Source organism: Triticum urartu, chromosome 5A (assembly GCF_056163025.1).
Source record: "Triticum urartu cultivar PI428250 chromosome 5A, HENAU_Tu73, whole genome shotgun sequence".
In the NCBI taxonomy this organism is placed as follows: Eukaryota; Viridiplantae; Streptophyta; class Magnoliopsida; order Poales; family Poaceae; genus Triticum; species Triticum urartu.
Genome location: NC_141877.1, coordinates 446205450 through 446271402, shown reverse-complemented (window position 1 = coordinate 446271402; position 65953 = coordinate 446205450). Strand labels below are relative to the sequence as shown.

The window sequence follows — 65953 nt, the reverse complement described above, 5'->3', positions numbered from 1 at the left end:
CCCAACGAAAGTGATATAACCTGGGATGATTTCAAGGAAGGTTTCCGTGGTGCACACATTCCTAAGAGTATTATGAAAATCAAGAAGAGAGAGTTCGATGACCTCAAACAAAGGAACATGACAGTGTCAGAATACAACGGTCAATTTACTCTATTTTCTCGCTACGCCAATGAAGAACGTATGACTGAAAGCAAGAAGATGAAGAAATTCCTAGACGGTCTGGCGCCCGCGCTTAAATGCCAACTGGTCGTGCACACTTTTCTAGATTTGAAGACACTAGTGGACAAAGCCATTACTCTGGAAAATGAGAGACGTAGCTTGGAGGATTTCCGCAAGCGAAAAAGAGACCAGACTACTCTTGCGCGCAACCACCGAAGCAAGACAGATTTTCAGAAAGGTGGGACACACAAACCTACGACAAACGTCTCACGCCCAACCAAGAATTTCCATGCAAGGGACAAGGAATTCACATATCGCCCAGGCGTTACTTGCTACGCTTGTGGAGAAGAAGGGCACTATGCCAAACAGTGCCCCAAGCCAAGGAACTTGACCCCGAAGCCAAACAACGGCGGCAATAATTCAGCGCCCAAGCGAAACAATTTCAACCCCAACAACAACCACAGGAAGGGTCATCTAAACCACGTGACCAAAGAAGAAGCACAAAATGCTCCGGATATCGTACTCGGTACGTTTCCTGTCAACACAATACCTGCAATGGTTTTGTTTGATTCTGGAGCTTCTCACTCATTCATTTCGAAAAGTTTTGCTTTGCAAAATAATTTTTCGATGCTTCCTCTGGAAAAATCCATGATCATCAAGTCCCCTGGGATTCAGCAAGTTACTCAGAGTTACTGTCAGAATGTGGTTATTGAGTTAGAAGGATTGAAGTTTCACGCCAATCTTATTGTGTTGAAAAATAAGGGACTGGATGTCATCCTAGGGATGGACTGATTGACCACCAACAAAGGTTTTATTGACTGTTTCAACCGGACCGTAATTCTCACACACCACCACGGGAAGACAATAAAAGTATCAACCAAAGAAAGAAAAATACCCCGGCAGCCGAGATTGAATAAGGTGGACGTTTCTGAGCTAAACAAGGTTCCAGTAGTATGTGAATTTCCAGACGTATTTCCCGAAGAACTACCAGGCATGCCACCAGACCGAGAGATAGAATTCAGCATTGAGCTAGCACCAGGAACCAACCCCATATACAAGAAACCATACAGAATGGCACCATCCGAGTTGATTGAGTTGAAGAAACAAATAAAGGAATTGCTGGACAAGGGATACATTCGAGCCAGCTCCTCACCTTGGGGATCACCAATTTTATTTGCCAAAAAGAAGGATGGAACACTGAGATTGTGCATAGACTACCGAGCACTTAACATGGTCACAGTCAAGAACAAATACCCGATGCCACGGATAAATGATTTATTTGATCAGCTCGCTCAGGCCAAGGTATTCTCAAAGATTGACTTAAGGTCAGGATACCATCAATTAAAAGTGCGAACAGAAGATATCCCCAAAACAGCCTTCACCTCCAGATATGGACTATATGAGTTCACAGTAATGCCTTTTGGATTAACGTACGCCCCCGCATATTTTGTTCACCTCATGAACAAAGTATTTATGAAGTTTATGGACAAGTTCGTTGTGGTATTTATCGACGATATTCTGATATACTCCAAGACACCAGAAGAGCACGTGGAACATCTCAGGATTGTGCTAGGAGAACTCAGGAAACATCAATTGTATGCCAAGTTCAGCAAGTGCGAATTTTGGCTAAGACAAGTAGGCTTTCTAGGCCACATGCTGACCCAAGACGGTATCGCAGTGGACCCGGAAAAATTCAGGGCCATACTTGGCTGGAAGTCACCAGCCAGCGTAACGGACATACGAAGTTTCTTGGGAATGGCAGGATATTACCGCAAATTTATTGAAGGATTCTCCACCATAGCCAAGCCAATGACGCAGTTACTCAAGAAGGACAAGAAGTTTGAATGGACAGAAGCCTGCGAGAAAAGTTTTCAAGAGCTAAAACGAAAATTAACGACAGCACCGGTATTAATTGTGCCAGACATACACAAGAATTTTGAAGTGTATTGTGACGCATCCCGAAAGGGCCTCGGGTGCGTGTTGATGCAAGAAGGCAAGGTTGTCGCATACGCTTCAAGGCAACTTCGCAAGCATGAGGAAAATTATCCCACTCATGACTTAGAAATGGCAGCAGTCAATCATGCACTTAAGGAATGGAGGCATTTCTTACTTGGAAATCGATGTGAAATATACACGGACCATAAAAGTCTCAAATATATTTTCACACAGCCAGAACTAAACTTACGGCAACGACGCTGGTTGGAATTGGTAAAGGATTATGATGTTGGTATCCACTATCATCCAGGAAAAGCAAATGTAGTGGCCGATGCTCTTAGTCGGAACCCCAGCTCCGACGAAAACAGTCTGCAAAGCTTGAGACCTGAATTCCAACAAGAATTTGCCAAACTCAACTTGTTAATGATCGCGGAAGGCACCATATCAAACTTGGAAATACAGCCCGACCTTGTGGAGAGAATTAAAGAAGCTCATCCTGGTCACCCCAGCATCGAGGGAATTAAAAGAAAGGTGAGTATGGGCAAGCCCTCGGAGTTCGTCATAGACGATGGAGGAATATTATGGTACGGAGACAGACTCTGCGTACCAAATATAGAGGACCTCAAACAGCAAATTCTAGCTGAAGCCCACACCGCCCCATATTCGATCCACCCTAGAGGAACCAAAATGTATAAGGATATTCAGGAAAGATTTTGGTGGCACGGTATGAAGAGGGACATAGCCACATTCGTTGCATGTTGCGATTCTTGTCAATGCATAAAAGTTGAGCATCAAAGACCAGCCGGACTACTGCAACCAAACAAAATACCTGAGTGGAAATGGGATGAAATAGGGATGGATTTCATTGTCGGACTACCTCGGTCACGACACGGGAATGATGCCATATGGGTCATCACCGACAGATTAACCAAGGTGGCACATTTCATTCCAGTGAAGACAACCTACAACACTCGGAGGCTTGCCAGGATTTATCTCTCCCGTATAGTTTGTCTGCATGGAGTCCCGAAGACTATAATATCCGACAGAGGCACTCAGTTCGTCTCGAGATTCTGGGATCATTTACAACAGGCTCTGGGAACTCAACTGGCCTTCAGTACAGCATACCACCCCAGACTGATGGACAAACGGAACGAAATGGCCCTTTGGCTCTTTGTGAGCTTTCCTTTACTTTCGTTTGAGACTTTAAGACCTTGTTGAACATATTTGCTTATTTATAAAGTTGGTTGTATGCATCATTCTGATGCAGAGGCCGGGGAGCCCCCCCCCTAGAAAAAAATACAATAGACTATTCGTGATCATTGTCGCGTACATATGTGTGACACTCCAAAAAAAATTGTGGTTTTGTTTTCAGAAAGAGCCTTGCTTGGTTTGAAGAAGGTCATTTAAACCCTTCTTAAAAACCCTCTTCTGAGTTTGCCCTCTCAAAAATCTTTTTCTGGATTTAGTTTCTTTTAGAAAGAAAACCTTTTGTTTTGGGGCTTTCATTTGATTTCTGGTCCATTCTTGTTTACCATGCCTCTTATGGTAAAACTCCCCCAAAACCTCTCCTCCCACTTGGGTACAACCCAAACATTCTGTCCAAACTAATAAAATCCATTTTTGGATTTTATTCCAATTATTTCTTTTCCCAAAACAATTCTGTCCTTTCTTGTGAACCTAGGTGATTTGCAAAGCAAGTACCCTAATGCCTTTGATCCTTGATCCCAAACCAACTCCCCTGGATAGTCCTTAGTACCCACAACCTAGAACCATCTTGATCCACTCTTCTTCTTTTCAAATTTTTCAAATTTCACTCACTGCAAGTTTGGACCAGATTTGACAAATTTGGTGAAATTCATATCTACACTTCTCCAAAATTTCCACAAAAATTCACGCAGTCTCCTGGTGCAATGAGAGGCCACTCCACCAAAAATCAGCTCAAGGAAAAATCCCTACATGCCAGAATCATTCTGTCGAACACCTGGCCGGCACTGTTACTTTGCACTTTCAGTAAAATTCAGAAAGTTCAGAGAAGTTCAGTGTCATTTCTTCGTCAGAGAATTGTCACTTGTCAACAGTGCATCCTGGCGCGTTGCACGCAGCCCCTTCTCCCTGGCCAGCACCCCGCACGCGTGCTTGGCGCCTTCCTGGCGTCGGTGGCGCCCTGGGCCGCCTGCGCCGGCGTGCTTTGCGGCGGCAGAACCACTATAACGGCCGACAGGGGGGCAACACCGCGGCAGAACGCCGTTCGGCGCCGCCCAACCCTCCTGGTAGCTCCGCGTGGCCTCATGCACGCCAGCGCACCCCGCAGCACCGTCGCCGTGGCCCGGCAAGCACAGGGCACGCTCTCTGCCGCCGACGGGCCCGCGCCGCCCTGTTCCGTCGAAACCCACTCAAGCTCCTAATCCAAGTCCGCTTAGCGTCTGAATGGGACCAGTAGACCTCCACGATGACGCCCAACTCCCTAATCTCCCCGTCCAGCCACTGCGCCGCCGTAATCCACCACCGGACTTATCCGTCCACGGCCACCGCCTTGGAACGCCTATAAAAGGGAACCCCAAGCTCACCCTCGAGCACGCACCACCATTGCACCTCACCAACGCCCCGCCAGGCCACTAGGAGGACCTCGAGGAGGTCTCCTCCCCCGACTCCGGCCGCCCCGTTCCGCCTCGGCCTCCGTCTCGATTCGCTCCGGTGAGGCCGTCCCCGGCGCCCAAACTTCGTCAGTACCCTCCTCGAGCAACCAGAGAGCTAACCCCCACTTCAATTCGATCCTTGTAGCCCTCCTCGGCGAGCTCCATCAACGCCCAAACCACCGTCCGTCGGAGCAAGGGCGGCCATCGACGTGGTGCTCGCCGGCGACCACCACCACCTCCCACAGACGCGGAATGGCGCCCTGAATACGGAGGAACTCTCCGATCTCCCTGCCTCGCCGTGGATCGCCGCCGGCGACCACCGAGGCTCTCGGGCACCGTCGAGCTCTGCCGCCTCTTTTGAAAATTCAAACCTGATGGGTGGGACCCGCCCATCAGCCTCTCAGTTCTTTCTAAACGAACCGTTTTCTAAAGGCGTCTTCTGCCAAAGTACGTCACCCCTCTGGGCCGGCGTATTTTCAATCGAATCGTTTTCTGTTTTTATAAGTTAGCCCCTGGAAGTTTTCTGTTTCATTACAGATGGGTCCTTGGGTTAAAACCCTTATAACTTTTTAACAGAAAGGAATTTTTGAGTGATTCTTTTTCTGTCCTCTTCAAATTTTTGTCTAGTTTTTTATCATATTTATTTGAAAAATATTTGGAATAATTTTTGTGCACCTCACGGTATTCACGATAGCGCGTATATTTTCTTTATGCCGTAGATACCGAAGGAGGTGACGGGACCGCGAACTTCACCGAGCTAGGCTCCGACTACTCTGAACTAGGCAAGCATGTTTGAACTTTTGATATGATGATTGTTTTGGCATGTTTGCTTTAAGTAGTTTCATGGCATGTTGATGAACATACCGACGAATGTCATGTTACATGCAACGATGTGGCAAGTGAGTTTCGAAAATCCATAAGTGGATGGATGTGAGTATGCATGGCCATGTGTTGGCATGAGGATGGGTAAGATGGCAGTGTTGTAGCATGCCAGTCTTACGCCAGACTATATGACGTTAGTGTCAACCCGTATCGATCCAGTTCCTTCCACTTTTCCTTCCCTGTACTACCACATGTTTTCCGCAAGGAATATGGCTAGTAAGTTGCAAACCGCTTTCTTGGTACACAACTAAAGGAGAGGCCGTGATGATGGTTCCATGGCCCTGGATTAAAGCCAGTCATCCGGTCAGGGGGCATGGGTGTTTCCGGTTGGGACCGAGAGGGGGGTGTTGGAAATATGCCCTAGAGGCAATAATAAATTGGTTATTATTATATTTCCTTATTCATGATAATCGTTTATTATCCATGCTATAATTGTATTGATAGGAAACTCAGATACATGTGTGGATACATAGACAACACCATGTCCCTAGTAAGCCTCTAGTTGACTAGCTCGTTGATCAATAGATGGTTACGGTTTCCTAACCATGGACATTGGATGTCGTTGATAACGAGATCACATCATTAGGAGAATGATGTGATGGACAAGACCCAATCCTAAGCCTAGCACAAAGATCGTGTAGTTCGTATGCTAAAGCTTTTCTAATGTCAAGTATCACTTCCTTAGACCATGAGATTGTGCAACTCCCGGATATCGTAGGAATGCTTTGGGTGTATCAAACGTCACAACGTAACTGGGTGATTATAAAGGTGCATTACAGGTATCTCCGAAAGTGTCTGTTGGGTTGGCACGAATCGAGACTGGGATTTGTCACTCCGTGTAAGCGGAGAGGTATCTCTGGGCCCACTCGGTAGGACATCATCATATGCGCAATGTGACCAAGGAGTTGATCACGGGATGATGTGTTATGGAACAAGTAAAGAGACTTGCCGGTAACGAGATTGAACAAGGTATCGGTATACCGACGATCGAATCTCGGGCAAGTAACATACCGCTAGACAAAGGGAATTGTATACGGGATTGATTAAGTCCTTGACATCGTGGTTCATCCGATGAGATCATCGTGGAACATGTGGGAGCCATCATGGGTATCCAGATCCCGCTGTTGGTTATTGACCGGAGAACGTCTCGGTCATGTCTGCATGTCTCCCGAACCCGTAGGGTCTACACACTTAAGGTTCGGTGACGCTAGGGTTATAGAGATATTAGTATGCGGTAACCCGAAAGTTGTTTGGAGTCCCGGATGAGATCCCGGACGTCACGAGGAGTTCCGGAATGGTCCGGAGGTAAAGAATTATATATAGGAAGTGCTATTTCGGCCATCGGGACAAGTTTCGGGGTCACCGGTATTGTACCGGGACCACCGGAAGGGTCCCGGGGGTCCACCGGGTGGGGCCACCTGCCCCGGGGGGCCACATGGGCTGTAGGGGTTGTGCCTTGGCCTATATGGGCCAAGGGCACCAGCCCCAAGAGGCCCATGCGCCAAGAGATGGGAAAAGGGGAGAGTCCTAAAAGGGGAAGGCACCTCCGAGGTGCCTTGGGGAGGATGGACTCCTCCCCACCCTTGGCCGCACCCTTCCTTGGAGGAAGGGGCAAGGGCTGCGCCTCCCCCTCTCCCTTGGCCCTATATATAGTGGGGAAAAAGGAGGAGCAAACCAATCTAAGGCCTGGCGCCTCCCTCTCCCTCCCGTGACACATCTTCCTCCTCCCGCAGCGCTTAGCGAAGCCCTGTTGGAATCCCGCTACTTCCACCACGCCGTCGTGCTGCTGGATCTCCATCAACCTCTCCCAACTCCTTGCTGGATCAAGGCATGGGAGACGTCTCCGTTCCGTACGTGTGTTGAACGCAGAGGTGCCGTCCGTTCGGCGCTAGGATCATCGGTGATTTGAATCACGACGAGTACGACTCCATCAACCCCGTTCTCTTGAACGCTTCCACTTAGAGATCTACAAGGGTATGTAGATGCACTCTCCCTCCCCTCGTTGCTAGTCTCTCCATAGATAGATCTTGGTGATACGTAGGAAAATTTTGAATTTCTGCTACGTTCCCCAACAGGGGGCACCCCTTAGAGCGCGCGTATATAAATTTGATCCCCTGCTATTCGAGATTGTGATCTCACTGTCTCAAAAGTTTTTCTTGGATGATGTCTAGGGTGATTCCTTGCATCAAGAGGTAGGATGGGTGTGTACTGGTTAGCTGTGTTTTCTTCCGAAATACCGTAAACGGAACTAGTCCTTCGTGACTACGGAAATCCGTTGGCTGTGGGAAAGATTTTCGTACAAACTCTACAGAGTCATATATTCCTTTGAATCATCTATTCCATGTCCAAGTTCGGTATTATCTTATCCTGACAAATGTCAGTTTTGATGACAGAGACTCCAGTGAATCACATGAGTGCTAAGTCCGGTTAAATGTTTATTCTTGTGGATGGAATAACCCATTTATTTTCATGAATTGAATATTTATTATGAGTATTATTTACTTGTGAATAAAAGCCCTTTCTGTGATGTCGCTCAGACGTCCGACTGTGGCATTGTTATTATTTACTTTCAATAAAAGCCCTTTCTGTGATGTCGCTCAGACATCCGACTGTGGCATTGTTATATTTTACTTTCAATGAAAGCCCTTTCTGCGATGTCGCTCAGACGTCCGACTGTGGCATTGTTATATTTTACTTTCAATAAAAGCCCTTTCTGCGACGTCGCTCAGACGCCCGACTGTGGCATTTCTTTTAAAGCCCTTTATGTGGCGTCGCTCAGACGCCCGACTGTGGCATTTCTTTTAAAGCCTTTTATGTGGCGTCGCTCAGATGCCCGACTGTGGCATTTCTTTTAAAGCCCTTTATGTGGTGTCGCCTAGACGCCCGACTGCGGCGTGCTTTATTTATTTATCTTCCTATCGAGGTGTCGCTTCTGACACCCGATTGGGTTTACAGTTATTCTGTTGGGTTTCCGGGCGGACTACCGCCGACTCCCTTTTTACTTACCTTGCTTGCTAAATTTTGAATGTGCATTGGTAAATTAATCATGACACATCCATGCATGCATTTGTTATATCTTACGTCCGAACTGTCTTGCGAGTACTTTCAAAGTACTCACCTGGCTTGTTGATTTGGCCAGATGCTGACGAAGGCGATCTCATGGATGAAGAATTTGATAGCGAGTCCGACGCCTAGAGGAATCCCAGTCAGTCTCGTGCGTCCCTGGATTTGGTCACTGTATTATATCCGCTTCCGCTACCAAATAAATTCATCGAGCCTCACCTCGACGCTCGATGAGATGCCAGTTTTAGAGTCATGTATCTCACTCCCCGTTGTGTTTTTCCACCACCACCCTATCCTCGAGTCAGTAGTATGCCTCCACACCACTGTGTCATGTCCGCCATTATGTATAATTATTGGCGTGCTTGTAATAATTTGGTTGAGCAACCGTAGCTCGACCCTGTAATATATTTTATGCTACTGGCTTATTGTATCAAGAATTTGTCTACCGGTAAGGAGGATCTTTCTCATGCTGGACTCAAAAGATTGGTTTCTCAATAAACATTTTTATTGGAAAACCGGTCGTGACAATATGTGGCCCTGCCGCCAGTTAATATACACCGCCGGTAAAAACAAGAAGATTCTTTGTAGAATACCAATCGGCTTTCCCTTACCACATTTTCATGGTTGGCTATTTCCACGAACTATAGCCATCATGTCAAAGTAAACGAGTGTTGTTACCACATGGTCGACTATTGCAAAAAATCCTCACCTATAACTACAAACCTAGACTTAGTTGTGCCCATTGGTGTTTTGGTTGTCAGTTATTCCATAAGATAAGCATGCGTTATGAATACATTGTCGGTATAACATGGCATAACAGTGCATTCCTTACTACCCGTTGGCTAAGTACAAACACCATCCAACAATATGGCGAAGAACTATGTGTACACTTCAAGTTGGTGGCTATTTCTCCTGCCCATCAGCGCCAATGCTCATAGCCTTGGTTCTGACTTGAACTATACAGAAATTGGGCAACACTCAGCTAGTTGTGAATTCTTCAATGACCTTGGGCTATTTATTTCATAGTCGGCAAAGATTACATATCTAGTAGGGAACAAGCAGCGTTTGTATTGCAGGGATCAACAATGTTGCAAAGCCTCTCTTGGAGCTACAAGGAGTAATTAAGACCACTGGGAGCTTCGATGAGGACCAATACTACAAAGCCGCCTCCGATGATAAAAATACGTGAGACCATCGGGTGCTTCAACGAGCATCGCCGATGTTGCAGGGGATAACTGGTTGCAATGCATGGCTACTTCGTTGTGGTCCAGTGGTGATTGCAACTCATGGTGGGATTGACACCTGTAACTAGCCCTCCTGCTGGATACATGTGTGTGTAGGAGGGGGGAGAGGGGTTTTGCTGCGCAGTAAGGCGTCCGACACAAGGCCTGTGATTTGCGAAGGAGAGAGACGAGCCCGAGCGAGAAGCTGATCCAATGACACATACGAATGTCCCGTAGTAGGCAAGGTGGTTGAATTCTCCCATGTATCAGATGGTTGGCTCCTAGCATGGGCAATTCACTATCTGACCTAGCCATCCATCCATTACTATTCTTTTTTCGGTGGACATGTCCAATAATATTTAAACTGCTCTTCACTTGCTTTTACCAGACCGAACAACTTCCTTATTATCTCACTTTCATAATATTAGCATGTATCCTGAGAGACAGTCGGATTTGTCAAGGATGGACCCCATCAAATACGGCGAAGGTACGCATCCATAGGAGCCGCCACATCCTTTGTACCTACATTACATTTGCATAATTAAACCTATGGGAAAATATGTGGGGCTTATTTGCGTATGTTAATTCGAAATTTTATAGAGCAATCATTCTCTGGGAAGGGTTTTTGGGTGAACATTTTGTGTGCGTCCAATCCCGCCCACGAATCTCAACGCAGTGACACATGGAAATCCTCGTAGGTGTATTGTTCGCTCGTATGAGCCTCTCAGCGTGAACACTGACATTCGCTCCATCCACCACTGGAGAGAGAACGAGACCTGCACCCATGAAGTCCAAAGCATGCCAACTTCTCTGCATAGCATGACAATTACCAAAATATGTGTGGCAATTTTTGTGCATAACATGGCATTTTTTCTGTTGTAATATGGCAATTCCTGGACATGTGTAGAATCTTTTTTGTCATACCATGGTAAATCTTTTTCTTATAACATGATAATCTTTTTCTACCAGCATGGCAATAAACGATAGTGCGAGTAATTTCCTCTTTGATGACATGGCAATTCTCCTTGTTATAGCTTGGCAATTGACAGTAGTGCAATCAATGATCATGTGGCAAAATTCTACGGTGTACCATGCTAAATGCTAGACATGGGAATTCTCCTTTTTATATCATGGCATTTTTGTGTCCCATCGCATAGCAAACCCAGAACACATGTCAAGTTTTCTCTACTGCAACATGGCAATTCTCTCTTCACAACACGGTGTAGCATGGCCATTCGCTTTTCATAACATGGCAATCCTCTAGAGATGTGTGAGGAAGAGGGCGTAGAGCATCGTTTGTTGTCTAGAACCTTTCAGAATGAATGACGCCGTTCACTTGTTTGAGTCACCCGGACATAATAATCGTTTGCGTCAAGGGCTTAGGAAAAGCATGTTATTTGCCTGCCAGTCTTTGATAATAATACAATAGTAGAAAAAATACAATACATACAGATGTATGTACCAACCATACGTAGACACCTCTACAAGTAACACAAATCACAAATATCAATTATATGATCGTACTCCTTTTGCAATTTGCATGTGGTATGGCATGCGTCAGAAGAAATATTGATGCCTTAATTAAAAACATATGTTTACATCCCGAAAAGAGAGAGCTTGTGTATCTTTATTCCTAACTGAACACATGTTCAATTCCGGAGCTCGACGACTATGTCAGCTACAACATGTCATGTGTTTAGTGCATGTATTGTTTCTGGCCAATTGGTTTGACACGAAAGCGATCAGATGGCCATGCATGGATGGCTTGAGCTATGGTGGCAGCGGCCAGATGCATGGCACGAGTAGCAGTGGCGGATCTAATGAGGGTGCTGTGGTGCCATGGCAACCCTAAAAATTTGTGTTTTTTATCTAGTTTTTTTAACCTGTTTTTAGGGGTATCTAGTTTTTTACCTATATAGTAATAATTATTCGAATTCCATGTGTATTAGAGGTAATAAAACTGAGCAGCCCATCTATCCCTAAAGCCCACTGGCCCATCCACGTTTTCTTGGGCTGGACATAGCCAGCTACGCCTCCAGACTTGTCCTAATCTCCCTTTGGATTTTCTCAAAAAAAAAAAAACGATCCCCTTTGGATCGACAGAACTGAAAGTCTGAAACCTAGCCTCGGCGGCGTGGTGTTGGGGCTGCGGCGGCCGGCCAGAGGGCGGAGGCGACCGGCGTGGGCGGCTGCCATCTGGGCGCGTTTCGGCGTGCTGCCCTCTAACTCTCCGACTCCAGTCTCCATCTCTCTCAACCTACAAGGCTACAACCTGGTGTAAGTGTACATCTGTACATTAGAATCTTCCCCTTTGTGATTTTTGATTGAATTGTTTCCTGTGCCCTGGCCCCTGTGTTGATCCGAAAATTGATGTTCGGTTTTCATCATTTGTTTTGTAGAATTTACTGAGACTTGGGCTAACACTGTAGATTGAGAGTTGAGATATGAAGAGAGATAATCCCATAGTGTCTCCATTTCGGAAGCATGAAGATGCAAAGGTGCAAAAATAGGACCGTTGTCATCACCGTCTGTTACTGCTCTAGTAGAAGGGCACACCGCACACTCGAGAAGAGGCAAGGACTGCTCAAGAACAAAGTTGTTGGAGTTGGCGACAGATTCGCCGAAGGAAAGAAGTGGACATCAAACTCCTACTCCACCTCCCTGTGGAGCGGAAAGAAATGGAAATCAAACTACTGTGCCGCGGCTGTTTTTTGTTCCTCCTGTGCAAAGAAGGACGAATGGAGGTCAGAGGGACCTGATGTGTTGCGTGCCTGCTGTTGGCTGCTATTCCAGTAGGTATATACACTTGTTTTTATTCTCTTGTTATTCAAATATGCAAGCTCTTATGCTCAGTGTATTGTTTGTTGATCAAATACTAATTACTTATTATCTCATATCTTGTATGGATGAGCAAATTCAGCTGCAATAAACACCATGAAGGATGTACAAAGTCTCTAGCAGTCAAACAAGGTAACTATCTTGTATGTTTTTGACATTTTCATAATTGTTACAATATACGAATTTGCGATGTTTGCATTACATTTAAGTTCTGAGCTCTGCGCTTTTTTTTAGTGGCACCCCCCGTAGTGTACTTCTAGATCCGCCGCTGACAAGTAGGATGGCTCCTCGACGGCAGTGGTGGTGTTATAGGAGAGGCGGTAAGATGTCCACCAATCCGTTAGTGCCACTGCCCCCTCTCGTCACTGCTGGCGGGACACTCCTCTCCTTGATGTGGTTGGCTAGATGACACCTTTGCGCATGTGCTTCATTGGTACATGGTTGGGAGGAGGTGTCAGGAGAGACGTCTGGACTCCTCTGGTGGACACTATGGTGGTTCTTTGCGGAGTACTAGCTTAAGCAACTATTGGATTATCCGTTTGGAAGATGTTGCTTGGAGCACCGCTTCATGTCCAGAGTGAAAACTAATCGTCTAACCTTCATTGGTTGTCACAACAGCGGTGAAACTTGCGTCATTACCTTGTTGAAGGCACAATCTCCACGCCGATGTTCTGGCCTTCATTGGTTGGTCTTTGCATCCAGATGAAAATCCTTTGTCCTGTCCGTCTCTGGCTGGACATGGGCAATGGTGAGCAGGGCGCTATCCCTTCTTGAAGGCGTGGATGCGGCAGAAGTAAATTTAGTCCTAGGTGCTGCATATCTTGTACTAATAGATTTACCATAGTTGTGTTTGTCTTGTACAATGTCTGTTAGCTTTTTATGCCTTCATTGCCTTGTACAAAACTTTAATAAATTATGGCCGTGTGCACCTGAGGTTGCAGAGGCCGGGACATTGACACTTCCTTCTCAGAAAAAAAGAAAAAAAATGTACCATTCATGTACAATCCATCTGTACTAAAGAAGACTTTCCAGAGGCTTGGTCTTAATCGAAGTAAATTGGCTGTAAGACATTGAGTTAACCCACCGCTAAGAGTTAGCTATTATTCTCTCACTTGACCATTCGCTCCATGTAAACTCAGAACTCTCTTCGGAGAATCCAAACCAAACAAGCAGCTACCCTACAAGAAAATATAGCATTGTTCACCAGATACTTTGGCACCAAGCAGTTTGGTCACAGTTGACGTAGTGGTGTACTAATTGCAACGAACTTGTTAGTTTCTTAGTAACCACAAGCCTCTGAGCTGTACGCTCATGGATTTGTACTGAGTGGAGAAGAGCGAAATAGCAACCAAACTCCTGATCGAGGTGCCCCATATATATATCCACCACAGCAGGATGATCTTTCATAAGATCACGAAGTCAGAGGCAAATATGATGAGGCACACCATTACTTTCTTCCTGTTGCTCCTTCTGCTGGGCACATCACTCACAGATGCCTCACAGGAGGATCAGCTCATGAGGTTCCTCGAGTCCACGGCCAAGAAGAGGCAAGCTGACAGGGCCAGTAATCCAAACGTAGCTGAGGGACCCGACCCATGGGCCGACGCCAGCAGCTTCAGCCACCTGCCCACGCGTTGCCCGATCCCATTGGCGGGCGCCAAGGCGACCGACAAGATCACCGTGCTGCCCGGCCAGCCTCCGCGAGTCAACTTCGACCAGTACGCCGGCTATGTCATGGTGAACGAGGAGTATGGCCGCGAGCTCTTCTACTACTTTGTCGAGGCCCCCTACGAGGCGGCCTCCAAGCCACTCATCCTTTGGCTTAACGGTGGGCCTGGGTGCTCATCGCTGGGGTATGGCGCCATGATGGAGCTCGGCCCGTTCCGAGTGAACCCCGACGGCAAGACTCTGAGGAGGAACAAGCACGCCTGGAACAACCGTAAGTTGTTAAGTGGAGCTGGCTTCTATCTAAGCAGAGTAGATACACTGAACTGATTAGATGTGTGCAGTGGCAAACGTGATCTTTCTGGAGTCGCCAACCGGAGTGGGATTCTCCTACGCGAGCAACAACTCGGATAATATCAACAAGCGGGGCGACCAGAGAACCGCCGAGGACACATTCGTCTTCCTGCTCAACTGGTTGGAGAGGTTCCCCGAGTACAAGGGCCGCGACTTCTACATCGCCGGTGAGAGCTATGGTGGCCACTACGTGCCGCAGCTCGCCACCGTAATCACCTTCATGAACGAGCTCCACCACACCACTTTCATAAACCTCCGCGGCATCTTCGTAAGCCTTTCGCATGCGACTTTGCATAATTATTGGGTTTTTGTGGTAGCCATGCATATGCATGTTTCGTTTGTATTACATCTAGGTCGGCAATCCGATCCTTGACAATTACAAGAACAACGAGGGGAATCTGGAGTTTCTATGGAGCCACGGGTTGATCTCCGACGAGATCTGGGCTGGGATCCGTGCTAACTGCACTTTCACCCCGAAAGACGACTTGCGGTGGTGCTCTGTGTTGGGGCAGGCGTTCCACATAGGCAACATCTATCCCCGAAACATATACGACCCGAGGATCTGCCTTCCGTCGGCACGCGAAGGCTATGTAAGATAGATATAATGTGATCCCTTGGCTACTCTCCAACTCTCTTTCCCAATAAGAATTGCTCATTCCTATGGCCAGTCAGACAGTCTCACAGTGTCCACAATTTTTGATTTGCCAGCTGGCTGGCTATGATCCGTGCATGGAGTACTACGTCGAGGCTTACCTGAACACTGGCGAGGTGCAAGAAGCTCTGCACGCCCGCACCAACACAAGTTGGATAGCTTGCCCAAGAGAAAGGTATATACTCTATCTGCACACTGTTCTGCTGCTACACTACCCCCAACCTTTTTTTTCTTCTCTCTTGTGGGCAGCAGTTAATATGCACTGCACTCACAGTCCTTTAAGCGTCCCCTTCCATTATAACCCCGGCCCAGTTACCGTGGTGCCAACGATCAGGAGGCTAGTCGAACGTGGGTTAAGCGTATGGGTCTATAGGTACTACTCTATACATGCACAATGAGCATTGAGCAGAATAAAGTATCTAGTCTTGAGGTTTTTAACTAGAACGGCCATCTTTCTTCAGTGGCGATTTGGATTCCACATGCTCGATTACCTCGACGAGGTACTCGGTCAAGGATCTCAACTTGCCCGTCACCAAGCCATGGCGCGCTTGGTACACCCCGGACCTCGAGGTAATTAACCGCTGTGCAGAAATAGACACCAGCAAGAGCTAATTAAGTAAAATTCAGATGTGATGTGTGCTTGACCCTGTGATGAAATTCATGGGCTTATAGGTTGGAGGCTATGTTCAGCAGTACGAGGAAGGCTTCACGTTTGCATCGGTGAGGGGTGCAGGCCATCTGGTTCCTAGCTATCAGCCAGAGAGAGCCCTTGTTCTTCTCTACTCTTTCCTCAAGGGCAGGCTCCCACCTGGGTGACGTCCCAAACTGAATTGGGATATTTGGGCACCCACATGTTAATTTACGGTGTGTTCTGATTCCAATATTGGATCTATAAATAAGTCGCTGCTTATACACAACTACGAAGTGACATATTCAGGCCATAGTCATATGGTTTAACACTTCTGTGCTGAAAAGGTTGTATGCTGTTCACATGAAAATAATAGATTGAATATCACATCTGAATTGTGCCGGATGGACATCTTTGAATTTTAATCACAGCGTCATTTCCGTAAAATCTTGTGACCACAAGCAGAATGAAAATAAGGCAATCCTCTCAGTACAAGGACATAGTTTTTATTTTTATTTTCTATGAAGAAGATAAAAGGACATGTGTAAGACACGAAACATGATGATGTTAGGATTTAGTGACCTAATTGTTCTATTCTTAAAGATGTATGATTTGTGTTGCTAATTATTTGATAGTACTAACCATTTGTAACTATGGGATCATCGTTCTCATCCTTCCATCAAAAGTTAGGACTAATCCCTAGTATCAACGGCAGCACACAGGCCGAAGTGTAAAATACTGTTCTGGCACTGGCAAGTGGCAACGTATAAGGACAACCGAGTGTACCCATGAGGAAATTCAAACAATCATACAGCACCGGGGCAGCATGCCAAATGGTGATCTCTCCTAACTGTAAGCTTTTCTAAGTTTGCGGACAAACTATAACTGGACGACGTACAGCCGGCATAGGCAGTATTAATAGAACAAAAGACACAGACATGTTATTTTTCTTTCATTTTCCTTTCTGTCTCGTTATATGGTCTGAAGAACTTTTCAAGGCTCCAACACTGATCGCGTCAAAGCATTCTCCTTCCATTGTCCTTACCTATATAAGCACCTGGAACGCCACTCAGATGTTCGTGGAAGCGACGACGGCAGCTAATTTTCTTCAGAAAGCATCATGAGGAACACTTCCTTGTGTCCCCTCATTCTCCTCATCTGCGTGGCGGCGTGGTGCGCAGATGCGTCGCAGGAGGCTCGGCTCAGAGAGTTGATCCTGTCCAAGAGGACTAGCACCCATAGCAGTAGCAACAGCGTAGATGAACCAAGGATAGGAGCTACTGCCACCAGTGGCCTCCGAGCAGAGCACTCCGTCTCTGACCAGAGCGATCAGAAGGACGCCGACAGGATCGCCGCCCTGCCGGGGCAGCCGCCCAACGGCGTCGGCTTCAGCCAGTACGCAGGCTACGTGACCGTTGATGAGATGAACGGCCGGGCGCTCTTCTACTACCTTGTCGAGGCAGCCACCAACGCGGCGACCAGGCCACTCGTCCTGTGGCTTAACGGAGGTTCGGCCATGCATACATAGAGATGCACTTGTCTGAATGTCCCGTCTCTCATACGTTATGTAAAATGATCTTACATTTTGGGACGGAGTACTTGATATATTTCCATGCGGTGCAGGTCCAGGATGCTCATCCTTCGGCTACGGAGCAATGGGGGAGCTGGGCCCATTCCGCGTCAACAGCGACAACAGAACCCTCAGCACAAACGAGCACGCCTGGACCAACGGTTAGGGAGCCACAACATTACAACAACTGGTAACGGTTTTCTACCCGTGACCCACACGTGACATGTGAATGTGTTGATGCTTGTGCAGTGGCTAACGTGCTCTTCCTCGAATCGCCTGCCGGCGTCGGGTTTTCCTACTCCAACACGACCTCCGACTACAACAAGAGCGGAGACCAGAGGACATCGGAGGACGCGTTCCTCTTCCTCGTCAGCTGGTTCGAGAGGTTCCCGGAGTACAAGGGCCGCTCCTTCTACATCTCCGGGGAGAGCTACGCCGGCCACTACGTGCCGCAGCTCGCAGCCACCATCTTGAGCCACAACACTTCCATAAACCTACAGGGTATTTTGGTACGCGTGATTATGTTTAGTTAAACATACACTTCATAACAGTTAACACATATATTTCCTAGTGAAGATCGTATAATATAGCTTGCGGATCTCTAATTGGTTAGGTGGGCAACCCATATCTTGATGATAACATGAACACAAAAGGGGTGACCGACTTCCTGTGGGGCCATGCGGTGATATCAGATGAGGTGTACGCCAACATCACCAAGAGCTGCAACTTCAATCTGTCGGATGGAAGCGCATGCTCTGACGCCATGGCCGCATATGATACTGCCAACACTCTCCTCTTCGACATTTACGGACCTGTTTGTATCGACGCACCCGACGGAAAATACTACCCCAGCCGCTATGTAAGATATACGTATTTTGGAGTACATCTTTTCTGATAGTGGCAAATTATATGCACGTAACACACTTTCTTTGAATACCTAATTTCTGAAGAAAAAATATCCGCTCTAAATTGTGCAGGTGCCGGGGTATGATCCATGCACCGACTACTACATAGATGCTTACCTCAACGATCCTGAGGTGCAAAAGGCTCTGCATGTTAGAACGACCAAGTGGGCGGGCTGCACGTAAGAGTTAGCTTAGTTGGGGCCAAGATAAATACTCTTGTGAGCATCCACTCAGTCCACTTACCGCTGCTGTGCTTGTGCAGGGACTTGCACTGGAAAGATTCATCGGCGTCCATTGTGCCAACGCTCAAATGGCTCATGGGCCACGGGCTGCATGTGTGGTTGTTCAGGTAGGTAACATGCCAACCCCAGGCTGAACTGCAACTGCAAGCACGCATCTAACATTGCCAAAGTGTGTGGGTAACAAATAGTAATATGTTTTCAGCGGCGATTTCGACTCCGTGTGCCCGTTTACCGCCACGAGGTACTCCATCCATGACCTTGGTGTCGCCGTCACGGAGCCGTGGCGCCCATGGACCGCGAACGAAGAGGTAAAGCATGACTACATGTTCTAGTCAGTTTGCACTTGTTTGTTTGTACTGACTGACACTGATAAATCTTTGCAGGTTGGAGGGTACGTTGAAGCATACACGGGCGGTTTGGTTTTTGCATCTGTGAGGGGCGCTGGTCATCAGGTCCCTTACTTCCAGCCTGAGAAAGCTCTGATATTGTTCAGCTCGTTCCTGAAAGGAACGCTTCCACTCTATGAAAAGGGGCAGTAGTATTATGGACCTAAGTAAGAATTGTGGTGTGTCATCCATCCAGATATGGTATTGCCTTAGCAAGGAGCTTCTTTTTTGTCTGTCTTTTACCTCTTCAAATGGACACGGGCTCTTGAATATACAACAAATTTATGGCACCTCTATTTTGTTACAACTGCCTTCCGGACTGCCACGCACCTAACGTGTGGCACTTATCAACAATTAGGGATACCCGGAAATGGCAGAGAAAACATTCTTCAACCTCTGCAGCCAAAAATGCTCAAAATGCAATTTATTACAAAGGTTATGCTAGAGTTGCGTCGTAGGAGGAAACAAAACAAGTTGAATAAAGTGAGGAGAATTGAGCATTACATAACTTGTTATCAAACCTCCATTTAAACCAGAACTACGACATCCTGGTTCCAACCTCTGGGTTGTGGAACTTCATGGTTGGTAAACTGTACTAATGATGCAACAAAGATGATTATGATTAGGAATGGCATGTTTTTGACGGAAAATATTAGGTGCAACAATTTAAAGCATGGCTAATAATATAGCCAATCAGCAACTGGCTATATAAGAGTGCCTTGTCATCAAGAGCTAGCAATACCATTGACTCGTATAATAGGGTTGACTATAAGGTTGGCTCTTAGCCTAGTAATTTTCTTCACTCTCTCTTTCTCTTTCCTCTCATTTACTCAGTTTACCTAGGAATACGTGTAGAGGTTGGCTCTTGCATTCCCTCCCTTTTTGCATGTCTCTCTCTTCCACATAGGCAAAAGTGTCATGTAAGTAGGCTTATAGCCCACTATTGTACGTGCTCTTACATGTTGAATCAGACTGCATCTTTGCAGTGGAATCAGTTCAACGAATAGATGCATACCTTGGTTTGGATGTGGCAATCATCATGGAGTGCAAGAAATTGGCCATTGACTTTACAAAAGTATGTTATGTGCATGGTCTCCATGAAGCTAATGAGGTGGTGGGTGGACTTGCAAACAATTCTTTTAGCACTAGATCCTCTAGCTTTTGGGACACTTCGATCCCTGACTTTGTTTCTCATTCCCTTGTAGACGATATGTCAATCATTCAAGGAATAAAGTCTATATACCGTAAAAGAAATTATACTGATCTTTATTGTAAGTTGCTTTCATGAGCGTGCTTACAAATGCTACTTTGGTGGTTAGGAATTCATTTATCCGAAGTCGGGATGAACCGGAAAGTTCTGATTGTACTACCATACGAGTGTAACCTCTATCCTCACCATCCATTTTTGCATCAAAAATCATGCAAGCAAACATCTCTTTTTTTGTTTCTTCAAAATAAAAGAACATTTGAACTTGAAACTTTGCAGATCAACATCACACAATTACTACCATGTGCATAAATGTTTTCGGATTTTCTGGGTGCAACATACATAATTAAAAAAGATATAACTCATTCAAAATTTAAAATTTGACAAATTTATGTTTTATGAAAAAAGGGGGAAATATTTTATACAGTGAGTGGCACTTGTGCTTATAAAACTGGAGATTTGAGGGAACGAATGCATCTAGCGCAATTTTGTGGCCTATGGGGAGCAAAAGAGATATGGACTGGAAGCACGAGAATGTGAATGAGAAAAGATGGTTGTTAGATCTTTCGAAATTAGAAATCACCTGCCAGGATGGATGAATGTTTCTTCTACTTTGGTTCATCTATGCTGTTTTTATAATGTGAATGAGAAAAGACGATCATAGTGGCAACTGAACTACCAACGTTTTTATATTGTACGATCAAATCGATTATATATCTAACTTGTGAGATCTCGCAGTGGCCAACGTGCTCTTCCTGGAATCGCCAGCTGGTGTAAGGTTTTCCTACTCCAACGCCCTCCGACTGCGGCGAGAGAGGGAACAAGAGGACGGGAGATGACACATTGTCTTCCTTGTCAACTGGTTGACTGCCTCGTAAGGTTCCCGTAGTACAAAGGCCCGCCCCCTTCTACATCCGGGTAGAAGTTCAATGGCCACTATGTGCCGCAGATCGCAGCCACCATCCCGAGCCACAATCTCAACAATGGTTTGCAATCCATACCTTGATGACAATATGAATGATAAGGAGGAGATTGACTACCTGTGGATCCATAGGGTGATACAATACGAGGTGTGGGCCAATATCACCAAGAACTGCAATTTAGACCCGCCAGATGACAAATCATGCCTGCTGTAAGATGATATGACCCATGATCCTGCTAACATCGATCCCTATGACACATATGCACCGGCTTGCATGGAAGCACCCGAAGGAACACTCTACCGCACCCGCTATGTAAGAGAGCATCATTGAATTATAAGGAGTCACACATACCTTGAGTATTTGTTTTGCGAAAATAAATTTTGCTCTTAGTGAGGGCCAAAGCGCCCCCCCCCCCCCCCCAATCAAATTTATTCTTTTACATAAACACATAATAATTAACAAATTTAACATAATACGCTAGATTAGCCCCCTAATTTCTATTTAAGACTCATTTAGCCCTCCCTCAAATCGCATTAAGCTCCGCCACTACATGGCCCCCACGGATAGTAAATGGTGAGGTAAATTGAACATTACTGCATACCCTGATTTGCTAGCAATTGTTTGCTCATTACCACTATGATAATCCTGCCCTCGTTTGTTGCAGGTTTGAGGGTACGCTCAGGGATATACCGGTGGGTTGGTGTTTACAACTGTGTGGGGAGCCGGGCACATGGTACCTTCCTACGAGCCCGAGAGAGCGCTGATGTTGGTCAGCTCCTTCCTGAATGGAAGTCTTCCACCGCACTAAAGGGGGCTGTGATATGTGAACTGAGTAGAAATCGTGCATGAAATGCTTAAGCGCCGCAGCCGCAGACTTCACTAGTAGGAAAACCCTTATTAGTCCTATAAAGGATGCTATAGTATCTATCACCCTTGGCTCATTGCGGGGGAGAGTGACCTCTGGCTGTCCGTTTACGATTAGCTTGCCCGGGAGCCTCTCGGGGCGGCACAAGTTGTCTGATTTGCTCAGATGACTTGTGCCTGAGTGACCTGGATAGAGGGTGCATGATGGGTGGACCGCTGGGCTTGTCCAAGGCCATCGTCACTGAGCAATGTCGGGCGTGTCCGCGCTCGTGCGCGAGCGCCTGACAGGGCTTGCCTGTCAGGCTCCTCGCCCCGTAGGGCTGGTCTAGTCTCGACAGGCGCACGAGCCGGGTTGCGGTCGCAGCGCCGGCTCGTGTGTGAGGCCTGGTTCAGGCTTGTGTGCACCGGTGGGCGCATGGGGCCAGCCTATGTGAGCCGACTACCGCATGGGGCCACCCAAGCAGCGTGTCGGGTTTGTCCGGTCGTGTCGGATGGTGTGTGCTGTTCGATTTGCCCGGATGGCTTGCATCCGGGCAACCAGACTAGAGGCTCCATGACGGGTAGACCGCTCCACGTGCCCAGGGCTATAATCATTGGATGCCGTCGGGCACGACCGATCCCCCCCACCCTCCGTTTGGCATCCTCTCCCCGCTTCGTGCTGGCTCGTGCTTCGCAATCGAGCCCTACGCAACGTCCATTCTCGGGGGCGTGCCAGGAGGGCCTCTTTGAGTCGTAGATTCGTTTATTCAAAATGTTTTATCTCTTAAATCGTGCGTTCAAATCTCGAACCGTTTTCACCGTTAGATTTCTCGCGTCGAGATCTTCAAAATTAGATCTCATGTCGATAGGTTTTGATGAACTTTTTTCACGAAAAAACTGGACAAAAAAAAACAGACGAAAAAACCGAACTGGGAGCACGGGTTTTTTCCCTTTCCGAAAGAGGCACGCCCATGCCTCTCGCGAAATCACTACCGTGACTCTCGCAGAATCAAAACCATGCCTCTCGCGGAAGCAAAACCGTGCCTCTTTCGGAAGGAAAAAACAAAAAACACGTTTTTTTTTTTGTTTCCGAGAGGCACGGCTCGCGAAAGCACAACCGTGCCTCTCTCAGAAGCAGAATCATCTCTCATTAAAGAAAAAAACAAAAATATATTTTTTTCCCGTTTACGAGAGGCACGGCCGTGACTCTCGCGAAAGCAAAAACCGTGCCTCTCACGAAAGCAAAACCGTAAATATCGCAAAAGAAAAAATCACATTTTTTCACGCAAAAAAATTCAAAATAAAATTATTGGTCCAAAAGTTAAGGAAGACTGGTGAAAAATCGAAACGTCAAAAAAAACCCAGAAAAAAACCATTTAAAAAGCCGATGTGAAAAAATAAATAAATAAAATCCGAAAGGAGCGTTCAGAACGCGACACGTAGCCGTCGACTAAGAGCACGTCAAGTGACACTGATCGTTATAAGGCTTTTGAAAAAGCGCTCGTTAACTAGTTGCTCTTACACTTCACCTATACGTTGCTGGCTGTCTGCCACGTTCCCGTGAGCCCGATTCAGGCCAGCGTCGCTACCTCGTGAGGTGCTCGGCCTATCCGAGTCAAGGTAAGCCGGGTCAGGGCGTTTTAGTCTTTTTACTAAGTCGGTGAGTTTTTCTATAAATTTATTGTTTACACTGTTTGTCAGACGTGGTGCACACTGGCATTTCGTTTCATTTTACAGAGGCTTCTTCGAGCCTACTCATCGCCGTCGGCTTCGAGCCTGCTCGGCGTCGCCGGCGGCTTCGAGTTTACTCGGCGTTGCTAGTGTACGTCACTCCATTGGCTTTGTGCAGTACCTCAGGTTTGTGTTCGTGTTCTGTTTATCTTTGGCTGTGGTGTCACCCTTCTACCCACAAAAATAGTACTTGTCGGACCATTGACAACTCAAAACGGACGCGCATTGGCACACAGTCCATCTTTTCAGTACGCTCGCGTTTCACTTCCTCCATCACGCGACTGACGAACTGGACGCGGCTCAAAGAACCCCGTGCAAAGCCCAACCTAAACACGGCGTCAAAACTCTACAAGACAAACAAATCCAAGAAATCTAGATGCTTTACTTGGCATTTCCTTTTTTGTAGATTCTTAATAGTCATGCTGATGATTAGAAAAACATAGCCATCATGTATCACTTGAGCTAATCATAGAGGAACGACTAGGAATATATTTTACCGTTTATTATTTCACACGTGCACATGGGTTTTTCTCTAATTCTTTATGTATATACGGACTCAAGGACCATTGCAGTTATAGCATGAAATATAAATATTAATTATAAATTTGTAGATAAATAACAACTGTCATTATTGCCTCTAGGGCATATCTCTTACAATACCAACTATAGTCAGGAAGTTAAGCAGGCTATACGCATATTATTGCAAAAGACATGTCTATCCACATTGTGGATAACCAAATGATGAGGGCAAGGACTAATTGAAACCACAGGGTTTGAATGAGGGCACAACAAAGAAGTCTAGTAGGTAAGACCACCTGTCCATCGGGTCAAGCCCGGTAGTCAAAAGCGTCCGGCGGACGCTCTCACAACAGGGCTCATGACGGCCAGGGGCCGGGAAGGCCAAAGTACTTAGCATCCGAACAAAGGCAGCGGGTGGCAATGACGTGCAACATCCTCATCAGACCTCACTACGTGGAAAAAGAAGCACACAATTCCTTTGAGATGGCAAGACGCCAGAAAGGTGCGTGTTAATCTGGGTTCGTTCCGTGTTTCTTTGGTCGGTCGATAGTTTGCATGTTCTGTGCCTGCCCGGTGTCCACTGTTGGCTCCAACATGTTGCCTCTTATATCCTTGGCTTGGGTTAGCGATGAGGTCGTGTCGGTGCATTGGTTGGTGGACTTGCAACGGTCGCTCTAAGGTGCATCAGGACCATCAGTGCAGAAAGCAGAGTCCAGATTGGAGGAAGCGTGCCAGTACCCCTGTGTGGTCCGGGCTCCTGCCCGTGGCAGCGTGGACATCGGCGGCGACCGCATTCGTCGGGCTGAGGAGCGCCGGCAAGAGCCACTAGGCCACGTCTTGGTTCGTATTAATCGTCTTATTTGTGGAATTGTTTTAACAAGGAAACGGAGCCAGGAACGGAAGAAAATAGTATGATGCTTGGGATGTATGCCGTGTGTCCCGGGAGCATCGATGAGAGCAAGGTGTGGGAGCAGGCAAGCCACGTCCGTGTTTTATTGCGCAAAAAGATCTTATCGAATCCTCTAGTTAATACATTATGGCATAAAAGGGGAAATAGTAATATACATTATTGTCTTACATACACAAATCATATACTCTATTCATGAAATCAAGGATCACAATATTGCCATCAATGAATTCTAGGGGGAGGAAGATATGGCATACTTAAAAAGATTCTAGCACATTAAAACACATTAAATGTGCATGGATTACTCAAACAAATTGTTTGGGACCATGTTAAAATTTCTCTATATATGAACCCCAACCACGAATCCATCTTTGTCATCTTAGCTACATAGTTGCTCATTTTACCATAGCAGACGATGAGGAACACCACCTTCGGTCTATTCCTCATCTGCGTGGCCGCGTTGCACGCAGATGCATCGCAAGAGGCTCAGCTCAGAAGGTTCATCTGGTCTAGACGGAACAGTAGCAATGCCAACAACATAGATGAACCAAGGGTAGGAATCACTAACACTACCAGTAGCCTCAGAGAGTACTCTACTCATGACATGGCCAATCTGAAGGCCGCCGACAAGATCCATGTGCTGCCAGGGCAGCCTAGCGGCACCATCGGCTTAAATCAGTACGGTGGGTACGTGACTGTCCACAAGAAGGATGGCCAGGCGCTCTTCTACTACTTCGTCGAGGCAGCCACCGATGCGGCGGCGAAGCCACTCCTCTTGTGGCTCAATGGAGGTTACCTTGTGACGATCGAAACGCTTTCAATTCAATTGCTGAACCTTTGAGTGCTCTGGTGATAAATACTATGAACGCGTACATGGTGCATTCGCAGGTCCTGGATGCTCATCGCTTGGCTACGGAGCAATGATGGAGGTGGGCCTGTTCCGCGTGAACAAGGACAAAAGAACTCTTAGCGAAAACATGCATGCTTGGACCAAAGGTAAGGCCCCGCGCGCAATTGAACTAGTATGATCGATTATAAGATTCAACTTTTGAGATCCTTGCAGTGGCCAACGTGATCTTCCTGGAATCGCCTGTCGGCGTCGGGTTTTCATACTCCAACAAGACCCTCGACTTCCACTTGAGCGGAGATAAGAGTACGGCGGACGACACATTTGTCTTCCTCCTCAACTGGCTCGAGAGGTTCCCGGAGTACAAAGGCCGTCCCTTCTACATCTCCGGGGAGAGCTACGGCGGCCACTATGTGCCACAGCTTGCAGCCACCATCCTCAGCCACAATCTTGAAAATAGTAGTACAAGAACTTCGATAAACCTACAGGGTATCCTGGTACGAGTCCTTAACCGATTATTAATAATAGTTACTCCATTAGTTTACTGTTATCAGGCGTTTTAATTTTTTTATGTGTTTTTCATTCATTTCAGACATATATTAAAATGTCCAAAACATTTTATATTTACGAACAGTGGGAGAATTTCATTCGATTTGTTTTACAGTATGGTGTGTGCATCTCTGTTTTGGTTAATTAGGTTGGCAATCCATACCTTGATGCCAATATGAATGCTAAGGGGGAAGTTGACTATCTGTGGAGCCACGGGATGATATCAGATGAGGCGTGGGCCAGTATCACCAAGAAGTGCAGTTTAGACCAGCGAGGTTACAAAGCATGCGTCACTGATATGCACGGTGCTGATCAATCTAACATCGATCCCTACGACATATATGCATCGGTTTGCCTGGAAGGGCCAATTGAAACACAGTACCGCAGCCGCTATGTAAGAGAGCGCCACTGAATTACAAAGAGTCACACACCTACTACGTACCTTGATAAATACAGTACGTTTTGCTCTAAATTTTGCAGACACCGAGGTCGTATGATATTTGCAGCGATCGTTACGTATACGTGTACCTCAATGATCCTCGGGTGCAAAAGGCTTTGCATGCTAGACCAACAGAGTGGACGCACTGCACTTCGTAAGATTTCTTAACCGGGATCGGACAGACCACGCTGTTTATGATAAAACAAAATAAAATAAGCTACGCTTAACTAACGCTCTAAGTATTTTTGCAGCGAAATTGCTTGGATGGATGCACCGGCCTCGATGGTGCCAACGCTTAAATGGCTGATAGAGCAGCACCTGCCCGTGTGGCTGTACAGGTAACTAACGTGCCAAATCCCACGCTGAAACCGCAAGCAATATATGCATCTAGCCGTCTGCCCGGTCTGCCGGAGTGTGTGACGGAGACATGTGCGTTTTCAGCGGCGACTTTGACTCCGTATGCCCGTTCATCGCCACGAGGTACACCATCAAGGACCTCGGCCTCAACATCACGGAGCCATGGCGCCCATGGATAGTAAACGAGCGCGATGAGGTAAATTGAACATGCAATGCATGGCTGGATGTCCCGATTTGCTTGAAATTCTTTGCTCGTCGCCAGTGTGATGATAATTCGGCCGTGCTTTGTGGCAGGTTGGAGGGCACGTTCAGGGATACACGGGTGGGTTGGTGTTTGCAACTGTGAGGGCAGCCGGGCACGCGGTCCCATCCCACCAGCCCGAGGCAGCGCTCGTGCTGGTCAGCTCCTTCCTGAATGGAACGCTTCCCCCGAGCGATAAGTGGTGGTGACATGTGAACCGAGTAGAAACCGTGCATGAAATGCTTGAGCACCACACACTAGGTGTCGTGCAGGGTGCAGCCATGTACTCCCTCCTTTCCCTTTTCTAGTGGGTATTAGTTTTTTTGGCAAAATCTCTCAATGTAGTGCGTGCACGCAGCCTAAGCCTCGCCTGGACGAATTCACCTTTGACAGAAATCACAGGAAGCGCAGCAGCCGGCGCACATGGGATGGGTCAGAACGCATGCAGGGTATAAGAGCTGAAAACTATGGGCATTATAAAGAGGTCAATACACCAGAAGTCTTAAAGCTTACGTGCGACCGTTAGTTTGGTGCATAAACTTGTAAAATACGCGATTCCAATCAGGGCCGGCCCTGGGCTAAGGCAGCAGGGGCGACGGCCCGGGGCTGCAGCGTGTGTATAGTAGATGATATAAGGCCCTGATGAATTCGTGAGTGAAAATAAAAAAGAAAAAGTGTAGGCTGAGAGGCCCATCATCCGACTTCCAACTGAAGCCCAATTGCAAGAGGTCTGAAGAAGGTACGCACGCACAGGGGCGAGAGGGCGATTCCTCATCAGTCTCCACGCTGGTTCATTTTCTCGCTCGCCTCATAGATCGGGCCGCCGCCGGATGCTTGCAGGAAAGAAAGGTAAGTATCTAGAGAAATTTCTCTTTTCTTTGCCCTCAATCTTAATCTAGCTAGTGATTAATCTATATTCTTCCTTTTACAACAGTATAGCGGCATTGGAGACTTGGAGTGGAGTTCGTGTGTTGCCGATTTGCTCCTCGACTTCTAGTTTTCTTGATGATTAGATTTGGATAGTCGAAGAACACAGATTCTCACTGATTTAAACATCAACCTTCAGGTCCCTTTGTTTCTTTTTTCTTGCAAACATGTTACCCAATAAACATTTATCTGGTTTCCAAAAAAGAAGTAAGAGGAGACGAACAGATGAGTTCATTGGATTGCAGAAGGGTGCTATCAATGATTTTATTATAGCTTTTCACGATTGTTTTTATCAATGTATGGAATCAAAATTTTCCTTCATTGTCTTCGCTGGGCCCATTCATTTGAGTTCGCCCTGGGGCCTCCGAAACTCCAGGACCGGCACTGATTCCAATTATCAAACTTGCAAGGGCGTGCAAATACGGTCACAATTCCGGTATGCGGGTGTATCCGCTGCGTGCATGGCAGGGCAGCTTGGCCAAGGCCCACATGTCAATGACCGAGAGCGGGGAGGCGTTGGGTGAGACATGCACGATCTTTTTACACAAAACACCCTCAACTTTTATTTAATTATGCATAAAAGCTGGTGAACTACTGTCACAGACTGGTGGGTCCCAGCTAGTCAACGAACAATGTAAATGAATTTGGACTATTTTTTTGTGCAGATAAAATCCAAGAAAAATGTGACAATTAAAATAACAAAAATTGTGGGGATTCAAACCAGCAACATCTGCTAAATTCTGATTTTTGTAAACCAACTGGCCAACCATCCGTTTCTGCTAGCTCCGGAGGGGTATGCCTAATTAATTATATCAGCCGAACATTATATGCACCGACTTGGGCTAACGAGCAAACCGAGTTGGACATCCAAACTGATCAAACAAAGGCAGCGGGTGGCAATGACGTGCAACCCGCAAGACGTCGGAAAGGTGTGTGTTAATTTGGGTTCGTTCCGTGTTTCTTTGGTCAGTCGATAATTTGCATGTTTTCTTTGCCTGCCCGGTGTCCACTGTTGGCTCCATCTTGTTGCCTCTTAGGCTGGTCATAGTGGGGAGTAACTCCCACTATGACTAGCCTTATATTCGTCATTTGGGTTAGCGATGACGTTGTGTCGGTCCATTGGTTGGTGGAATCGCAACAGTCGCTCCAAGGTGCATCAGGACCATCAGTGCGGAAAGCAAAGTCTACATTCGAGGAAGCGTGCCAGTACCCTTGGTCCGGGCTACCGCCTGCGGCGGCATGGACATCGGCGGCGACCGAATTCGTCGGGCCAAGGAGCGCCGGCAAGCGCCACTGGGCCACGTATTGGCTCGTATTAATCGTCTTATTTGCGGAATTGTTTTGAACAGAAGAAAATGATATGATGATTTGGATGTATGCCACGTGTCCCGGGAGCACCGATGGGAGCAAGGTGCGTAAGCAGGCAAGCCACGCCCTTGTTTAATTGCAAAAGGATCTTATCGAATCATCTAGTTAATACATCATGGCATAAAAGGGAAAATAATAATACACATTATTGTCTTCCCTACATAAATCGTATACTACTTAAGGATCACAATATTGTCATCAATGAATTCTAGGGGTAGGAAGATATGGCATTAAAGCACATTAAATGTGCATGGATTAAAGCGCATTAAAGCACATTAAATGTGCATGGATTACTCAAACAAATTGTTGAGGACCATGTTAAAATTTCTCTATATATGAACTCCAACCATGAATCCATGTTCGTCATTTTAGCTCTACTCAGTGTACCATAGCAGACTATGCGGAACACCCCCTTGGGTCTGCTCCTCCTCGTCTGCGTGGCCGCGTTGCATGTAGATGCATCACAAGAGGCTCAGCTTAGAAGGTTCATCCGGTCTAGATGGAGCAGTAGCAATGCCAACAACATAGATGAACCAAGGATAGAAATCACTACCACTACCAGTAGCCTCAGAGAGTACTCTGTCCATGACCTGGCCAATTTGAAGGCCGCCGATAAGATCCATGTGCTGCCGGGGCAGCCTAGCGGTACCATCGGCTTAAATCAGTACGGCGGGTACGTGACCATCCACGAGAAGAACGGCCGAGCGCTCTTCTACTACTTCGTCGAGGCAGCCAGCGACGCGGCGGCGAAACCACTCCTACTGTGGCTCAATGGAGGTTAGTTTGTTACGATCGAAATGCTTTGAATTCAATTGTTGAATCTTTGAGTGCTCTCTGGTGATAGATACTATCAATGCTTACATGGTGCACTCGCAGGTCCTGGATGCTCATCACTTGGCTACGGGGCGATGATGGAGGTGGGCCCGTTCCGCGTGAACAAGGACAAAAGAACTCTTAGCGAAAACCTGCATGCATGGACCAAAGGTAAGGCGCTGCGCGCAACTGAATTAGAACTACAATCTGTTATACGATCCGACTTGTGAGATCCTTGCAGTTGCCAACGTGCTCTTCTTGGAATCGCCTGTCGGTGTTGGGTTTTCGTACTCCAACACGACCTCCGAATACGACTTGAGTGGGGACAAGAGGACGGCCGACGATGCGTTTGTCTTCCTCCTCAACTGGCTCAAGAGGTTCCCGGAGTACAAAGGCCGCCCCTTCTACATCTCCGGGGAGAGTTACGCGGGCCACTATGTGCCGCAGCTCGCAGCCACCATCCTCAGCCACAATCTCGAAAATAGCAGTACAAGAACTTCGATAAACCTACAGCGTATCCTGGTACGAGTCCTTAACTGATTATTAATAATAGTTACTCCAGTCCATCCCTTGTGTTTTACTTTTTCCCGATTCAGATGTATAGACAGATTTTAGTGTGTTTGTTCATTTATTTTGATGGGTATGCAGTTCATATTAAAATATCCAAAACATCTTATATTTACTAACAGAGGAAGTATTACATAGTTTCATTCTATTTGTTTTAACAGTATAGTGAGTGCATCTCTGTTTTGGTTAATTAGGTCGGCAATCCGTACCTTGATGCCAATATGAACGATAAGGGGAAAGTTGACTATCAGTGGAGCCACGGATTGATATCGAATGAGGCGTGGGCCAATATCACCGAGAACTGCCATTTAGACAAGCCAGGTTACACAGCATGCGTTGAACATATGATCGATGGCACTCATGCTAACATCGATCCGTACGACGTATATGAACCGGTTTGCATGGAAGGGCCAACTGAAAGACAGCACCATAGCCGCTATGTAAGAGAGCGCCACTGAATTATAAGAGCCACACACCTACTACCTTGATAAATACAGTACGTTTTGCTCTAAATTTTGCAGATACCGAGGTCGTATGATATTTGCAGCGATCGTTACGTATACGCATACCTCAATGATCCTCGGGTGCAAAAGGCTTTGCATGCTAGACCGCAAGAGTGGCAACACTGCTCGTAGGATTTCTTAACTGGGATCGGAGAAACTAGAAAATACGTACGTTTGCAGCAAAATAAACTGCCCTTAACTAACGCTCTAGTATTTTTGCAGCTCACTTAATTGGATGGATGCACCGGCCTCGATGGTGCCGACGCTCAAATGGCTGATAGAGCACCACCTGCCCGTGTGGCTGTACAGGTAATTAACATGCCAAATCCCACACTAAGCCGCAAGTAAGTACAGTATATATATGCATCTGGTCGTCTGGTCTGCCAGAGTGTGTGTGTGTGTGTGACGGAGAGATGTATGTTTCCAGCGGCGACTTTGACTCCGTATGCCCGTTCATCGCCACGAGTTACACCATCAAGGACCTCGGCCTCAACGTCACGGAGCCATGGCGCCCATGGATAGTAAAGGATGAGGTAGAATTATTGAGCATGCATGGCGACGTGTCCTGATTTGCCTGCAAGTCTTTGCTCGTTGCCACTCTGATAATCCTGCCGTGCTTTGTTGCAGACTGGAGGGTTCGTTCAGGGATACGCGGGTGGGTTGGTGTTTGCAACTCTGAGGGCAGCCGGGCACGCGGTCCCGTCCTACCAGCCCGAGGCAGCGCTCACGCTGGTCAGCTCCTTCCTGAATGGAACACTTCCCCCGCGTGATGAGGGTGCATGAACGCTTCCTCAATGGAATGCTTGAGCACCGCACACTGGGTGTCATGCAGGGTGCTGCCATGTACTCCCTCTGTACTGAAATATTTGTTGTTGGGAAAAACTAGTACAAGTTCCGCAGCGACAAGTATTATGGTACAGAAAGAGTAGTATCATACTCCCTCCATTTCAAAATATAGTGCGCCCACACTTCCTGAGGTCCAACTTTGACCATAAATTTAACCAATGACACCAACTGCGGCGGGCGAAAAAATTATATAATTGAAAACTTTTTTCAAATACGAATTCACTGATATAATTTTTGCTCCCGTCGCAATCGGTCTTAGTAGTTAAATTTACGGTCAAAGTTGAAGCACGGAGATAGAAGAAGCACTACATTGTGGAATGGAGGGAGTAGGAGTAATTATTATAACGAGATCTTACATGTCAACTCCTTCGGTCTCCAAGAGGAGACGGGATACTAAGACCCTGTTTGGTTTCAAATAAGTCACCAACTTATAAGTCGAAAAGTGCAAAAAGTGACTTATTTTACCAAACGGACCCAACTTATAAGTCATAAGTTGCTCCACCCAAACTTAAAACTTATAAGTCACCCCCTTTTGCATGGGTCCCACCACCTTTACATAAAAAAACAAGGTGGGAAGATGTGCTCAGATGACTTATAAGTCAGGTGGCAACCAAATAGGTGTGACTTATAAGTCACTGGTTTTAAATCACCTGACTTATAAGTCACGTGACTTATTGGAACCAAACAGGCCCTAAATGTGGAGTCTACTCCATTTGATGCTCCTTAATTATTAGCCTCATACTCGTACTAATAATTGACAGGATTGCACGAGGAAAAGGAAATCTTGAGGAACTAGCTAGAAATAGGTTCAACAGTCTTTCGGAGGCCAAAACTATCATCCTGCGTTCAACTAATCTCATAATTTCTGTGATGAAATAGCTAGAACGAGCTATTAATCGATTGCAAAATATTCTAGCTAGAAGCGTATAGTTATGAGATGCTAATAAATAGACTAGAGAAAAGATTATAGATATACGGTATAGAGCCAAAAAGAAAAGACTACATAACTAAGAAACATCTTTAGGTATTCCTAAATCTCTTAGACTCCATGACTTAACAAGATCCCTCACAACGGACAACCAAGTAGTTGTGAGCCGGCATAAGCAATGAAACTTCGCGTTGACTACAAAGTGGAGAGTGCACTAGGAACAAACTCAGGATCTTTGAGCTAAAATTGAGAGCCGCTGGCAGCTCCCCCCGTCCACTGCGGATAGACAGGGAAGAATCAATGTGGTGCCGAAGGAGTTGGATGAGATTTTATTTAGAGAAGAGATTATGTGGAGACATGGGCCAAGGGCAATTTGGCTCAAGGAAGGTGATAAAAATATGAAATACTTCACCGGAAAGCTATGTGAAGAAACATGAAAAACACAATAACCAGACTGAAACATTACATGTACCCTTCTTCTCATTAGGATGTGAAGAAAGCAATTTTAACATGCTCCCTCTTATCCCCTTTTTTTTACATGAGAAGTCAAATGGTAACAGTTAATCAAACCCACTACATAATGCAATCAACGGTTTGGATCTATTTTATACTCTTACCTCTCATGTGAAAAGGGAGGTAAAAGGGAGCATGTTACAAAACCTCGAGATGAAAATGGGGTGTGGGTTGAAGACAAGAATGGTGTATGTAATCTGACGACCGAATTCTTTCAAAATTTGTGCGCCAAAGACAATGACGTCACTCCTAATGAGTTGATTAACCTTATTCCCATAAATGTTAGCTATCTCATGAATGATTCCCTCACGAGGCTCTTTACGGAGAAGGAGGTGAGTGATGCTCTTTTCCAATCGCAAAAAAAGATACATTTTTTTTGAGACAAAAAAAAGATACATGTACCTCAATGATTGTCGGGTGCAAAAGGCTTTGCATGCTAGACCGACAGAGTGGACACACTGCACTTCGTAAGATTTCTTTACTGGGATCGGACAGACAACTCGTCAAATTACTTTGGAGAATGATTTATATAGTCTTCAACATTAATCCTTCAGTTGACATTGAGTCGTTGTTTGGAACGTGGTTAGCTGGGTTGAACATACTACTGCGGCTCGTATTCGGATTGGATTATGTGGGCTATATGGAACTGTAGGAATAATTTGATTTTTAACAGACTACACACTTTAACTTTCTTGCAGGTCATCTTCAGAGCTACCGCATAAATCCATACGTGGTCCTTACTCACTCCTATGGATTCCAGGAAGCCTTTGGTTACTGGGTGCAACCAGTGGGAGGTGGTAGCACGGGCTATATTCAACCGATTCGGATGGCGGCCGCATAAGAGGATATGAGTCTAGGAAGCTTATCCTTCATATTGCCGTACCGGTTGTGATTGTCAGCATGTACTTTTCTTTTATTCTTTTGCTTCGCTCCGCTTGCGAGCTGTAATACTTTTATGACTTTGTGATACTTCCTAGATTTTTTAATAAGATGGTTGCATGCATCGTCATGATGCAGAGGCCGGAGGTACATCTTCATTTTTTTTAGAAAGCTGCCCTGGCCTTAAGTAATGCTCTCAGTATTTTTGTTGCGAAATTATTTGGATGGATGCACCGGCCTCGATGGTGCCGACGCTCAAATGGCTGATAGAGCAGCACCTGCCTGTGTGGATGTACAGGTGAGTAACATGCCAAATCCCATGCTGAACCGCAAGTAAGTATATATATGCATCTGGTCGTCTGGCCTGCCAGAGTGTGTGACGGACGGAGACATGTTTTCAGCGGCGACTTTGACTCAGTATGCCCCTTCATTGCCACGAGGTACATCATCAAGCAGTGGTGGAGCTTGAGCAAAATTTAAAAAGGGGCCATGTCTCAAGAGGAACAAATTAATGTCATGAGGGGCTAATCATTTGTTGAAACACTAATTAGGCCTAAAAGCTAGCATGCTCTTCAGTAAATGCCAAAACAGGCACGCAGGCTAGCTGTTGCTGATCCGACATCGGCGGCTGCATCAGGCACGCAGGTGTGTCCTGTGCGTCCACTTCGGATGGTGGATCTCGGCTGTTGGCTTCGTGATATGTGGAACATGAAGGCGCAACGGGTGAACCCTAATTTCGATCGTACCTTCGCTGCCGTCGTCGCCTCTCCTAAGATGACGCGCGGCGACCCTTCTGCGCTGCCGGGCATCACCACCGGCTAGCAGCCCTTGCAGCCCCCTGCTTCTTCCCAGTTGGTTTCTTCTCCGACGGGCGGCGCACCTGGCTTCACTCCGGGTGTCTATCAACCGGTGCAGGCCGCGCAGCCGTATGGGACGCCGGGGGGTTTTGTGCCGGCACAGCAGCCTCAAATTCAGCAACAGCCTATGCAGCAGCCATCAACGTATCAACCTCACTTTCAGCAGCCTTTCTTCGCCGCTCCGGGTCAGTACATGCATCAGCAGTCGGTTCTTCTTCAGCCATCGCCTGGTTATATGCAACAGCAACAGTTCCAGCCCATGCAACACCCTGGTTCAGCCGGTATGCAGATGGCGGCCGGTTTCAATGCCCGAGTGCCACAAAATCAGGCCACCGCCGGTGCCCAAGCAGGCGCTCGCCCTCAGAAGCCAAAGGGCGGCAAGGGTGGTCGCCCCAAGACTCACCAGGGAGCTGCTGGTACCTCCTACCTCTATTCCACCGGCGGCACTTGCGATGCCGACATTGGTACAGGTGCCTGCTGCTTCGTCTATGATGGCAGTGGGGTATGGGCAGAACACCCCGTTGCAGGTCAGCGCGTTACACCAGCAGCCTACCATTCAATCTTCTGGGGCAACCAACGGGATAGCTGATGCTAAGAAAGTATGGTGCTCGAAGTGCCAATCTGCAGGGCACACAAATGATGATTGCGAGACACAGCAGTACTGCTTCATTTGTAACAAGTATAACCATCCGATGACCACGCAGCGCTGCCCTGCTCTCAAGTTGCCGAAGCCGGTGGCGATGTTATGCGGTTATGGAACTGAAAGTATGCTTTTTTCCAGATGCCTGACAATGTCTGCAGGGAGGATCTTGCACCACATGATTCACTGACGGCGTTGGTATCTATTTCTGGTGGCTCTATTACTCCCAGTATCGTGGAGGCAGAGGTTGCTAAAATTGCTCAGTACCAGCAACAGTGGACGTGGGAGGCTATACCGCATGGCAAGGACGCTTTTCTCATGTCCTTTCCGAGTGAGGAGGTCTTACAGAGGGTGACGGGCTTCGCAGTATTTATCAAATCTCACAATGTCACTATCGAGTTTAAGCCATGGAATTCAGAGAAGATACCACACCGCTTCGAGCTAATTCCTATCTGGGTTCATGTGCATGGGGTGCCTCACGCTCTCCGACACTTCTTGGGGCTTTGGGCAGTTGGCTCGGTGATTGGTTCTACTCTTGATGTTGATCTTCTTTGTTTGCGCCGGAGAGGAATTGTTCGTATCTAGGTAGCGGTACCGAACCTTGATTCTTTCAAAAGCAGCACACTTGACTCTCTTTCTTCCGACATGGTGGTTCAAAGGAAAGGTTATGAGTTCCGGTACAGTCTTGAAGAAGCGGACTTTCGCGTTGATAGTGACTTTGTACCTCGAGTCTGGGAGCACGGCGATGATCCAGGGGGCGACAAGGGGCATGACAGGGAGGACTCTGTGAGGAACAATGATACAAGCAAGAGGCCCAAACCCACTTCATCATCCAACAATTCCTCGGACCCTACTTCATCGGGTAGTGTGGTGCCTATGCAGATGACCTCCATCGTCACACCTACGAGCTCTCATCGAGGCTTACCCGCCATGGCTGCTCCATCGCCATTAAGGGGGCCTTCTTCCTCGGGGTCGGATACTTCGTCTAGGGCTGCTTCTCCTACGACGGCAGAGCCACGGCCCTCGACGCCGCCACCTTCGACTTGCTGGTCGCCACCGCCTAACCCCCATGTGGGGTCTTGCGGGCGCCCCGTGCCGGAGGGAACCGCTCCTTCGTCATCATCATCGCCCACTCCTGCTTCTCCGACTCGACGTGGTGGTGTGATATTCTCCCCATCCGTGCGAGCTAGCCAGGAGTCTGCCATGGCGGTGCTTCGCGCATTATCTTCAACTCCTCTGTCACAGGGAGGGGTGCCGGCTCCCGGGCTTGAGGAGGCTGAGGAGCAGCCTTCTCTATCTTCTTCATCGCTGCAGCAGCCCACCACGCCTTGCAGAGTCGAGGTGATGGGCTCCGAGACCGATGTCACTCCTTCACCGCTGAGGCGCAGCGGGCATCATCAGGTAGGGGCTGACGGATCAGCAGCCACCGACGAGGACACTATGATGAAGGCCATGCATAGGACTGCTGCACGTAACCTCGACTTCGAAGGTACCCCCTCTCGTAAATCTTTTATGTCTTTTGATAATTCCAAAGTATCTTCAAATATTACTAGACTTGGGGTGTCACTAGGACGTAATGACAATGAGATAGATTTTTCGGTCAAGGCTCTAAAACAAGTGGAGTTCGACCGGCTTACGGTTGCTCCAAAGTTATCGAGCTTTGTCGACCCTCTAGTGTCAGATGAGGAGGTGGAGGATGCTGATGCCAGCCATGAAGGCAAGCTCCTCTCTCATTTGATTAAAGACACGACTGAAGTAGACCTTGACGACACTGTACGTGACACTACGCTTTTTGAGCTTGTCGCGACGGTGCGCAAGAACAAGTTTAACTCAGCAAAGAAAAGAGGGCGCCCTTCTAAGAAAGTAAAGGTCTCTAAACATAAAGTTGGTTCAGCATGAGAGGCATGTTCTGGAATAGCAGAGGTCTTGGCGACTTGGCTAAACACAAACACATTGCCGATTGTGTAAAGGATCATTCGTTGGACTTTGTGGCTATCACCGAGTCGGGTAAACGTGATTTTCCAACACGAGATCTGGAGCACTTTTCCTGTGGTTTTGATTACGAATGGCACGTCTTACCGCCGACAGGGAGGTCTGGGGGAATTTTGCTAGGTATTAACTCTACATACTTACAAATATTGTCCATGTCTAACGGGGAGTATCATATTAAATTCCACCTTCGAAATAAGTCCGACAACTTCATCTGGAGCCTGGTGGCTGTATATGGCGCCACTCAAGAGGAATTTAAGTCTGCATTTCTAAAAGAATTAGTCAACACTTGTCGATACAATCCCCATCCCATGTTAATCGGGGGGGGGGGGGGGTTTAATATCCTTCGATATCAACAGGAAAAAAACAATGATCGGTTTGACACTAGGTGGCCTTTCCTCTTTAATGCTGTTATTGACAGCCTGGATCTGAGGGAGATCACGATGTCTGGTCGTCAGTATATCTGGGCCAATAACCGATCGGTGCCAACCTTTGAAAAACTAGACCGGGTGCTAGTTACCACTGATTGGGAATATAAATATCCCCTAGCCTCGGTTCGGGCACTAGAAAGAATTGAGGCCTTATCGGATCACGCTCCATTGCTAACCGATTTTGGACAACCAATCCCATGTTCTAATCGTCATCAGTTTAAATTTGAACTGGGATGGCTCACTAGAGAGGGATTTCATGAGCTGGTTAAGAAGGTGTGGGCGCGCCAGCCTCGCGGTAACACACCCATTCAACGATGGAATAATCGAATCCGCGCCTTGCGTCGATTCCTTCGAGGATGGGCCAAACATACTGCTGGTATTTACAAAAAAGAAAAAATGCGATTGTCTACCTTAATTGATACCCTTGATAAAATTGCGGAGGTGAGGCCTCTGTCTGCTGTTGAGATTGAACAAAAAAGTAGTCTTAACGAGCAGATTGCCCGCTTACTACGCGAGGAAGAGATTAAATGGTACCAACGTAGTAAGGCGGACTCGCTGGTGCAAGGTGATGATAATACAAAATACTTTCAAATGCTAGCCAATGGCAGGCATAGAAAGAAGCGTATATTCGCCCTTGACCAGGAGGAAGGCCGAATAGAGGGGGAAGTACCACTTAGAAATTTTATTACTAAGTTTTACAAAGACCTTTTTGGGCCTTCAGCTGAAACTAACTTTCAGTTGGACGAATCTGTTACTCATGACATTACTCAAGTAACAGAAGCGGAAAATGAATTCCTAACCTCTCCATTTTCTGAGGAGGAAATTCGAGCTACTGTGTTTCAGATGGAACACAACAAGGCACCGGGACCGGATGGCTTTCCCGCAGAGTTCTATCAATGCTTTTGGGATGTGATTAAGGCAGACTTGGTTCAGTTGTTTAACCAACTACATTCTGAGGACCTTGATATCTCTCGTTTAAACTTTGGGGAAATTATCCTATTGCCTAAGATTAAGGAGGCTAGACGTATTCAACAATATCGACCGATTTGTCTCCTGAATGTAAGTTTTAAAATTTTTACGAAGGTAGTGACTAATCGATTAAATGGTGTAGCTGATCATGTCGTAAAACCCACTCAAACAACATTTATGCAAGGACGAAACATATTAGATGGAGTGGTCGTCCTGCACGAAACTGTACATGAACTGCACCGGAAAAAGTTGAACAGTGTCATTCTTAAAATTGATTTTGAGAAAGCCTACGACAAATTAAGTGGCCCTTCCTGTTGCAAACCTTGCGCATGAAGGGGTTTTCACAAAAATGGTGTCGCTAGGTAGAGAGCTTTGTCTCTGGAGGTAGTGTGGCCATAAAAGTTAACGACGACGTTGGCACCTACTTTCAGACACGTAAGGGGCTTCGTCAAGGTGACCCCGCATCTCCCATTCTGTTTAACATAGTCGCTGACATCCTAGCTACCCTTGTTGAGCGGGCTAAGCTGGATGGTCAAATTAGTGGAGTCATTCCACACTTGGTAGAAGATGGTCTATCCATTCTACAATATGCGGATGACACGCTACTATTCTTGGATCATGATTTAGATAAGGCACGAAATCTCAAGCTGCTCTTATGTGCTTTTGAGGAACTTTCAGGCCTCAAAATTAATTTTCATAAAAGCGAATTTTTTTGCTTTGGCAATGCTGCAGAATCAGCACCCGAGTATGTCGAGATTTTTGGATGCCATCTTGGGCGGTTTCCGATTCGGTATCTGGGTATTCCCATACACTATCGGCGGTTAACTATCGCTGAATGGAGGCATGTGGAAGAGAGACTTGAGAAACGATTAGCCAGTTGGAAGGCCAAACTCTTGTCTTATGTGGGCCGACTGATCTTGATCAATTCCGTCCTAAGCAACATGGTTTTATATATGTTGTCATTCTTCCACCCGCCGAAAGGGGTTCTACAGCGGCTAGATTACTTTAGATCCAGATTTTTTTGGCAGTGTGATAACGAAACAAAGAAATATCGACTTGCTAGGTGGAGCGTATTATGTAGACCTAAAAGTCAGGGGGCCTGGGAATCCAAGACCTTGAGATTAAAAATATCTCTCTTCTCAGCAAGTGGGTTTATAAACTACTCACTGAGAATGGAGTATGGCAGTAAATCATTCGCAATAAGTATGTGGGATCCAATGCCATTTCTCAACTACATTGGAAACCTGGGGATTCACATTTTTGGAGTGGTGTCATGAAGGCCAAGGAATTCTTCTTTCAATTTGGGACCTTCTCGGTTAGGGACGGTTCTCAGATTCGTTTCTGGGAAGATACCTGGCTAGGGAACAACTCACTAATGGTGCAATATCCGAGCTTGTACCGGATTGTTAGACATAAATTCGTCACGATCAAACAAGTCTTAGGACAAGAAAACCCCAATATTTCTTTTCGTAGGGATCTTTTGGGCACTCGCCTGACAGCATGGAATGAATTACTCACTTGTCTGGAGGACATTCAATTGTCAGATGAGCCGGACACTTTTTGATGGAATTTGCATCAGAATGGCAAATTTTTAGTCAAATCCATGTATGATGCAATGGTCCTTTGTGATGTTCCAGTTGATAATAGAAAATTGTGGAAGCTAAAAATCCCTCTAAGAGTGAAGATATTCCTTTGGTTTCTAAACAAAGGAGTCATCCTAACTAGAGATAACCTCACACGACGAAACTGGCACGGGTCCAAGACATGTGTCTTTTGCCAACATGACGAGACTATCAAACACTTATTTTTTGAGTGCAAGTTCGCTCGGGCAGTTTGGGCCATGGTCCAAGTAGCTTCCAATTTATACCCACCACGTAGTGCACGAAATATGTTCGGCAACTGGTTGCGGGGTATTGATAAACAATTTTCTGCACATATTCTTGCGGGAGCGGCGGCCTTATGCTGGGCAATGTGGCTTACCAGGAATTATGTGGTTTTTAACAATAAATGTGCCTCATCTCCTATGCAGGTTATCCATGTTTGTACACGATGGCTCCATACATGGTCTATCCTGCAGAAGCCGGAGGACAGAGATCTTTTTATGATGGCGTCTACACGGCTGGAGTGTACGGCCAGGGAGGTTTTGTACCCACATGGATGGTGGTGTGATTTACGGATAGGATCTACCGTTTCTTAGGATGGACACGTTTTATTGCTTGGCATTGTATCGAATTATTTTAGTTTTAGGGTGCTCTGGACTTTTTGGCTGTATGCATCTAGCTATGCAGAGGCCGGGCTTTCTTTCAATACGATTGTATCATCTCGATATATCTATTCAATGAAAAGTCCTTTATCAAAAAAAAGTGTGGGGGGGATTGCCCCCTTTGGTCTACACTAAGCTCCGCCAATGCCATCAAGGACCTCGGCCTCAACGTCACGGAGCCATGACGCCCATGGATAGTAACGAGCACGATGGGGTAAACTGAATATGCATGGCTAAATGTCCCGATTTGCTTGAAATTCTTTGCTCGTCGCCAGTGTGATAATTCGGCAATGTCTGTCACCGTTCCCTTACTTTACAATATTTTACTTTCCGTTACATAAACCAAAAATACTAAAATATTATTTTATCGTTTATCATCTCTATCAGATCTCACTTGGTGAATAACTGTAAAGGGATTGACAACCCCTTTGTCACGTTGGTTGCAAGTTCGTGTTTGTTTGTGCAGGTATTCGGTGGCTTGTTGCGTAGTCTCCTACTAAATTGATACATTGGTTCTCAAAACCGAGGAAAATACTTACACTACTTTGCCGCATCACCCTTTCCTCTTCAAGGAAAAAACCAACACAAGCTCAAGAGGTAGCAAGAAGGATTTCTGGCGTCGTTGCCGGGGAGATCTACACCAAGCCAAGACATACCAAGTACGCATCATAAACTCTCATCTCTCGCATTACATTATTCGCCATTCGCCTCTCGTTTTTCTCTCCCCCACTTCTAAAATGTTTTTTGAAAAGATTCGCCTTTTCTTCACCTCTCTTTCGTTCGTCTTCTTCATTTGCTCGTTTGTAGCCATCATGTCTGAAACTGGGGAGGTTATCGTTGAAAAGGATAGTAGTAGGGATGGGGGAAACTTTGATGCTTTTGCTAATTCTGATGCACATAAAGAAAATACTATCTTGCACACTAAGAAATTCCACATAGGTAGCGGAAATATTATTGTAAAGGAGGTATTCAAGATTTCTTTACTTGTGCCAGTGCACTCCCCACTATGGGTGGATCTATCCTCCATAAAACTAGTAGCCTTGCGGATGCTATATATTTGCTTGCTGTTGAACTTGAAAGACAATTTGTTCACATGCATCCATCTATACAAAAGATTGTTTCTAGAGTTTTCTAATATTGAGCATTCTTCCGTTAAGCGCGCCGCCACTATATTCCTAGCTCATGAGTTTAGATTTATTATGAAAGAAGCTAGTGAAATTTTCACTCATTATAAAGTAGATGGTGGTCGCCCTTCCATAGATGGAATTGTCTTTAATCAAGAGGATATAATGCGTTTACGGTCTTTGGATCATGTTGCTTATAACGAAAATTTAAGAAAGAGGGTTCCTACCAATGTTTTACTAAATAAGATTTCTGAGCTTAATGATGAATTTGCTATTCAAAACAACAGATTGGGTTTCTCTCTTGGACACAAGCTCATGACTTTTTGCCAAATGTCTTAGACTCCATGACTTAACAAGATTCCTCACAACGGAAAGCCAAGTAGTTGTGAGCCGGCATAAACAATGACTACCAAGTGGAGGGTGCACAAGGAATAAACTTAGGATCGTCGAGCTAAAATTGAGAGCCTCTGGCAGCTCCCCGCGTCCACTACACATAGACATAGAAGAATCAATGTGCTGTCGCCGGAGTTGGATGAGACTTTATTTAGAGAAGAGATTGTGTGGAGACAAAGACCAAGGGTAACTTGGCCCAATGAAGGTGATAAAAATACGAAATACTTCACTGGAAAGCTATGTGAAGAAACAGGAAGAATACAATAACCAGACTGAAATATGAAAATGGGGTGCTGGTTGAAGAGAAGGAGGGTATATAGAAGCTCACAACCGAATTCGTTCAAAATTTGTACGCCAAAGACGATGATGTCACTCCTAATGAGTTGATTCACCTTATTCCCGAGAAGGTTAGCTATATCATGAATGATTCCCTAACGAGGTCCTTTACCGAGAAGGAGGCGAGTGGTGCTCTTTTCTAGTCGCAAAGAAAGAAAAGATAGGTTCCCTCAAAGCGCTTGGCCCAGATGATTTTCCAGCATAGTGCGTGAAAGATTTTTGCCCCATTAGCCTGTTTAATATCATAGGTGTGTTGAAATTGTGTAGAATATTTTGTACAAGGAAGATTACAATTGGACTTGGAGTCATACGATCTGTAGATAGGGTACGTTGTAGTGTCATAGTAGGATTCTTGTATCCTAGGCCTCTTATATAATGAGAGTGTCGAAACATGATGTAACCTTTGTCAACATAATAGCACAAGCAGGCTGGGGAATCGGCGGCGTGTGCCGGCGCTCAGGTGGCCGAATGTGGTATTGTAGCGGTGTCATGAAGAGAAGGGCCCAAGCTCGAATTTAATCAGAAGTGGGTGTAGTAGGTCATGAAGTGTGTCTGCTCTATTAGGTATCGAGTTAGATGCAATGGAGAACTACTTGATTTATTTACCCACTCCCTCGAGGGACCTACGGCAGGGCAATCGATTGACCCCATATCGCTTCCTATTTGTGGTTGATGGACTCACAAGCATCCTAAATAGAGAAGTTTTGGATGGCAGATTGACTCCTATCAAAGTAGCCAGAAACACTCTTGGTAGTTGTCATATTTTATTCCCTGATGACAGTATTATTTGTTAAAGCGTATGTGAATCAACCATTGATCATTCTGCAACCCCTTGGCAACATTTCAAACACGTACGAGCAAATGTTAATTGTTGTTCAGTGAAGTTTGCCCGACGCATGCGAGAGAAGACATAAAAGAGATTCAGGGTGAGACTACCACTTTTGAGTCCAAATACCTTGGTCTGCCAACTCGTCAGGGGAGGATGAAGAATGAGAACTTCCAACCCATCATGGATAGGCTTAGAAAAAGGTGTAACTAATGGAATGCGAAATACATGTTACGTGCGGCAATGGAAGCCAACTTTAAATTTTTGATCCAAGACTTGTTCAAGAATTTGGCCGATTAATCAGTTAACTTGCCGATTAATCCCTACTCATGGAGTCACCGCGTAGTTAAACTGATAAATCGGTCGATTAATTGAATAACTTACCGATTAACCTATTAATCCCCTACTCTGCAGGCAACTGAGAGTTACCAGTTAATGATTTCCTCAACAATGCATCCAAGCACTTCCCACCTATACGATGGAAATTTTCAAAATGTCACTCAACTTTTGCGAGAAGTATGAGACCTTACTTCAGACGTTTTGGTGGGGGGAGGAATATGTGTTAGGATGATCTCCACCGTGTGGGCCCAACGGCCCACCGGGCCCTTAGATCTGTGTCCTGATCGGGGGCGCTCAACCCACTATGGTTGACGGGCCCCTGTCACCTGCACTATATAAAGAGGTGGGGGCCAGCGGCTCGCATCACGAGGTTTATCGCAACGCCGTACACCCCACCTAATCCCCTACCGATCTAGGGTTAGTGCAGTGCTGACAGGAAGCACCGCCACCACTACTCTCTGCCATCACCGGCACCATGGCCGGCTCCGGGGGCTCCTCGAGCCACAAGCAGAAGGTAGGTTCACCGGATTAATCTACCCTACCCGATCCACAGATCTATCAATGGTATCAGCCAGCTTGGATTAGATTTTTTCGGTTGAAAAGAAACAGAGAAATCAAAGCAAAAGAAATCCCCTCCCTAAAGAACCCTAAAAAGACAGGGCAAAGTTTTCACCAGAGAAGGGCCTCGGGCCTCGCCGGTAAAGAGCGCCGCCGCAAGGCCGCGCCAGTTCCTCTCGATCCCCACACGCATCGGCAAGCCGAGGTGCAGGGACGAAGAACCTACCCCGATAGGGGCAAAGAGCACCGCGGCCAGACCGTTCGACGGCGGCGCGCTCACCTCAAAGGGAACGCGCGACCGGCGAAGAGGCCGGCAACGGTGCACGCCGGCCGAGGGGAAGCAGCCGTGCGTCTCTGCTCTCTGTTCTCTCTCTCTCTCACTCGTGAACAGACAGGAGGGGGAAAAGGAAGGGGAAAAAGAAGGCGGCCAGGCGCGGCGCGGCATGGTGGCCCAGCGACCGGGACAGAGTCGAACGACCGGGCGAGAGAGGCGTGTGCGCGGAATGGCGCTAGGGTTACGAGAGCACGCGCGGTGCGGTGGTCCAGCGATCTGGACAGAGGCCGCCGTCGCGGAGCTGCGTCTCTCTCTCTGTCTCGGATGGTAAGAGAAATAAGTGGAAACAGAGGGGGGAAGGGAGAGGAGGCGCGCACGGCGCGGTGGCTCTCTACCGCCGCCGCCGGCGGCCGGGCAGGGTGGCGGGAGCACAGCGTTTTCGCCGTCACGGGACAGAAAGGAAGAGAGAGATCGAGAGAAACGAAAGACGGGGGCGCTAGGTTTCGGTCGGGGGCTCACCCTCCCAGTTTTGATCGAGCGATAAGAACGGAGGACCCTTCGATGAAGATCGACGGCCAAGGGCGAATACCTAGCTCCAGACCGGGCCACTGGGCTGAAAGAGAGGGGTGCGCCAGGCCGCCGCGCTTGCACTCGCGTCGGGCCTCTTTTCGGCCGGAACAGGAGGCGGCCCAAGCCAGAGCAGGGCGCGCGCGCTGCGGGCCTCTTGGGCTAGCTGCAGCTGCTGTGCGCGCTGGGCGGTGGCAAGCCTGGATGGCATTTTTATTTTTTATTTTTATTTCTGTTTTTGTCCAGTTTTTCTGGGCAGATTTCAAATAGTTTTTCTATGCAAATTTTTCTAATGAAAATTTTGTTTAGAAAATGAAAATTAAATAGAAAAGTTTCTGAAAATGAAATAGATAATTTTCAGAAAACGATATGTTCATGAATTTTATAAAGAAAATAATAAAGTTCATGAACATTATTTGGTCAAAGAAAAGTTTCTGTAAATAAAAAAAAGTTCATGAATGTTTTATTCATGTTTTTCCACTGCAACTAAAAATAAAAGTGCTTTTTTTAAAGTGAATAGAACTAAAGTAAAAGATTAAATTGTTGTTTCTCCAATGCATTTTTGAACCAATCTGTTGAAATTGCTTAGAGAGTAAAAGAGTATAGAATTGTTTCTGAATAGATTCAGAAAGTTTCCGCTGCAAAGAAAAAAATATTATCCTCCAATTAAATTGGAAACAACGGGAAAATTTAATTGGATGAACAGTTTTTTGAGAGAAGTTTTTTTACTTGTGGGTGAAATCAGATTCAGATAGCTTCTGCTATGACAGTAGAAAGATATTTGATTAAAGTTTAATTATGGTATTGTTATTTTCTGACCAACGTTGATGATGGCAATATTATAATTCAATGAGTCTTATAGTTAAAAGTTCAAATCTCTGATAAATTTTGTATCAAAGTGACCAATTTTCAGAAAATTTGATAAAGATTGAGAACTGTATATTGCTAGTTTTCCGCTGCAATAAAGTTGATAATGATGATTATTTTCTTAGCAAAGTTGTTTAATAGAAATATTATCATCACATTGTTTATGAGTTATATGCATTATTTCCATTTTAGCCCAACGGTGATATGGAATTAATGTAGAAGAATGAGTTTTATTCTAATTCTACCACAACGATGATTTAGAGTATAAAAAGGAAGTTCTACAAAAGTTTAATGTGCATATTTTTTAACCAGACCAACATAGGGTTATTTTTATGCTCATTATTGTTGATTATTGGCTAAGTTTCTCAGACTAAAAGTTATCCATGCTTTCATTCATGAAAGCGAATGGTTGGGTACTTGTGACCCGAAAGATGACCAAGAAAGGTCATAACGTGAGATAGTATGTTCTCTCTAAAGAATGGTTTCAAAAGAAAAGAGATAGATCATTGAGAGTCTTGGTTGACGAATGTCTTTCATGTACTCTCCATGATTTGAGATAAAACAAGCAACATGCGTGTTTAATTTGACCAACGTCGGATCAAGCATGTGTGTTAAAGAGCATTCGGATTTATTTATAAATTTGATGATTGAATATGCAGTCAAAAGAGCCAATTCTGGCATTTATGTCCCTTAGAGGGAATTACCCGCATGGCGGGAAAAGATGATTATGATAAAACCCGCATGGCAGGATAAGTCTGGGAAAATCCCTGCGTAACCCGTATGGCGGCAGCAATTTTCTCAGACTTATCTTGTATGACAGGAGAAAGACATGATGACTCATGTGCTTTTAATGTGTCCCACTCTGGGAGAAAAGTATGGAGTAGCTATTATGCTTTCCTAGTATCAACCGTACATCTTATGTGTAACGGTCATTAAGCACTCAATAAATCCGAAGAGAATAAAAGTTACAGACGAAACTAAAGATAAGAATGATATGCAAGTGTGACTTGCAAAAGTACTAATGATAAAGAACTCTATTGAGTTTCTGAAATGGAATGAGGAAAAAGTACTCCCATACTAGTTAAAAGATAACTTCATTTTGTATGAAGAGATAACTTCATTTCGTATGAAGTAATCTGATGAATGAAGTAGATAATCAAAGTTTCCTCAATTCACAAGAGTTATCAATGGTTTTCGAAATTGTGGCAGAAAAGTCCTTGCCACATTTCGAGGGGGAGAAAGATATATGAGATAAATTAAGAATGATGAAACTCCCCTATACTTTAGATAATGTGATGAAGAATGTGATCGTCTGGGGGAGTATGACGGTCATATTAATACCCCTAAAGAAAAGAAATAGTTGTATTCCTGGATCTTTTACAGTTCCGAAAGTAGAGTAAGGAATACTAAGACGGTGCTTAAAGTGCCATAAAGAAGAAAGTTTTAATAGAATAAACCCAAATTATAAAGTTTAAAGATACGCCATTTTTAGTGAAGATGGAGTAATCTGGGGGAGCATGTTGTATGACCTATACAACACATCCCCATATGAGAAACTGATGGTCTCAAGGAATGAGAAAATCAGATACTTCTGATTACTATAAAGTCTATGTTAGTGAAATTCAAATGGAGGTTGATCCCACCTCATTTAAAGCGCTCATTCAAGCTTCGAGAAGTGTCTGCTTATCTAAATGATAAGAGACTGTGAGATGAAATGAAATTGATGAATCCCGACGATGTTCGGGACTGATGAGTAATTTCCAATGGAGCCAAAACAGTAGGCTGTAAAGAGTCTACAAGGACAATGTGACTCCAAAGGAAATATGTAAAGGTGTAAAAAACGACTTAAATCGAAAGGTTTTTGCGCGTTTTGCACTGAATAGATTACAATGAGTGTTGGTAGCACATCATGATCTGAGTTACATCAGATGAAAGATATCATGATCTGAGTTACATCAGATGAAAGTAAAGAACACAGGGGATACTGCATGAAGAAGTCTTTTATGGACTAAAGCAATCAAATGTTGTTTTGGGTTAAAGAAAATGAGAGGACAATTGTATTCGTGCAAAGTTATAGAATGGGAAATTTATTTCCTAATCTTGTGCATGTGGATGAAGTCCTACTTGCTGTGGTAATGTCAATCTACTGCAGGAGGAGAAAGAAGTTCTTGTCCTCAAAGTTCAAAAGAATGTTCTCGGTAAGTGTCTCGTTATAAATATCAAGATTCATCAAGAAAAGAATAAAATGGGGTATTAGGAATGTCGCAGGGACATGCTAAGAAAGGTCTCTAAAGTATGCATGCGAGAAAACCTACGCCTGTTCTTATAGTCAAGGGTAATGAAACAGGAAACTATGGTGTTCCAAGAGTTGATGAGAAAAGATTGAAAACGGATATGGTACCATATGCTTCAGTTGTTGGAAGCTCAATACATTACCCTGACACAGTTCACATATCCGGGTTGTTTTGGCAATGTCCAGTCCATATGTAGATCACTGGAATGGAGTCAAAGATATCGGCCTCAAGCTGAAAGAAATTAGTTCTCTCAAAAGATTGTGAGTATAAAGACATGACTTGTGAAATGTATAGCGAAATCCACAATTGTCGCTAACTTTCATACTTGGAGGTTTTTGTGTGGAAAAGCTCCAAAGAATGAAACAATTATCATCAATGTGATGCAAAGATATGTTGTAGCTTGATATGAGGCTGAGGGACAGGCAAAATGGTTATGAAGACCTGTACCCGGAGTTGATAATGGTTGACAACAGCGATAACTATTTTAAGTCTTTCGCTCCTATGACAACGAGTCAAGTGTTGATGCCAAACACACTGACACAGAGTTATGCGTTGTAAAGGAGAAAGTCCGGAATTATGTAGGAATGCTTGAAGCATAAAAGCAACAGACAAGTGTTTGCAGATCTTCTTATTAAAGGCTTACCGCCCAGTGTGTTCGGAGAACACACAGTCGACATGGGTTTTATGGTATAGTCTAAGATTTCCGGACAATAAAGGGCCCAAGGTTGAAGAATTTGTTTCAAAACAGAGAGGTACGTTATGGCTGTCTGATTCTATCGGCAATTGAGCTGTGACGATGAAACATGTTTTATGTATTGATCTGTTATGAAAAGAGTAAAGTAAAAGTATAAGGTTAAAAGTAAAAGTTAAGATCAAGGGGGAGAATGTTAGGATGATCTTCACCGTGTGGGCCCAACGGCCCACCGGGCCCTTAGATCTGCGCCCTGATCAGGGGCGCTCAACCCACTATGGTTGACGGGCCCCTGTCACCTGCACTATATAAAGAGGTGGGGGCCGGCGGCTCGCATCACGAGGTTCGTCGCAACGCCGTACACCCCACCTAATCCCCTACCGATCTAGGGTTAGTGCAGTGCTGACAGGAAGCACCACCACCACTACTCTCTGCCATCACCGGCACCATGGCCGGCTCCGGGGGCTCCTCGAGTCACAACCAGAAGGTAGGTTCACCGGATTAATCTACCCTACCCGATCCACAGATGTATCAATATGATCACTGGAAGGTCCACTGGATGGTGTTGGAACACATGACTAAGCCTAGACGGGTCAGAGGAACTAGGTTTAGGGATATGCATATTTACAATCAGGCTTTACTCATGAGACAAGGATAGAGACTTTTGCAAAATCGTAATAGTTTGTGTGTGAGGGTTCTCAAATCCAAGTACTACCCGAATGATGACTTGCTTGATGCAGTTTTTTAGTTTGGAATTCCAAGCTAACCAGGTAAGATTTTCCATCCCTTCAATGTTGAGGCCATATGCAATATTAAAGTTCTTGCGATGGATACAGTGGACAATAGTTGGCATTTAGAGAAGACGGGCATGTTCTCCATCCGAAGCGCATACAGACTAGTCGTATCTATCAAAGCGGCAGGGAGAGACTCCTCATCCTTAACGCATGCCGCTAATGATCGCAGCTTATGGCAAGCCATTTGGATAGCAACGATCGAGAAGGAAATCTGTATTTTTGGATGGAGAGTGGCGTCAAATTCCTTGGCCACGAAGCTGAACAAATGCAAAAGAACTACTCCCTCTGTCTGACAATATAAGACTTTGCAAGCTAGACGGAGGGGTACCATACATGTTGATGTTTGTGATATATGCGGGAACACAGCGAGACATATTCGTGTAGGAATGTGCTTTATTGTGGGCAATATGAAATTGTAGAAATGATTTAGTTTTTAACAGAACAACAAATATTCATTTTTTGCAGGTTATTTTCCGAGTCACTGCGTTGATCCGTATGTAGTCGCTACTCACTCCGACGGGGCCAGGGAGCGTTTGATTACTGGATCTACCCGCTGGGAGATGGTAGCACGGGATATTTTCAATCGGTTTGGATGATGGTCATGTAATAGGATAGGCAATTAGTTTACCTGTCTCTCTTATGCCAGCCGGTTATGTCTTTTGATGGCCAGTTTGTTTTTTGGCCCTTTTGGCTCTTATTGAGCTCGCTTCTATTTTCGTTTTGAGTTTCTAAGACCTTGTTGAACTTTTTTGGCTTTTTAATAAGTTGGCCGTATACATCGTTCTGATGTAGAGGCCGGAGAGTCCCTTTTTTTAAAAAAAATGCGGGAACACAGTGAAGGATGAGTACCATGTAGTTATTGCTTGCACTAATAGTAGAGCCCTCCATCATGCAATGAGAGAAATTGGGACAACCGTACTATGCTCTTGTACTGAAGAGATTAGAGGTAAAATCATGTTGATTTTATGAAGGGCTTGCCACCTGAGGAAGGAATAGTTGCATCCACGGAAATGTCAAGAATAAAATCTCGGGCTCTGCAGCTTTCCTGATTTGGTATGTAGATGAGATCAAGGGGCTTTTACGCTGCCCTCAATTTGAGAAAGGAGAGGACCTCCTGGATTGTAGCTGTGGAACCTGCTCAAATGCCCGTGTGACCAGCGACTGAGAATGTTGTGGCTCCGGCAGAGGGGACTGCAAAAATAAACAATGATGCATCTTTCTTGCTGGGTATTGGCCAGAGTTCGGCAGGAGCGATGCTCGTAATCATAAGGGTTGGTGTTTACATCGGTCCGTCGCCGGATGGTTGCAATAGCGTTGAGGAAGTTGAGGCGAATGCTGCTCAAGATTCAAGTGGTCCGATCCGATGCGGTCTTGGTGTTGGACCGCATAACCTGTAATTTTTCTTTAGGTTAATGGTTTGGCCCGCGTTTCCTAATGTTCAGACCTTCTATGTGTTGCTTGGCCCTGGGAGCACTAGGCCAATACATCATCTTGTGCTTCTGCTCCTGACTATGCTAATATATTAGAGCATCTATAACTAGACCTTTCAAACATGTCTCAAATGCTCGGACAGGCCGTTCGGTCACTGACCGGTCACAAAAAATCAACCCAACCAAAGCTCTCAAACTGCGGACAAACGTCCGGACTGACCGACACCCCTCGGATATTAGATGGCCGGGCATGTCCGGGCGCGTCGGCCACGTTAGCCCGGCCCATCGCTGGCCCACCCAACCCCACAAACCCCCCCTCCGGAGCAAACCATAGCTCAGTTCACTCTGCTCCGCTTCCCGACACTCCCCGACGCTCCTCTTTCCCCAATCCGTCCAATTCCTAGCACCGGCGAGCATGTCAAGCACCGGCAGCCACTCCGACGGCAGCTCCGAAGACGAGTACGAGATGGTGCTCTGTATCACGCTCAAGCGCTCGCGGGTGGATATGGGCGGCAGCTTTGGGTCCGGTGCGACGCCTCCTATCGCCCGTCGCTGCAGTGCCGACGCCGGCGCCGTCCCTTCACGCCCAACGCACGGATCTGCATGGGCTGCCCAATCTGCTCCGCCCGCCCGACAACCTCCTCCATCTCCGGCAGCTGCTCCGTGCGGACAGCGGTGGGTTCTAGTACCTGCTCCGCCGGCGCCGTGGATGCGGACTCCGAAGTCGGAAGCATGTGCCGCCCGCTGTGAGAGGCAGAGGGCAAGTGAGATGGGGCGGGCTCGGCGCGGCTGCGTAGTCCGCCCACTGCTGCCGCGTGATGCCGGTGCCCGACGAGGAGGAGTGTCTTCTCCAGTGGGTGCACCGCCAGTCACTTACCACGGCGGAGACGGACGCCCGGCGTCTCCAGAGGATCAACGCCAAGCAGCTCCGGCTCATCATTGAGCAATCCGAGCGGGAGGCGGCGGCGGCGGAGGCGGAGAGGGTGGCCAAGCTCAAGCTCAAGCGCAAGCAAGACCGCATCGTCCGACGCTTGCAAGGCTACATCGTCATCTCCTCCTCCTCCTCCTTCGACGGGTCTGACTCCGACGTCGACCCACCTCCAGTTGCATACGCCTACAACCCCGCCGGCGACCGAAAGGGGAAAGGACCGGCGTGGAAGTGGTGAAGCTCGCCCTCTCCTTTTATATAATCTAGTTCTAGTATGTAGTTAGAATATGCCAGATCGTTGAACTGTGTGAACTATGCTCCTTTGGTGAACTATTGGTGATGTTTATGTGAATTATGCCCGTTTGGTATTGCTTTATATGTCCATTTCCTGTCGATTTTGATCGTTTGGTGATCTAAGTACTACGTTTAATTTGTATGGATATAGGGTGTCGGATATGAGATACACGAGTGTTGAGGCACGGATTTAAAAAATACCCGGTCAATATCCGCGGACGCGCCGACTGTAGATGCTCTTAGAGCATCTCTAGCAGATCCCGTATAATGCCGACCCGCAAAATGTGTATATAGTTCGCGGAAAAAACATCTTTGCGGGCCGGCGCGGGCGGCGCAGAATATCCTTTTTTACAAGTCTGTTTTGCGGGCTGCCGCCGCCCGCGCTGCCTGTAAATCAGTAATTTGAATTTCAATTTCCGGCATGCAAACACATTTCTTTGCTTCTTTATTTTCTTCAAGGGCATTGCATACATAATAACTCACCAAATCATTGCTAAAATAGTATGACCAAAGAAAACAAGGACCACAATTAGGCATTTTAGAAGATATCCAACTTTCGTAACTGCTCCCACTAGTTGGATCAACATCTTCTCCATGTATTTATTGTTGATATGCGGATTCTTGATCTTGCATTCTTCATTCTTTTTTTTTGGTTCTAAAAAAGTAGACGTTGATTCCCCTCTAGTATCTTCTCTAATTGCACATGCAGCCGCATCATGAGCCTCGATTCTACTAAGGAGTGCACGAACATCTATTAAGTTTCTTTCTATCAATAAATCAATGTATTCTCCTTCCCAAAACCAAAATGAGTATCCATCTTCCTCCACACATGACGATCTCCATAAGCTATCGAAATTGAACCGAATAGGTTGACAAAGCCGAATGGAAACAACAACATACCCCGTCGTTTTAGCATTTAAAGAATACCCATCTGGGGTGGTTCAACATGCTAGAAGTTAGCCGTAGCACTTTCCGCATGCAGTCGTCGCACTGTATGAGCGGCATCGGCGAGCCGCTGGGCGAGCGCCGAGCCCGGGCGACGGCCAGCCGAATCCTTGCCGACAAGCTGACGACAACGGCCAAAGGGCAAACCAATACCTGCATGCGGCACTGGGGCTTTGCCGGGGCTGCGCGGGATGCTCCCTGACCAATCCATGGCTCGGTGTAGCCACTGGTGGCCGGTGGCGGGGGTGGGGAAGAGCCCGGGGCGAGGGGGCGAGGGGCGGCGGTAGGTGGGGAAAAACGAGGGCTGAAATGCCCCCCCCCCACCCCCGCCAACCGCTACCACCGCTACCCCTATATACAGGGCGCCGACGGGGCGAGGGGGGAACCCGCGTTTTCGCGGGTTGGGATGGGTATTATGCCGCGCCCTGCAAAAAAAATTACGGGTTAAACGCGTTTGCGGGGTCTGATCGAACAACATTTTATGCGCGGACCCGTATTTTGACGATTATTTTACGGGTCGAGCCATTATATGAGGTCTGCTAGAGATGCTCTTAGTGATGCCGGGCCGTGGAGCACTGGAGCGTCACTCCTATCAATGCCCATACAAATGGCTATGACTGGTTGTATCGTGGTTGAGCTTTATTTATAAAGGAGGCAATAGTCTTTTCGGCAAATCACCAATCGGTTGGTAGGATCAAAATTTAAGTTGTTTAGTTTTTGCAGGATTACATTTCTTGCCAACTCAAAGCTTAGCATCACTAATAATTCTTTGCACCGGCCGGAGGTTGTGAAGCGTACGTAGGCGCTTTTATCGTTCTCTTTATTTAAACGTCCACCACATAAGCTTTCTTGCCCAGAGGTCCATTTGGCACTCGCCAACATTGAAATGGAAATTTCCTCGCTGCCGTACATCTCACCAAAGCATATGCCAGGGACGGGAGCACACAGCACAGAGTACATACACGAATAGCCATCGGTTACAGTCCAAATCATCGTCCCAAACAAGAGATGTGAAGATAAAGAACCGTCTGAAATCCTACACTCCACGGAAAATGAACGTCCCAATCACCACCCTTCGCTCTCAATGCCCGGCCGAATGCCAATTCGACCAATCATTGCCGGCCTTTTCCACGGAGCAAAGAGGCTGTCATCCTCACAAGGTTTTAGAGGAAAAAAAGAACATACACATACAAGATTTCAGGTACAGCTGCAAGCTTGCAACGCTGTTTTTGCACTAAATATACACAGGGAAGAATCCAAAGCTCCTTGGAAATTCAAAGTGTTCTTCCCTTCTTCGGCGACTATATAAACCATGCATGCCAATGATATCTCTCATCTCAGACTCAGAGATCAACAGCCATCCACCAAAGATGAAGAGCATTTCTTGCTTCTGCCTGCTTCTCATTTGCCTGGCTGCACTGCAGCTCCACGCCAATGCCTCTCAGGAGGCCCAGCTGAGAGAGTTCATCTCGTCCAGGAAGAACAGCGACAGCACCGACACGTTCAAAGTGCGCAACATAGCCGACAGGTTTTCCGGCAGCCTGAACGCGGAGAGCTCTGTCTCAGACCAGAGCTCCATGAAGGCGGCTGACATGATCACGGCGCTGCCCGGGCAGCCGGAGGGCGTGGACTTCGACCAGTACGGCGGGTACGTGACCGTCGACGAGGAGAACGGCCGCGCGCTCTTCTACTACCTCGTCGAATCGCCCTCTGGTGCCTCGGACAAGCCACTCGTCCTGTGGCTCAACGGAGGTTAGAATGATCAACAAGTTGATAACTCAAACACCTCTTGTACTACTAGAAAATTCTCAAGGACAGCAGTGACACACTTCATGCGTACACAGGGCCAGGATGCTCGTCGCTGGGCTACGGGGCAATCCAGGAGCTGGGCCCGTTCCGAGTAACTGAGGACAACAAAACCCTCAGCAGAAACATGAACGCCTGGAACAACGGTAAGTATCCATGGCTAGCTTCTTGTACCCGTTAATCCTCCCTTTAGCACTCTATATGTATCAGTGATCGTATATATGGCAAGACTAATACTTTGCTTGTGAAAAATGATGGCAGTGGCTAACGTGATCTTCCTGGAGTCGCCGGCCGGTGTGGGATTCTCTTACTCCAACACGTCTACAGACTACGATCTCAGTGGCGACGAGAGAACCGCCGATGACGCGTACGTCTTTCTGGTGAAATGGCTGGAGAGGTTCCCCGAGTACAATGGTCGCGCCTTCTACATCTCCGGGGAGAGCTTCGCCGGCCACTACGTGCCAGAGCTCGCCGCCACCATCCTGCTCCACAACGCATACAACAACAGAACCATCATAAACCTTCAGGGCATCTTGGTAAGTCAAATTAACTAGCTTGCCAAGATGAAATGGAACATTGTACATGTTTTTTTCTTTCTATTTTCTTAGGTACATTTTTTCTTTCTGTTCAACACTGATGTTTTGTGTGAGCTGCATTTATCCTTTGCTTTTGTCTGGCCGGAGACTGTGGAACCTTGTTGGCACTTTTTGTTATTTGGTTAATAAGATGGCCGTATGCATCGTTCTGATGCAGAGGCCGGGGAGATCCTCTTTTCGAAAAAAAAAACACTGATGTTTGTCATGTTTTTTGTTGAAGGTTGGAAATCCGTACCTTGATGCCAACAGGAATATTATGGGGGCGATCAACTACTACTGGACCCATGCGGTGATGTCCGACGAGGTCTACGCCAATATCACCAAGAACTGCGACTTCGACAGCGTGGATGGTACGTTTACAAACGCCGCATGCAACGGCGCCGTCGACGGGTTCAGCGCTGGCAACATCGATGGCTACAACATATACGCTCCAGTTTGCATTGACGAGCCCAATGGAGGGTACCACCCCAGTGGCTACGTAAGTCAATGGTTGTTCTTGTTTTTTTTTTCTGATGAAGGACAACATTTATTTTTCGAATTCCTTTTTGAAACGAGAAAAAAAAGGAAAATATTCTTATGTGTACAGTAAGAACTAGTCTATGTTCTGAAGAGCTAACCGGTGTTTCTCTCTCCAAATAGCAGTTACCTGGGTATGATCCCTGCAGTGATTATCCTACTCATGCCTACCTCAATGATCCAGCGGTGCAGATGGCTTTCCACGCTAGACCGACAACGTGGACAGGGTGCACGTAAGATCTTTCATTTTCCATTTAATATGCACTTATTAATCGCTAATCGATTTCACCCGCATGTAGGTAACTCATGTGATTTGTTCGTGCATGCAGAAACTTGAACTGGAAAGATGCGCCAATGTCTATGCTGCCAACCATCAAATGGTTGATCGAAAGCAAGCTTCCGATTTGGATATTCAGGTAACCGACTTCTTTTCGATAAAGGGTGGATTTTATTCACTCAAAATGAAGCATCAAGTGGATACAAACACATTAAGCACACACCCAGCCTCTGCATCACAGGATGCAGAGCAATCTAATTAATATTCTCATACATTTTAAAAAGTATTGTCTAGTGTAGTAACAAACTTGTCTCCATGTTTCAGTGGTGATTTTGATACTGTGTGCTCGCTTCCGGGGACGAGGTATTCCATCCAGGACCTTGGCCTCTCTGTGACCACCCCATGGCGTCCATGGACAACGAAGGAGGAGGTAATTAAATTCCCTATTGTGAACGCTAGCGTTCATCCTAGATCACCTTCAAACTGGCGGGTTTTTACAAGGATGGTTGCACTTGCAGGTGGGAGGCTATGTTCAGCAGTACGCGGGGGGATTCACATTCCTCTCCGTGAGGGGAGCTGGCCATCTGGTTCCATCCTTCCAGCCTGAGAGGGCATTGGTGATGTTGAGCTCGTTCCTGAATGGGATGCTCCCACCTTACGTAGAACAGCAGTGATTCTTGATGGCCATAAAACTCCATCCATGAGAGGTCTTGGTTAGTGCCAAGCTTGATGACAAGTGTTGTGGATGAAGTTGCCATAGTTTTTCAATTTTTCGGACCGTTCATTTGCTTAATGTGTGCCTTTATATTTACTTGTATCCGGTTACTGTTGAGAATGGTTTATCCTAGTGGACAGGATTTCTTTTCAATGAATCTATGACAAGATTTAAATAAAGATAAATATTGTGCCTTACTGCAAGGATTGCCGAACACCACCGCCTTGCCTTCCATTATTAGATGATACCCCGTCCATTGTTGCGGGAATTCCTTGCATATTGCAATAGATTTTGATAAGATTGGAACATGAATATTTGGATTAATGATATGAGACTCAAAACTAAAAGTATATGATTTATAGTTTTCATTTTTATATAGTTGTAAAATATTGGTTGAATGTAAGTAGCAAACTAGTTTTTCCATGCATGGTTGCATGTTGAGATCGTTTTCCCCTATGCATGGTTGATCTTATCTTAACGTTTTTCCACGGGCTAAACAAGTAATGTTAAATGCCGCCGTTGCTCTTATCTTGGTCATTACGCAAATAATTGTCTCTCCAAGAGTGTCATGCTCATTCGTGAGAATGGTGGGTATGAGTTATCATGACCATGATAAGGAGACTTTAGCTCTTATTGCCCATGAGACTAACATGGCAGTGAATCTGATCAAAATGTGCAATACATGGCCGCCGAAGATGCGGATAAGTATGCTAGTTTGATTGCTCAACGGGTTTTGAGCATTTAATTGACACAGATTGAGCAAAACTAGGGGCTCAATAACAACAACAAAAAACACCCTCCCACCCCCGAATAAAAAGAAATAACATCTAGATCCCTAAGGGGTGAATTGTTGAACGAAACCATCGCCTGCTTTCAATCTGCATCGCCGCATAGCGCCAACCGGAGGAATAGAAGGTAGATCCACTTGCCGAGGAGTCATTGCTGCACCATCACGTCAAAGATTTGAGATCCAAAGAAAGCAGCCACGGTCATTGTCGGAGCACATCTCACTATGGCTAGTTACTTGGGTAACTACCCCGTGCAACTCGGCCCAAAATCTGCCGTGTACAAACGACTTGTCATCATTGAAGAATGTGGATCCACCACCAAAAGGCCTCCAACCATGTGGAGGGGCCACCTCCACCCTCTTTTCGCGGACACCACTACCGGAGACAACAAACACAAGCTAACTCCTATGTAAACTCCTACATCAACAGACGACACTAGAGAAAACTGAAGGAAATATGCCCTAGAGGCAATAATAAAGTTATTATTTATTTCCTTATATCATGATAAATGTTTATTATTCATGCTAGAATTGTATTAACCGGAAACATAATACATGTGTGAATACATAGACAAACAGAGTGTCACTAGTATGCCTCTACTTGACTAGCTCGTTAATCAAAGATGGTTATGTTTCCTAACCATAGACAAAAGAGTTGTTATTTGATTAACGGGATCACATCATTAGTTGAATGATCTGATTGACATGACCCATTCCATTAGCTTAGCACCCGATCGTTTAGTATGTTGCTATTGCTTTCTTCATGACTTATACATGTTCCTATGACTATGAGATTATGTAACTCCCGTGTGCCGGAGGAACACTTTGTGTGATACCAAACGTCAAAATGTAACTGGGTGATTATAAAGGTGCTCTACAGGTGTCTCCAAAGGTACATGTTGGGTTGACGTATTTCGAGATTAGGATTTGTCACTCCGATCGTCGGAGAGGTATCTCTGGGCCCTCTCGGTAATGCACATCACATAAGCCTTGCAAGCATTGCAACCAATGAGTTAGTTGCGAGATGATGTATTGCGGAACGAGTAAAGAGACTTGCCGGTAACGAGATTGAACTAGGTATTGGATACCGACGATCGAATCTCGGGCAAGTAACATACCGATGACAAAGGGAACAACGTATGTTGTTATGCGGTCTGACCGATAAAGATCTTCGTAGAATATGTAGGAGCCAATATGGGCATCCAGGTCCCGCTATTGGTTATTGACCAGAGACGTGTCTCGGTCATGTCTACATTGTTCTCGAACTGTAGGGTCCGCACGCTAACGTTACGATGACAGTTATTATGAGTTTATGTATTTTGATGTACCGAAGTTAGTTCGGAGTCCCGGATGTGATCACGGACACGACGAGGAGTCTCGAAATGATCGAGACATAAAGATTGATATATTGGAAGCCTACATTTGGACATCGGATTCATTCCGGGTGAAATCGGGATTTTACCGGAGTACCGGGGGGTTACCGGAATCCCCCCGGGGGTTAATGGGCCTACATGGGCCATAAGGGAGAAGAGAGGGGCCGGCCAGGGAAGGCCACGCGCCCCTCCCCCCCTAGTCCGAATAGGACAAGGAAGGGGGGGGGGCGCCGCCCCCCTTTCCTCTTCTCCCTCCCCCTTTCCTTCTCCAACAAGGCAAGAGAGGGGGGGAGTCCTACTCCCGGTGGGAGTAGGACTCCTCCAGGCGCACCCCTTGGGCCCGGCCGCACCTCCCCCTCCTTCCTTTATATACGGGGGCAAGGGGGCACCCTAGAACACACAAGTTGATCCTCGTGATCGTTCCTTAGCCGTGTGCGGTGCCCCCTTCCACCATATTCCACCTCGATCATATCGTTGCAGTACTTAGGTGAAGCCCTGCGTCGGTAGAACATCATCATCGTCACCACGCCGACGTGCTGACGGAACTCATCCCCGAAGCTTTGCTGGATCGGAGCCCGGGGAGCGTCATCGAGCTGTACGTGTGCTAAGAACTCGGAGGTGCCGGAGTAACGGTACTTGGATCGGTCGGATCGAGAAGACGTACGACTACTTCCTCTACGTTGCATCATCGCTTCCGCTTCGGTCTACGAGGGTACATAGACAACACTCTCCCCTCTCGTTGCTATGCATCACCATGATCTTGCGTGTGCGTAGGAATTTTTTTGAAATTACTACGTTCCCCAACAGTGGCATCCGAGCCTAGGTTTTATGTGTTGATGTTATATGCACGAGTAGAACACAAGTGAGTTGTGGGCGATATAAGTCATACTGCTTACCAGCATGTCACACTTTGGTTCGGCGGTATTGTTGGATGAAGCGGCCCGGACCAACATTACGCGTACGCTTACGCGAGACCGGTTCTCCCGACGTGCTTTGCACAGAGGTGGCTTGCGGGTGACAGTTTCTCCAACTTTAGTTGAACCGAGTGTGGCTACGCCCGGTCCTTGCGAAGGTTAAAACAGCACCAACTTGACAAACTATCGTTGTGGTTTTGATGCGTAGGTAAGATTGGTTCTTGCTTAAGCCCGTAGCAGCCACGTAAAACTTGCAAACAACAAAGTAGAGGACGTCTAACTTGTTTTTGCAGGGCATGTTGTGATGTGATATGGTCAAGACATGATGCTAAGTTTTATTGTATGAGATGATCATGTTTTGTAATCGAGTTATCGGCAACTGGCAGGAGCCATATGGTTGTCGCTTTATTGTATGCAATGCAATCGCCCTGTAATGCTTTACTTTATCACTAAGCGGTAGCGATAGTCGTAGAAGCATAAGATTGGCGAGACGACAACGATGCTACGATGGAGATCAAGGTGTCGCGCCGGTGACGATGGTGATCATGACGGTGCTTCGGAGATGGAGATCACAAGCACAAGATGATGATGGCCATATCATATCACTTATATTGATTGCATGTGATGTTTATTTTTTTTTGCATCTTATCTTGCTTTGATTGACGGTAGCATTATAAGATGATCTCTCACTAATTATCAAGAAGTGTTCTCCCTGAGTATGCACCTTTGCCAAAGTTCGTCGTGCCCAGACACCACGTGATGATCGGGTGTGATAAACTCTACGTCCATCTACAACGGGTGCAAGCCAGTTTTGCACACGCAGAATACTCGGGTTAAACTTGACGAGCCTAGCATATGCAGATATGGCCTCGAAACACGGAGACCGAAAGGTCGAGCGTGAATCATATAGTAGATATGATCAACATAACGATGTTCACCATTGAAAACTACTCCATTTCACGTGATGATCGGTTATGGTTTAGTTGATTTGGATCACGTGATCACTTAGAGGATTAGGGGGATGTCTATCTAAGTGGGAGTTCTTAAGTAATATGATTAATTGAACTTAAATTTATCATGAACTTAGTCCTGGTAGTATTTTGCAAATTATGTTGTAGATCAATAGCTTGCGTTGTTGCTTTCATATGTTTATTTTGATATGTTCCTAGAGAAAAATTGTGTTGAAAGATGTTAGTAGCAATGATGCGGATTAGGATCCGTGATCTGAGGTTTATCCTCATTGCTGCACAGAAGAATTATGTCCTTAATGCACCGCTAGGTGACAAACCTATTGCAGGAGCAGATGCAGACGTTATGAACGTTTGGCTAGCTCAATATGATGACTACTTGATAGTTTAGTGCACCATGCTTAACGGCTTAGAATCGGGACTTCAAAGACGTTTTGAACGTCATGGACCATATGAGATGTTCCAGGAATTAAAGTTAATATTTCAAGCAAATACCCGAGTTGAGAGATATGAAGTCTCCAACAAGTTCTATAGCTAAAAGATGGAGGAGAATCGCTCAACTAGTGAGCATGTGCTCAGATTGTCTGGGTACTACAATCGCTTGAATCAAGTGGGAGTTAATCTTCCAGATAAAATAGTGATTGACAGAATTCTCTAGTCACCATCACCAAGTTAGTAGAACTTCGTGATGAACTATAATATGCAAGGGATGACTAAAGTGATTCCCAAGCTCTTCGTGATGTTGAAATCGACAAAGGTAGAAATCAAGAAAGAGCATCAAGTGTTGATGATTGACAAGACCACTAGTTTCAAGAAAAAGGGCAAAGAGAAAGAAAGGGAAGCTTCAAGTAGAATGGCAAACAAGTTGTCACTCAAGTGAAGAAGCCCAAGTCTGGTCCTAAGCCTGAGACTAAGTGTTTCTACTGCAAAGGGACTGGTCACTGGAAGCGAAACTACCCCAAGTGATTGGCAGATAAGAAGGATGGCAAAGTGAACATAAGTATATTTGATATACATGTTATTGATGTGTACTTTACTAGTGTTTATAGCAACCCCTCAGTATTTGATACTAGTTCAGTTGCTAAGATTAGTAACTCGAAACGGGAGTTGCAGAATAAACAGAGACTAGTTAAGGGTAAAGTGACGATGTGTGTTGGAAGTGGTTCCAAGATTGATATGATCATCATCGCACACTCCCTATACTTTCGGGATTAGTGTTGAACCTGAATAAGTGTTATTTGGTGTTTGCGTTAAACATGAATATGATTTGATCATGTTTATTGTAATACAGTTATTCATTTAAGTAAGAGAATAAATTGTTGTTCTGTTTACATGAATAAAACCTTATATGGTTATACACCCAATAAAAATAGTTCGTTGGATCTCGATCGTAGTGATACACATAATCATAATATTGAAACCAAAAGATGCAAAGTTAATAATGATAGTGCAACTTATTTGTAGCACTGCCGTTTAGGTCATATTGGTGTAAAGCGTATGAAGAAACTCCATGCTGATGGGATTTTGGAATCACTTGATTATGAATCACTTGATGCTTGCGAACCATGCCTCATGGGCAAGATGACTAAGACTCCGTTCTCCGGAGCGAGCAACTGACTTATTGGAAATAATACATACTGATGTATGCGGTCCGATGAGTGTTAAGGCTCACGGCAAGTATCGTTATTTTCTAAACTTCACAGATGATTTGAGCAGATATGGGTATATCTACTTGATGAAACATAAGTCTGAAACATTTAAAAAATTCAAAGAATTTCAGAGTGAAGTGGAAAATCATCGTGACAAGAAAATAAAGTTTCTACGATCTGATCGCGGAGACAAATATTTGAGTTACGAGTTTGGTCTTCAATTAAAATAATGTGGAATAGTTTCACAAACTCATGCCACATGGAACACCACAGCATAATGGTGTGTCCGAACGTCATAACCGTACTTTATTGGATATAGTGCAATCTATGATGTCTCTTACCGATCTACCACTATCGTTTTGGGGTTATGCATTAGAGACAGCTGCATTCACGTTAAATAGGGCAACATCTAAGTCCGTTGAGACGACACAATCTGAACTGTGGTTTGGCAAGAAACCAAAGTTGTCGTTTCTTAAAGTTTGGGGTTGTGATGCTTATATGAAAAAGTTTCATCCTAATAAGCTCAAACCCAAATCGGAGAAATATGTCTTCATAGGATACCCAAAGGAGACTGTTGGGTACACCTTCTATCACAAATCCGAAGGCAAGACTTTTGTTGCTAAATTCGGAGTTTTTCTAGAGAAGGAGTTTCTCTCGAAAGAAGTGAGTGGGAGGAAAGTAGAACTTGATGAGGTAACTGTACCTGCTCCCTTATTGGAAAGTAGTTCATCATAGAAATCTGTTCCTGTGACTACTATACCAATTAGTGAGGAAGCTAATGATGATGATCATGTAACTTCAGATCAAGATACTACCAAATCTCGTAGGTAAACCAGAGTGAAATCTGCACCAGAGTGGTACGGTAATCCTGTTCTGGAAGTCATGTTACTAGACCATGACGAACTTGCGAACTATGAGGAAGTGATGATGAGCCCAGATTCCGCGAAATGGTTTGAGGCCATGAAACCTGAGATATGATCCATGTATGAGAACAAAGTATGGACTTTGGTTGACTTGCCCGATGATCAGCAAGCCATAGAAAATAAATGGATCTTAAAGAGGAAGACGGACGCTGATAGTAGTGTTACTATCTACAAAGCTAGAATTGTCGCAAAAGGTTTTCGACAAGTTCAAGGTGTTGACTACGATGAGATTTTCTCACTCGTATCTATGCTTAAGTCTGTCCGAATTATGTTAGCAATTGCCGCATTTTATGAAATCTGGCAAATGGATAAACAAAACTACATTCCTTAATGGATTTACTAAAGAAGAGTTGTATACGATGCAACTAGAAGGTTTTGTCGATCCTAAAGGTGTTAACTAAATATGCAAGCTCCAGCGATCCATCTATGGACTGGTGCAAGAATCTCGGAGTTGGAATGTACGCTTTGATAAGTTGATCAAAGTATATAGTTTTATACAGACTTGCGGTGAAGCCTGTATTTACAAGAAAGTGAGTGGGAGCACTACATCATTTCTGATAAGTATATGTGTATGA

The 65953-nt window shown here is 45.9% G+C and overlaps 6 protein-coding genes across 10 annotated transcripts; all 6 read left to right on the top strand.

The window, feature by feature from the left end:
- Positions 1–12596: 12596 nt before the first annotated feature.
- On the top strand, positions 12597–16326 carry LOC125509595 (serine carboxypeptidase 1-like). 5 transcript variants are annotated; one of them, XM_087526376.1, is made up of 8 exons: positions 12597–12694; positions 12819–12868; positions 14240–14675; positions 14746–15023; positions 15109–15345; positions 15464–15780; positions 15869–15977; positions 16080–16326. In XM_087526376.1, exons 3-8 carry the CDS (start codon positions 14252–14254, stop codon positions 16221–16223), a joined length of 1509 nt encoding a protein of 502 aa, XP_087382502.1. In that variant the 5' UTR covers positions 12597–12694; positions 12819–12868; positions 14240–14251; the 3' UTR covers positions 16224–16326. The 5 variants fall into 5 exon arrangements, with proteins under 5 accessions (XP_087382502.1, XP_087382503.1, XP_048530551.2 ...); XM_087526377.1 differs by having other exon boundaries at positions 12661–12690; XM_048674594.2 differs by lacking the exon at positions 12597–12694 and having other exon boundaries at positions 12737–12868; positions 12971–14675; positions 15464–15582; positions 15682–15780.
- Positions 16327–17147: 821 nt separating this feature from the next.
- On the top strand, positions 17148–19428 carry LOC125509597 (serine carboxypeptidase 1). Its single transcript, XM_048674597.2, has 8 exons — positions 17148–17543; positions 17659–17766; positions 17855–18114; positions 18219–18464; positions 18583–18689; positions 18773–18859; positions 18955–19060; positions 19136–19428. The coding sequence occupies exons 1-8, from the start codon at positions 17156–17158 to the stop codon at positions 19289–19291; spliced, it is 1458 nt and encodes a 485-aa protein (XP_048530554.2). The 5' UTR covers positions 17148–17155; the 3' UTR covers positions 19292–19428.
- A 6223-nt stretch (positions 19429–25651) lies between these two features.
- LOC125556180 (serine carboxypeptidase 1-like) lies at positions 25652–28302 on the top strand. Its single transcript, XM_048718962.2, has 8 exons — positions 25652–26059; positions 26157–26264; positions 26332–26612; positions 26813–27058; positions 27145–27257; positions 27355–27441; positions 27545–27656; positions 27755–28302. The coding sequence occupies exons 1-8, from the start codon at positions 25684–25686 to the stop codon at positions 27908–27910; spliced, it is 1479 nt and encodes a 492-aa protein (XP_048574919.2). The 5' UTR covers positions 25652–25683; the 3' UTR covers positions 27911–28302.
- Positions 28303–30364: 2062 nt separating this feature from the next.
- On the top strand, positions 30365–33100 carry LOC125556179 (serine carboxypeptidase 1-like). Its single transcript, XM_087526374.1, has 8 exons — positions 30365–30773; positions 30873–30980; positions 31051–31331; positions 31571–31816; positions 31898–32007; positions 32102–32188; positions 32307–32412; positions 32507–33100. The coding sequence occupies exons 1-8, from the start codon at positions 30395–30397 to the stop codon at positions 32660–32662; spliced, it is 1473 nt and encodes a 490-aa protein (XP_087382500.1). The 5' UTR covers positions 30365–30394; the 3' UTR covers positions 32663–33100.
- A 4087-nt stretch (positions 33101–37187) lies between these two features.
- LOC147971847 (uncharacterized) lies at positions 37188–42100 on the top strand. Its single transcript, XM_087524151.1, has 2 exons — positions 37188–38031; positions 41961–42100. The coding sequence occupies exons 1-2, from the start codon at positions 37188–37190 to the stop codon at positions 42098–42100; spliced, it is 984 nt and encodes a 327-aa protein (XP_087380277.1).
- A 14114-nt stretch (positions 42101–56214) lies between these two features.
- Positions 56215–58865, top strand: LOC125556178 (serine carboxypeptidase 1-like). Its single transcript, XM_048718960.2, has 8 exons — positions 56215–56606; positions 56699–56806; positions 56922–57196; positions 57477–57734; positions 57899–58005; positions 58102–58188; positions 58374–58479; positions 58568–58865. Exons 1-8 carry the CDS (start codon positions 56225–56227, stop codon positions 58721–58723), a joined length of 1479 nt encoding a protein of 492 aa, XP_048574917.2. The 5' UTR covers positions 56215–56224; the 3' UTR covers positions 58724–58865.
- The last annotated feature ends 7088 nt before the right edge of the window (positions 58866–65953 follow it).

Bases quoted from the DNA above. Each gene is read 5' to 3' on its own strand.
- LOC125556179 (XM_087526374.1), top strand. From the start codon at position 30,395: ATGCGGAACACCCCCTTGGGTCTGCTCCTCCTCGTCTGCGTGGCCGCG. The intron at 32,189-32,306 runs GTAATTAACATG...GTATGTTTCCAG, and splicing joins CTGCCCGTGTGGCTGTACAG to CGGCGACTTTGACTCCGTAT. The intron at 32,413-32,506 runs GTAGAATTATTG...GCTTTGTTGCAG, and splicing joins CATGGATAGTAAAGGATGAG to ACTGGAGGGTTCGTTCAGGG.
- LOC125509597 (XM_048674597.2), top strand. From the start codon at position 17,156: ATGAGGAACACTTCCTTGTGTCCCCTCATTCTCCTCATCTGCGTGGCG. The intron at 18,465-18,582 runs GTAAGATATACG...TAAATTGTGCAG, and splicing joins AATACTACCCCAGCCGCTAT to GTGCCGGGGTATGATCCATG. The intron at 19,061-19,135 runs GTAAAGCATGAC...AAATCTTTGCAG, and splicing joins CATGGACCGCGAACGAAGAG to GTTGGAGGGTACGTTGAAGC.
- LOC125556180 (XM_048718962.2), top strand. From the start codon at position 25,684: ATGAGGAACACCACCTTCGGTCTATTCCTCATCTGCGTGGCCGCGTTG. The intron at 26,613-26,812 runs GTACGAGTCCTT...TTGGTTAATTAG, and splicing joins TAAACCTACAGGGTATCCTG to GTTGGCAATCCATACCTTGA. The intron at 27,442-27,544 runs GTAACTAACGTG...GTGCGTTTTCAG, and splicing joins CTGCCCGTGTGGCTGTACAG to CGGCGACTTTGACTCCGTAT.
- LOC147971847 (XM_087524151.1), top strand. From the start codon at position 37,188: ATGGTGGTTCAAAGGAAAGGTTATGAGTTCCGGTACAGTCTTGAAGAA. The intron at 38,032-41,960 runs GTACCCCCTCTC...TCTCCTATGCAG, and splicing joins ACGTAACCTCGACTTCGAAG to GTTATCCATGTTTGTACACG.
- LOC125556178 (XM_048718960.2), top strand. From the start codon at position 56,225: ATGAAGAGCATTTCTTGCTTCTGCCTGCTTCTCATTTGCCTGGCTGCA. The intron at 57,735-57,898 runs GTAAGTCAATGG...TCCAAATAGCAG, and splicing joins GGTACCACCCCAGTGGCTAC to TTACCTGGGTATGATCCCTG. The intron at 58,006-58,101 runs GTAAGATCTTTC...TCGTGCATGCAG, and splicing joins ACAACGTGGACAGGGTGCAC to AAACTTGAACTGGAAAGATG.
- LOC125509595 (XM_087526375.1), top strand. From the start codon at position 14,132: ATGATCTTTCATAAGATCACGAAGTCAGAGGCAAATATGATGAGGCAC. The intron at 14,676-14,745 runs GTAAGTTGTTAA...AGATGTGTGCAG, and splicing joins CAAGCACGCCTGGAACAACC to TGGCAAACGTGATCTTTCTG. The intron at 15,978-16,079 runs GTAATTAACCGC...ATGGGCTTATAG, and splicing joins GGTACACCCCGGACCTCGAG to GTTGGAGGCTATGTTCAGCA.